The sequence below is a fragment of the Rhea americana genome, unplaced genomic scaffold (assembly GCF_003343005.1).
Source record: "Rhea americana isolate MKP2758 unplaced genomic scaffold, rheAme1 scaffold_132, whole genome shotgun sequence".
NCBI classification, from domain to species: Eukaryota; Metazoa; Chordata; class Aves; order Rheiformes; family Rheidae; genus Rhea; species Rhea americana.
In genome coordinates this window covers 2288887-2358016 of record NW_028185395.1, presented here as the reverse complement: position 1 = coordinate 2358016, position 69130 = coordinate 2288887, and the positions used below count along the sequence as shown (strand labels likewise).

The window sequence follows — 69130 nt, the reverse complement described above, 5'->3', positions numbered from 1 at the left end:
ACGGAGCGGGCACAAGCCAACCACCAGTTTTAAAATCTTCCTTAGGGGAGAGGAATATGAAGTAGTGCCAGTGCCGCTTTTGCGGATGTATGCTTTTAACCAGGCTTGCAAAGCAGAAGCAAAGGGAGGGAGGGAGGTCGCGATTTCTCTCCTCCTCGGTTGTTTCTGTGGATCTGCTGCAAATACTCCAGCGTACAGGACGAAAGCCGCGCTGTTCCCTGTGTTCCCACTGGCCGTACCTCTGCCAAGGCCACAGCCACGCGTGCACCTGCCCGGAGTAGGTGGGTGGCCAATCTTCCCCCTCATGACACAGGTTACACCTGGGGAAACTCAGTCTCTCTAGAAGAACCGGGTGGTTAGTACCATGTTCAGCACTGTCTCCTGCCCTGGAAATGCAGAGAAAAATTCTCCCCTTGTTTCAGCACAGTAATTCTCAGTTTCCTTCTCTTTCTCCCTCAGTAGGATTGCTGTTGCTTTTGTCCCAAACTGTATTATTTCAGCTACTCTCTAATTCTTTGGGGATAGCAGTATTATCTTGAAGTTACAGAGCCCCTACCTTTTCCTGCTTGCGTATTTTCAGAGACCCATGGCAGATCCACAGCTAGGTGTCCCTGGTGGTGCCTTTTTCTACCCAAGCTGTCTTCTCCTTTAAACAACCTTTTGTGCGTGTATATTGGTTTTGTGCTTTTCTGTGAATTGGAGAAGGGTCTGATCCCTGGATTTGAAAGGCCTTGGGAGAGCACAAGGGAGATGGGAAGATCCAAGCACAGAGTCAGCTCCAAGTTATGCAGACATATTCACAAATACATGAACTAAACTCTAGTTTTAATTACCCTCAAACTTCTGATGCTCGAAAGCTGGCTCTGAATTCTGTGGCTTGGGCCTTTTTCTGTACTAAATCTTGTAATCCAAAGTACATTGTGACCCAGATTGTTTTGCCGTGGAACTCTTCACTTCTTTTTTCTCAAGCAAATCAAATTTACTGTCTCCATTCAAGTGGATTTCCATCACAAATCAGCTCCCAAAGCAATGTGCTGCGTAGGAGCTATAAACAGTTGCTCAGAATATGCCAAGTCCTGCATTGAGCTACTTACATTAGATGAGAAAACCTGCTGCAGGAAGCTGACTACACCCTCCTCCTGCTAAAATTTTTAAAGAGTGAGATCCTTGTTGCAGTCAGAAGGATTTTCTCTAACAATAAATCCTAATCTAACGAGGATTTATGCATGTGCTTAACATTGCTCCCACAAGCCTAGTCATGGCCACTGGCATACAGTAGCTAATTGCATAGTGAAGGCTGCTTAGCCTTTTCTAATCAAGGTATGGGGGAGTTTTGTGATTGGTGGCTCTTGATGCCGGTTTGGGGTTCCACCACTTTTAAGAGCAACCTGAAAACTGTTTACTGGAGAGAGATGATCTAAGGATGCTGGTGAAATCCTGGAGCAGCATCAAAAAATGGAGAAGGGAATGCAACTCTTACTCAAGACAGCAGTAATGACTGTCATGATATTGTAATGCACGTGCGGCTCATTGAAAGAACAGCTGCAAAAAAGACCACAGGCAGTCATTAGCAGTCACTGGTATAAACTGGGATGGCACAGCAATTTTTTTAATCTCCTCTGTCTTTGTAATATTTGATCTCTAAGAGATACTCCTCCTCCCAACATATGTTTAACCAAGGGGAATGTAAGGCATTCTCTCATAATTGTAGTTTCCTGTACTTTTTCCATAATATTTGACACTGTGACTCATACATAAATGAATGGATTTGAGAATCTGGGCAATCAGTCAATTAAAATGTCATATATTTTTCACAGTGACATTTTAAAATGATGCTTAGATGCAAATGAAGTTTCTGAGACAGCCAGACAGAAGTCTGAAGCGAGTTTTAATCTTTTCTTTCCCTAATCCAGTGACTAAGAGTGACTATTATATCTCAGTGCTATTTTTTGCATTAAGGTAGATGCCTACAAAGAACTTTTTATGACTTGTTGCATGCATCTTTTCAGCATCATGATGGTCCCAAATACATCCCAGCCTTACACTGTTACTTCCACCCTTGTGATCGAAGGTGAACAGGAAACAGTTTATAACTGTTCCACCCTGTTTGGCTTGGAGAACTGATCATGATCTCTGGGATTTTAGTTCTATTTTTTTTTTTAATTATGTCATCCCACAGCCTCATACCCAGTTCACTTTTTAGTATAGCTCTCATAATCAGATCAAAACAAGCTATAGTATAACTGCATGGCTGAGGAAGGAAACAGCTTTAAAAAACTGTGAATACTCCCACAGCAGCCAATTTGCAATGAAAATTTAGTGTGTGTTAAATACATAGGTTATGTAACACCAAAGAAATATCCGTACATGGAAATTATTAATCTCAGTGCTGCCTCTGAGCAGTAAAATAACAGCATCTGTTCCACAGAGGGCCAGTGCCGAGCATGAGCCCATCAGGAGAAGCGATGTCTCGAAGTATCAGACTTTCCGATTTAAACAGCGGGCTTTTGCTACAAGCGGCCCTCTGCTCTGGGAACATCGGAGGATAGAACTGATCCCGCCATTGTGCCTGGTTTGTGGTCCTGGAAGGACACACATTTCTTATTATTCGCCTGTCATGTGGGCTTCTGGGAGACAGAAGATGCTGCCGGTCAAACCACCTGCCCTGCCCAGGCAAAACCTCCCCCTCTTCTCCCCTTTCCAAACCATCCCCTTGGTGGGGCCAGCTGCAAGGCTGCATGAGCTGGGGGCACATCACAGAATGGTTGAGGTTGGAAGGGACCTCTGGAGATCATCTAGTCGAATCCCCCTGCTCAGGCAGGGTCACCTAGAGCAGGTTAGACAGGGTTGCAGCAACAAGGATCCCCCTTGTTGAAGCCTGGGCTTGAGCCAGGCACCTTTAGATCTTCAGTCTAACGCCCTCCCAGCTGAGCTACTACATCCCAGCTCCAAGCTGTGCCCTGAGGAGCCTAAACAGCTCCAGCTCTCCTTAGCCATACCTCAGCATGCACAGCCCCGTGCTCCTGCAGTTGGGGCTGGTCGCAGCTGGCAACATGAAGCAACCGCTCTCAAAAAATGCATTTAAAACAACCTGGGTGCTGCTTTACCAGGCACTTTGGAAGCGGGGCAGATGATCTGTTCTCCCTCTCAGTCCCCCAGGAGAGCGCCAGGCCAAGGCTGAGTTGGTACTCTGGAAAAGCAGCTCGCTGGGCTCCTGCACCGTGCATGGGTGCTATCATAATGCAAGAAGCAACCAACAGTCTTAATAATAAACCCAGTTTTGCCACTGGCTTGAAATACCACCTTGAGCAAACCATGAAGTCAGGGCTTCCCTCTCCTTTAAAAGGGAGAGCGCTACCTTTGCAAAGCACTTTGTGGTGTAAGAAACCAAGAGTTATTATTTTCAGAAAATATGACTTCATAGACCCTTTTGGCCAAAAAACTTATTAGATGTTCTCATAAAGTAAGAAGCCGCATGCAAGAAGCCAAACTTCTCTCTCTCCACCATCAGGCCGTGGTAGGTCTGAGACTTTGCTTTTATGCCACACGTCTCACTATTTTACACACACAACAAAGCTTTCTGACAGTCTTGGCACGTAGTCAAGAATTACAAGTGTCTCAGGCGCATGCAGACACACAAAACTGCTATCTGTAGCCGCTCTCGTAATACCGCCCTTGGCTCTGTTGCAAGACAAACTTAGAACCAGGAGGGTTTGGAAAGTGTAAACGAGCCTTGTGGCAGCCAGCGCTTGCTATAACACCTCCGAGGAAAAATCTCTGTTTTCCAAATTGTGTGGAAACATGCTTACTGCCTGGCTGATAGACACCACAGGTCCTCTGCCCTAAAGGAAACTCTGAGATGACAGCAACTTGGAACGGCTCTGTTGCCGTCTAGAGCGAAAAGAGCTCGCTCGCAGCCTGCTGCCAGCATCCTGGACTTCGGTTAGCTGGGACGTATTCCAGCCTGAGAAGTGCAACAAGAAAATCGACATAAAAATGTATAAATCCTCCTCCTGACTCCCGTGCGCCTGAGCCCGTGCCTGCTGGCGTTCCCAGTTAGCAGCTCCCTCGGTTAACCCGTGCAAGGCGGCTGCTCTCCGGCTCCTCTCCCAGCGCCGGTGCCCCCGGGGAGCTGCGAGGCTCTGCAGCCCCGGCACGGCGCCCGGGGCCAGCGGGCCAAGCTGTAAGCCATCGGGCACGCACGCGTCTCCGGGCAAACGCAGACCCAGCTCCCTGCCGCCCGCTCGGCCGCTGTCCCGGCCCCCGTCGGCGGGCAAACTGGGCCGGGACGAGCTGGAGAGGCGCGAGAATGGCCCCGGCTGGCGGCGGTCACTTTCTGAAGGGAAGTTTCTTTTTTGTGGCGGCTTTTTAATTTTGTTTTTTTTTCCAGCACTTTGCCAGCTGGCTCTGAAGCGCTCGGTCCACTTTCCAAGTCAACGCGCTGGAAATACATGGCGGCGGTAACGTTTGCCCACCACCGCGGTCAGCGCTCGAGGACGGGCCAGGCTTTCCGTCGCAAACAGCTCGCTTGCCACCTCCTTATATCTGCAGCTAGGGAAAACGGCGCCGAAGGCTGAGCTGCCCCATCTCGTCGGCCACAGCCGTCAGAGCTGATCCCCCCCACACACTCCCCGCTCCACCCGGACGGACCCATTCCCGTGCTGTCCCCCCTTGTGGGTCGCCCCCGCGTGCAGTGGCCCCGCGGAAACACCGGCAAACGACGTGCCTGGGGATGACGGGGGAAGGGAGAAGCATCGAGGTTTTTTTATAAACTCAGGGAGCGGTGGGGAGCAACGAGGAGAAAGGCTCTTGCGGTCTTCTTGCAGCTTCAGAAAATAAGGTTATAGGAACAACTGACTTTCCAGTCTGATGGGCAACTCCCCCCCCACCCGCCACCATCAAATTTCAGCACTAATTGGCAAGTTGGAAATTTCATTTTCCTTATAAAAAAAATCTCAGCTAAACAAAATCCCTTTTGAGAGCAATGCTTATGTATCACTTCCCTCCAGAGCTATTATTTTCCTTTTTGCAAAATTGTATTAAGTTTAGGTGAAGTTGTCCTTGAAATCAGTAAAACCAAAATGTCCCTATTGGAAAATGTCAGGGGGCGGAGGGGGGCGAGGTTATCTTTTAAGCTTCCTGTTCTTGCTTTAAACCAACATCCCCGTTCGCGTTGCGTTCGTGGCCGGCTGCAGGCGCTGACGCAGAGCACGTTTTTAGCAAACTGATGGGTTACACCCGGCCGGAGCGGCAGGGGAGCGGGGCGAGGGCGGCCGCCGGCACCCGGGCTCTGCAGGAGCCGAGTCCTGCCTTAGCAGGGCATCCCGGAGAGCCCAGGGTCTCGGTTCACCGCCGCCGGGAAGTAACCTCGATTAACCATCTGCAGCCGGCCCCGGCGGCGGACAGGGACCTGCCCGCGCCATCCCCAGCAAACCCAAAACTTCCTCCGCCGCCCTGCTCCGCACGAGCGGGTAAGGTTCACCGTCACGCCGCCGCCTGAGTTAACGCGTGCAAACGGCGTGCAGCACCGAACAGGCCGGAGAAGCTGCGGTGGCTGAACGTTTTACGTCCGAGCGGAGGCTGGCGCAGCCCGGACCGTCGGGAAGAACCTGGGACCGCAGCTGGGGTGCCTAAAGCGGGGAGCGAGGCGCTTCACGTCCCACCCCTGCCTCCGACGTAGCCCCGCTCGGCTGCTCCCAGCGCCCCCAGTTCGCGCACCGAGCACTGGGACTCGCGCGGTGCTTTCTGCTGGGCCGTCGCCCTTACGCACCAGCTCGTGTTCAGCTGTGCGGAGACCTTCGCTCATCTTTGGGAAGAGCTGAGGAACTGCGTGCCTAAAGGTTATAGGACAACAAGTCCAAAACACTGTGTACTTGGGGAAGTTCACCAGGGTGATGTGCATGTCATAAATGACAATTTTATTTCTTCCAGGCTGCTTTTTTTTCCCCTCCCCTCCAAGACTTTGATCCTCCTAGCCATGCTGACTGCTGTGCATGCTGCCAGGGGCAGACGTCCAGATGCAGTGACTAGTCCCAGCTCCCCTGAGTGCGAAGGAGATACGCTGCTTATTTTAAGGAAGGCGAGCCGAGGATGAGCTGTCCCAAATGGATGGAGGCAGGCTGTGCCACGCCAGAGACCTCTGACGGGTTTTGTCTCCATGTGAAAGGCAAACTGCTTTGAGTAGGGAGAACTTGCTTTGTAGCATTGCCATGGACTGAGGATCCATCTGATGAATCTGTTCTTCTTTTTCTACTGCTCCATTTTATCCTCTCAGTCATGTCATTTCTTCATTCTTTATGCTGATTTTTTCATTGACCTGTGCTTTATGTAGCCATTTACATCTGTGCAGAAAGCACAAGCTGCTGCCAGATCCAAAATACCTTTTTCAGATTTCATTGCAATTTAGATCTGTGCTTGGTGATAAGTACCGCCAGGACAGACAAGGTTATGACAGGTCGCTCAGTTTTGTCCGATGGCAAGTATATTTAAAAGGTTGCAAAGATGCAAAAAATTTCCTATGCTTGCATTTTATTTAATTATTTAGACCAATGGAGAAATTTTGAGCAGTCTAATAATGGTGCTCACAGTCTTGATGTGTAGCATTACAGGCATTTGTAGAGCTTCATTTAGGTGTTTTACAAAATCAAGGTTGGCGCATGCCCTTTGCATGAAAATACATAAAAATTACATAAAAAATAAGTAGTTATAGGTAGCTTAACATAAACAAATCTTTTATTCCTTTTGCACTGACTAGTATGGTCGGGTTCTTTTTTTCAAGCACCAGCTACACAGGATAACTGATGAGGCTTACTTTTTTCAAAACTGAGATTAAATCCATTACTTCCAGTCCAATAGGCTCATAACACCTCTACCTCTATCTCTAGGACAAAGTTCTTTTCTCATCCCAGCTGTTAAAATTTAACTAGGGAGACAATAATTATCTTTAAAGCCATATTGCACATGAAGAGGGATTCTGTGGCGTGACTTGCAAGAGGAACTCAAAGTTTGCAGAGTTGGAACGGTATTTGCAGACTGTAAAAGAGAAGAACAGCCCGGGAACGCGCTCTCAGAAAGTGGGTGAATTCTGCACTCTGCTATGTGGGAGGACTCGTACTCCATCCCATGAGGTCAAAAATCAAAGCCGTTTTTTTGCATGGGGTTTGCTTGACTTATTTGTTCAAGCCCTGCTGCATTGAGGGGCCGGTAAATAAAGTTTCACCACCGTAAATGACATCCAAATGAGCCCTCTGAATGCAACGACAGGGAGGGCAATGCACGCTCATGCGGCGCAGTCTTCCTGAAGCTGCAGGCAGGCGCCTCCAATGAGTCCCCTGGAAAACCAGCTTCCTTGTAAGCAAGCCAGATAACCAACAGCGGATAAAAGCTCCTGGATTAGCCACGGGTATGTGTGAGCAGCCTGTGCAAAGCCACCCTTGCTCTCCTTCCCCAACTGTTGCTGCACTTTTATCGCTGGGTATCTGACAACATCTCCGGGGAGGCTCTGTGCTGGGGGCTCCTCCATCCTTCCTAGTTGGGAGTAGGTGGTATCACGGTAGGCCTTAGGGAGTGACCAGCATTCAAGGTCTTTTGCCGTTGCCCTCAGCACACCGTAGGAGTATTTCAGCCTGCAAGGAGATGAGCTCAGGCTCCAATCCGTGCTCCCAGTGAGGCCAGCCCGTGCAGGCTAATAACACCCCCATAGCACAGCTCACCCTTTTTTGAGTGGTAGACGTGGTGCTGGCCAAGGTGAGACTGCAGTAGGGCTGGCGACGCAGTCATGAGTTTGCCACCAGCATCGACACATGGGGAAGCTGGCAGCCTCTGGGGCAGGGAGCAGCCTGGGGTGCAGCAAACCCAGCTCTTCCAAAATCCCCAGGTCCCCCTCCCAGCCTCACACTAGTCTGTCTGGAGCAAGGAGGAGCCCCAGCGTCTGGGGGTCCATGGCATGGACTTCCTACTACAGCAGGGGCGAGTCAGTGCTGCAAAACCAGATGGAGACAGGATGCTGGCACCTCTTATCTGAGCTTTGCATTATAAGGAAAACTGGGAACTGCACTGGCCCCAATCAAGGAGCAGTGATGGACGCTAGCACTGAGGAACCAGTCCAGAAAATAAGATGTGCTGGTCACCTGAACACAGCAGTTAAATGCCTTTACACTTTGAGGCTGATTTTGAACTTGCTATACAGTACTTAGCAAAGTAGGTCTGGTGGTTAGATTTGCATACAAACTTGCATATCACTCTCATTAGATACAGACTGCAATTAAGCATTCAGGGCATGCAAGAACAGCAGCTACGCAGCCTTACAGGAGGAGCACCGTTGTGTGCAAGGGGACGGCAGTAATGTTTCCATCAAACATGATTATACCTCTTTCAGCCCAAATATGGATTCATTAGCTTGCATCAGCTCCATCCGTTCCCCAAATTGTCCGAACCTGAAACCTTTAATCTTCTCTAGTTTTTCTGTTTTTTTCAGAATTATAGTATTATCTACCCTAATCCAGTAAGAATTCAGTTTTAGCCCAGCTAAATGTAGCCTATGCACCATAAGAACAAGGGAGTATATAGGAGCCTGACATTTCTCTTCGTGTGGTTACTGTTCAAAATGTCCTTGAAGAACATTGAGGATGGCTGTCTTTTCATGGGTGAAGGGGACTAACAATTTGAAAGGACCGTCCATCCTGGGAAGCACGCTGCATCAAGCAGGCCATTTTATGCTCCTTTTTCAAAGCACATTGAAATCCCTTGGATGACACCAATCTTTTCCCTCCCAACTGCACAGCTATCGAATTAAACAACTGCCAAGGGAGAGTCAGATAAGAAAACTAGGCAAAACTTTTACACTTTCTGATCCTTGAGGAATTAGTTGGGGTGGCAAGGAGGACTAACAGGCACTCTTCTAAAATGACCAGGCGACAGCGCTGACAATAAACAGCTTTGGTAACTCTTGTGCCTGTAAACGCCATTGACCACCTCACCCATTTCTGCCAGGAGTGCTTTTCTACATGTAGTGCACATCGCTGGGCCCCAGGTGTGAGCAGCCTCCCCGGCGCAGCTCCCCTGCAGGACAAGCAAGCTGCACCTCCACTAAATCCACAACGGCTAGCGGCGGAGCCAGCGCTTACCCTCTCACAACGGAGAGCGCCACGGATATTTTTTCCAGTATTTTCTTCCTACAGATCAAGCTCGGATTAAGCCGTTGGCCATTTTACAGTGATCGCTGATCCTAGAGGAGGTCTCAGATGGAGATGGTTTTGGCTCTGTGGCAACGCTGATGCAGCCTTACACCCTAACCTCAAATGTTAGTCTACATCCCTCATAAATCTAAAAACCGCCTCTTTGGCCAAGCTCTCATACAGCCGCTTCTGCAGCGGTTAACCACGCAAATATGCAGAACAGTAATATTTCACTGGGAGCCTCTTGGTTGAAAATTCATCTAGCTTGCTCCAGGGACAACCATCCTTCAGCAGGAAAAGAGCAGCTGTAGGGCTAAAACTGCTAACGGGCGTCTCCCCTCCCCAGGGGAAGTTAGAGTAGGTGGCACTAGCTGTCACCAGATCTCTTTTCACTTCTAACTGTGTGTGTTACCTCCTGCTGGAAGAGCACTTCAGACGGTGGCAGCCCCAAAGGGTCTGCAGGAGGCCCAGCAGAATAGGTAAACGGGGGTGGGTGATTTTGCCGAGCAGCCTGTAAGCACCAAGAGAAGCACCGCTTCGCCTCAGGGAGCTGCTGGCAGAATCAGAAATGGGACACGAATGAGCTCAAATGGCTAATTCAGCCGTGTTTTCCTGTTGAACTGCATAGACCCTCTGCAAGCGGAGCAGCCAAGCTCAGGACACCGCACTGGGCACATGCAAACGCACAGAGCCCCAAGAGCCCACAGTGAGACAGAGCAAAACAGGCCAGGGCAAACACCACGCTGCCTTCGCCCTTCCCAGGAAAGGCTTTTCCTGTAAACGTGGGTGTATTTGACTAACCACGAGCATGTGAGCTGGAAATCAGTGACTACGACTGCCTGGGCAGCCAGGCAGAAATGTCACCGCAGGGTCACACTCGTGCACTTTGCCACCTTCTGAGTAAGGCAGGGCTCATTAAAATGCCGCCCGCTGCATCCGTCGGGGCAGCTGTGACCTCCAAGAGGAGCTGGCTTTTTCTTGTGCCAGAACTAAAAAGAGGAGGTCGCTGCTCGCTGGGACTAAACTGCCTCTTGAAGGCTGGGGTTTGAGGCCCTCCAGGACCTCGTTCAGCCAGAGCAAAGGCTCTGCTTAGGGTAGGTCTGCTGGTGGTTTGCAGGCAGGTATGAGCTTGCTGTATCCATCCTGGGAGCCAGCCAGATATTAAGCTGGGTGTGAGCAGCAGCTGTGCAGCTTTAGATAGCATGGTGCTGTGAGCCAGGTGGGCAGCAAGGCCAGCAACCTCCAAGCTCAGGGGAGATCCTGCAGGTGCTTCTCCAAGGCCCACGTGCAAACTCTTGGCCATCGCTCTTTCTGCCTCCAAGCACGCTCTGCAGCGCGAGCTCCCACCCTAATAGCAGGCTCCCCACTGTGCTGGGAAGCCTGCCTTAACAGCACAACAGCACTGTGGTGCAGAGCTGAATTATTCCCATGGAGAGCCGGTCCCCCGCAGCGTGCCTTCACAGCTCGAAGGTGGGTGGCGAGAGATCAGCATCCAGCCTTAGCAATGCCTTCTCCCTGCCTGCAGCCCCAGCCTGCTGCTCCGGGGCAGAAGGCAGCAAAAACAAGCTAGAAGGCCAATGGTGACAACTCCTGCTCTCTGCACGCCCCAGAACAGCTCCTTTGGTTCGTCCACGTGTCTTGGCATGTGAGCCTTGGCCGGCTGGTTCCCGCAGGCACGCTGTTGCAAAGAGGAGCTGGGCAGCGAGCACAGTGGGGCAGCCCAGCACCACTTCCCCCTGCGCCAGCCTAAGCGCAGCAGCAGGAAGGACTGATCGTCTATGAAGAGTGAAATACCTCCTCAGCCCTGACCTCTCCAGCTCCAGCATAAGGTAGTAGCCCAGCTTGCAGCGCTGTGGATTGCTTCCAAAGGAGCACCCTTTTCTCTCCCTTTATTCATCTTTTGCACCTTTCTCATTGCACCACATCTGAATGGAGATGCTCTACAAAACTGCTTGCCAAGGGGCTGCATCCAGCTCGTGATCTCTTTGCATTAAGCCATTAATCTTCTACTCAGAGAACTGCCTCTATAGCTGCTCAGGTCATATGGGCAGGAGGATATTTTTAATTTTTATTTCTTTTTACTGTAGATCTTACTTAGGTTGGGTAAGGGGGGGGGGGACAAGAGAGAGAGCTGAGATTTCCTTGTGAATGTACCATAAAGTAATAGACAAGAGCCTGATTTGATATGACTATTTTTGACCAGCAATGTTAGTTCTTACACGGTTGGCTTTACACTGAGCAGGTATCTGGGGTCCTTTTGTCCCAGTTTGGGGTGAGTTTTCTGAACCAAGGTGGTGGCAAGAATGAGAAAAGCCTGAGAACTTGGTCTTATGACATAATGACAGAAGATCCTATGTCTTCGTATTAAAATAAGCATGTAGGAACTACTATTCCTATCTAAAGAAATTCTTTAAGAGATTCAGGGAAAATGCAGAACCACTTTTTATTGTTCTTGCAGAAAGACGTTGTTTAATACAACGGCAAAACAGTTCTGCTTAATCCACAAAATAGAATCGCTTTGCAAATTAGTCCAAATATTAAGACACTGATTATTACAACTATTATTTCCTTGAAGATAAGAAGCTTTCCCTTTCTAATGGTCCTGTTTTATTTGCTGAATACTGTTGGCCTTAGATATGATGACGAATTATTATTTCAGGTAAATCTAGGTGGTTCACAGATAACATGAATTCCTGAACAGACCAGGAAACATGAGAAACCAGCTCAGTGTTGTTGATAACTTAAAAAAGCCAGTATCTCTCATCCTGCATTTCTTGTGCTTTGGGATGTTAAAGAGCAAAGGAGGCACCGTAATGCGAAATACTGCAATTACAAAGGGGAAAAGTCATTGAAGAAATGTAAAACACACAGCATTGCACAAAACTAACTGGAATTTATAGGAAGCTGCCATCTTGACGACGTGCTGATGTGAAAACATGGTAATGAAGCTCTTATTTAAAGGCACACCACCCCCGCGGGTTGCAACACAGCTGTAAAGATAGTTAATCAGGCAATATTCCTAAAAATCTGCGCAGAGGGAATGCTGGAGAGGGTGTTTTAATCAATACCTTTCACATTAAATACTTTGCTGTTTCAAGACTGCCTTTCTCTGGCAGCCGCTTCAGAAAGGATTAACAGCAATAGTGACTTTCTTACATCATACTCTCTTCTCTTTAACAAGAGTCACAGGAAATTTGACAGTGTAAACATATACCGGATCACTTGCAGCTAAGCGTAATCAGCTCTTTCCATATATTTCCCGGACAAGCGTTATCTCTGAAAAACACTGATAGTCCCAGCTCAAGATACACTCATATTTAGGGAAAAGTACATTCTAGCAGAAACACTCTTAAATACTAGTGCAAAAACACACCCAAGAAAAACAGAGCTAAGGCTATTCAAGCATGTTAAGTTATAGAAATGTGCATATAGCTCTCAAGATTATGTACTATAAACATCGAGGTCTAGTGTACATTATAGTGAACTTTAAGTAGGAGGTTCGAAGACTTTGCATTTATCTATAATCATCTAGGTCAAGGAAAGTCTAACATGTGCTGCTATCCTTTAAATTTGTTTTAACAAATTCATGTTATGTATGTATGACAGTCTCAGATGAAGTCTGTCTTCATACTGAGAGTCAAGTCCCTGTATTACTGCATTTATTAGGACACTGTTTCCTAAGACTTGAACTGATTTCACACCAACGTTAGATGGAAGTAGGGGCATGACACGGCTGTGAAGGACCGCCAGCTCCTTTACCTACCTGGCTGCAGACGAAGGGGGTTGAACACGTTACTACAGAGGCGCCCTAGCCATCCAGAAGCATTTGGGCTGTGCCCTCCTCCTCCCGGAGAGGTCCATGTGGGCCAGGGCCACAAACTCTTCAATGGATGGACTTTTTTTTTTTTTTTTTAAGCTCTATGGAAAGCGTGCAGAGCTGATACATGGCACTGTAAATCTGATGGTGCTCAGAGAAACAAACAAATACAATTTTTTTTTCCTGGAGAACTAGCTGTTGATAGAAACATGGGAGACTGCATGACGGCATTATCATGCTTCCTTCTACTCATACTTGCTTTGTGCTGATTCTCAGGAGTGAATACATCCACCCTAGCTATCACATATTCAGATACGCTTAACTTCCATTTCCAATGAGCATCAGTCCCACTAACTTTAATAAACTCTTATTAAAAGTCATTGACATTTGAGATGGTAAATATCAATTAGAAAATATTAGAAAATAGGGTAGGCGTTGTGGATGTTCAGGTTATATGGCTGGGAACACCTTTCTCCTTCATGTACAAGTCCATCTGTTATCCTCGTTGAGAGAAAGGTGAGAGGAAAGACTTCCATAATTTTATAAAAAGGGGGGAAAAAAATACATTGCTGGTGCTGGGACCTTTCTTAAACATGAAGCATTAGGTCACAAACACATTCTCAGTCAGTGTTAATGGTTACTCACAGCTGCGGCACAGCTTCCAAGGCACCCCCAGCCAGCTACAGCTCCATTTGGAGACAAGCTCTAGTATTTTAGCTGCTAAGCCCTGTGGGACCCAGTGGCACTGCACAAGATTGCCAAGCACCATGCATTACACTCGAGACTTGCACAGCCACCACATGCGGCGAGGCGTGCGCTACCACGTGCTGGGCAGAGCTGCCAACGTTTCTGCTGGCCGTCGGTGGCGCGTCCTGCTGGGCAACTCAGCAGCAGAGAAGGGTAGAGCTGGGGAGAAAAGCAAAAGATAAAAAGCAATCCTAGTGCAAATCCAAAAACCCAAGCATTCCTGTTTGAAGCTGCAGGGATGCAGATCAGTCCCAGTGAGAGACGTTTTGTCTCCTCACAGCTCTTGGTTTATCTTCTGGCTGCTCTCTCTCCTTCCAGAGTCATGTTACTCCCTAGCTGAGAGGGTTTTTTCCACAAAGTTTCTGCTCCAATCTTAACCTGGCTGAGGAAAGGGGATGTGCAAAAGGTCACAGAGCAAAAATTAATAACATGACATATTAAATAATCAGGAGTGGAAAAGCCTTTATTTACAGTTTCTTCTTTAGTTCTTATAGAACTTCCCAGAGATGCATGATAACTTGAACAAAAGCACTGAAAGCCAAGAGCTATTGGCTCTAAACCCATTCAGTTCTCTAGCCCTTTTTCTTTCCAACCTCTGCATCTACAACTATTTTGACAAATTATGTCCAGCCGTTTTTTTCTCATTTGTGAACTATTACTCTCAGGCTGAGTCATCCTGGCTGTGTTCACACCACATCACCAGGACTGATGTCAGTGGGGACAACCAGGAAGAGTTAAGCCCACAGGGCTTTCCTTTTCAGATCAAAGCACTTCATACAAGATCTTTTAGTGAAGTAAACCAAAGTAGAAATTGGAGCCTATCAAAATCTATGGCAACTTTGCATTAGCCTGAATGTAAAGCAAGCATATTCCACATGGAACTTTCTTTAAAAAAAGAACAACAACAAAAAAAGACATTTTCTTTTATGGTTGTGTAGAATAAATGTGCTTTCCTAAATTGTTATAAAATAAGCAGTTTTCTAAAAATGTGATAATCAGCTGCATTTCATTAGGCCTTCCTTCAAGAACAGATAAAAGGTCACTGTTCAAAGATGTAATGCTGAAAGTCTCAGCAAAAATGGAGGAAGTGTATGTTTCAGTTTCAAATGCCGAGGAAATGAAACACAGCAGTTCTTCAACTTTTTTTCTTATTGGTATTTTTAAAGATATCTCAGAGTGTCAGCATGTAACAGCTCCTGACTAGTTAACAGCAGTCACTTCAAGCAAAGATCAGTTTTCAAATGAAGCGCTGTCCTGGCAGTATCTAGGAAACAGTGCAAGAACAGCTGTGTGGCTTTGCACCACACCTAAACACTGAATAAAATACCAAGAGACCACAGAAAAGAAGGCAACACCATGTAACAAGCTCAAGATAGACCAAATATCATGTCCCTGCTGCAATTTGCTTATTTTTTGAGTGAGAATTGGCTAGAAATCAACTCTAAGAAAGTGTGCATGTGGAAGCATGGCTATGAAAAGGGGAAGAGAGAGGAGCCTGCTGCAAGAAAAGGTGGTAGAGCAGCAGTGTGAGAAAAAGGAGAGGGCTACAGGAGAGGCAAGTGCCCAGCTGAGACCTCAGGAGCAGCTCTCCAGGAACAGCTCTACAGGGATCAGCAGGTTGGCAGCTGCCACACCACCTCCAGTCTCTGGCTCCTCTTAAGAGTTTCTTCCCTCCAGGTCCCTGGGTCTACAGCAGATCCCACTGGGCTCTCTAAGGCCCTCAGCAAAAACAGGCCGTGTAAGATGAAGACCCGTACCCAAGTGCAGCGTGCCAGGCATTTGACCAAAAAAAAGCCCTGCCAATCATGATCAGCACACTAGAGCTCAGAAGGAAAGTCAGCTGAGGTTAACTGACTTACAAATACCCATTGCAACAGTTGGGGGGGTTCACACTTCTGCTATAAAATCACCCTCTAGCTGACACACCCCCTTTATGCTGGGTACAAATACACTTTGGTTCAAGCCCAGAAAGTGAACATGAGCAATCACATCAAGTTTAACTAGAAATAGTTCAAATACCAGGGAGAACAGTATTGTCTCACTCTCTAACAGTGGTATTTACTCCTTTTTAATGATTTGGGGGTGCCTAACCATTTTCCACTTGAGGTACAGGCACACTACAGTGCATTAGGCCTTCTAGCAACAACTTTCTTTTAAATACTTTTCATAGACCCCTTGGGAGTATACCAGCATACATACAGGGGCTCACAACTTCAGGTCAAGAACCACTGCTGTGCAGAAGAAACAGATGAAAAGGAATAAGAGACAGGAAAATTTCCAGGAAAAAAAAATCTGGATCATCTGCCAGATATCACATCCCATGTCACTCCCACACAGTGACCCACATCAGAGTTCAAGCACTGGAAAAGATTTTGCATTTCTTCCAGGACAGCTGTCAGGGTGAGGAAAACAAAGGTTCCTCACAGTAAGTGAAGAAAAATGCTGAGTTTTATCCTGTGTTAAAAAAAAATTAAAAAAGGGGGGGGGGGGAGAAGGGAGGGAGAGGGGGGTAAATCCCACAGGCATAGGAATTGCCAAAATGAGTCTCATCCTTTAGAAGTGTAAGAGCTTCAATGTTTGTGCTGAAGCCCTATCTAGAATCTGTAACCAACAAACTGTAAGCAGTTCCCAGTGTCCTCCTTAGAAGATTTTCCTTCTCTGGTTAAACAAGTGTTTTGTTTATCCACCTGAAGTCATAATACAGCATCAAAGCTGCTAAGGAGAAATTAGGGTTGTACACAAAGCCCTGTAGTGAGCAGGATATCTGAGAAAGCTGGTGAACTGCCTTGTTAATCCTTGCTGGAGAGCCCCGCATGCTCTCAGCCTCCAGCATCCCTGCAACTCTCCTCACTCAGGTAAGAGCGTAAGCAGCAGCACCTGGGACTAACTCTGGTCATCTCAGCCGGCCCAGCTAAAGCAGTGATCTGATGACGCACAAGGTCTGCCTTTGGCTCCCAGCACCAGCTCAAAAGCAGAATTGCCACATGACATGCAGAAATGATCCAATACAAACTCCTGTTGCAGATTCAGATTTGTTCAAAAATTGTGCAAAGTTTACTTCATATCACAGGCTTTATGCTGGGCTAAGCATTACTTATCCACTAACAGCCAGTAAAAAAACTAGCAGAAGTTTTGTATTCCCTGCCCTGTCTAGTTCACAAATACTGTGAATACCTGCCCATTTTTGCTAAGTTTATGCTACTGAATCTGTGCACTACCAGACTGCCTCACCTGAACAAATATAAAGTACAGCCCTGGGCACAGACCCTCCAGACCCTGTTCTCTCACATGTTAAGTAGTGGTTTAGGCAGTGATCAGACAACCTTCTTAAAGTGCAGTATTAATTTACAGTAGAGTCATCCCAGACTGTATGACCAGGAAACTTACCACCCAGGATGTGGCAAAGACTTGATATCGCACAAAAGCCTAAAGGCACATAGGGTCCTCAGACAGTAACCCTTTGCTAGGGTCATGCCGCTAGTCCAAGTCAGCTCTTTGCCGTGACAGTCAGAGCCATTCTACCAGAGCCAGCCTGGTTCAGGCACTCCATTGAAAAACAAGAAAATCCCCATCAGCTCAAAAGTCCTTGCTCCAGGTTACATAAAGTCAGGCTGTCAAACTCAGCAGGCTTTTTATTAAAATGGCTGTTGTACCCAAGAAGGTGAAATTCCTTTCCTAGCCCAAACTTATCCACCCATCACCTTCATTGTTGCAGACAATACTCCACTGAAAGAAAGATCCAGAAATACTAGATTTAGTCGTACCCAAACAAGACGCTTCAAACTGCTGGTATGCAGAGGCGTGCTACATTAGGCCACAATGCTTGTGGACTTGGCATTGCACTCCTACATTGCACAACTGTATGTGTAGCAGAAACACTTAACGTCTGAAATTCTACACCATGAGAAACTTGGGGTCTGCAGGACCCACAATAAGGACAAGACTGCAATTTTGAGCAGACATAAGCAGTCAGTTCTGCTTCACTGTTGGAACAACTGATATTCTCAAAACAAGCTACAGCTCCCCAGTCATAAGCACAGTGATATAACATTTTTTGAGTGCAAAAATCTGTAAGGTGTCCAGCCTGGAGAAATATTCATAGTTCATCAGCTAATTCTTAATATTTAATAAAGCATATGGATTTCTACACCTGGTTTTAGTCTCAGCTGAAGTACATTAGATTCCATGCAGACATGATGGTAGCTGGTAGAGGAATACATATCCTCTGCCCTGTGATGAAGCAGCAAGTAATCCCATAAGGTTTTTACTGATAACTGTTCAAAAACATGCATTCTTGGCTAATTTCAACATGAAAGAGTTCTTGTTGAAAAGAAGCAGAATGCACTCCAAGCATTGCTCATGGGTCTCTCAAACCATTTTCACAGACACACTAGGATCATACTGCAACAGAATGATCTTCTTCTAATAGCACAAAGTTGACTGACATTTTTTACTTTTACTTCTCAGTGTATAAAATCTATTTTTGCACTCCTTGTAGAAATATGTTACCAGTAAGAAGCACTCAGTCAGAAACTAGGCATATAAACTGAAGTATAGAGTAAAAACAGCTATAATTTTCATGTATAGCAACAATTTTGTAATATTCCCTTTTCCATAACCAATTACATCAATTACATTATCTAACACATTATCTAACAAGCCTTAAAAAAAAAAAAAAAAAAAAAAAAAAAAAAAAAAAAAAAAAAAAAAAAAAAAAAAAAAAAAAAAAAAAAAAAAGAGTAAAAAGAGTCAACTTTCATCAGTGCACTTCCACTTGAAGAAGCAAGCCTGAACACAGTAGGCAAAACGAAGATTCAGATTCAAAATACCATCTCCAATATTCATATATCATGCATCAGAGATTCTCAGACTATACTGCTAATATTTTTCTGCTGTTAGAAGCTTGTGCATATAGTAAATGCAACTGTTGCAAGTAGGGTATTGTCATATCAGGCTACCTAAAAATCTCAATCTGTATGTAAGTTTAATCAAATCTTCCTCTATAATTTACATTTCAAAACAGTTCATGGCAAGATCAGTTCCTTTCAGCTTGGGCAAAGCTACAAGCTAACAATAGGCAGCATCATAGTGATGATTCTTCGGTTTTAATCTTTTTTGTTTGTCCATTTGAACCATGTTGCAGATCCTTCCTTTTTTTCTTCTGCTGCTGTAACCTTTCCTCTTTTCTTTGTAGATAGGTGGCCATGTTATCAAAAGAAGCCTTGTAGAGACTGCTGTAGTGGCTCTCTGCACCCACAAAATCTGCAATTGCAGCAAAACAAGAACACAGCTGTTAATTCCCTTAGTGCTCTCATCACTTGCTTTCTGTATTGGAATTCTGTGCAGTGGAATTTCCACTCATTCACTGTGGTCCTATCCACTTTATTAAACATCAGCTTTTTTATTGTTTAAGCCTGCTTTGTGCTTGGAAGCATCTCTCCTGCATTTACACAGCCAAGCTTAGACTCCACTTTTAGGAAAAAATTCGTACAGAGGCAGACACCTGACTTTTAGCAAACAGAGCACATAACTCCCTTTACATGTCAGACACTTGCAGAACCTCAAAGCTTCTGTTCATAAAACTACTGATACAGTAACTTTTTATTAGATATCTTTTTGGTATTCTTCCCCAGTACTTAAGCACTGCAAAGGGCATAGGTTACCCAACTGTTTTAAGCTGACTTATTTCCTAGAGTATTAATTTAAAATAAGCCCCCAAAAGCAGAATACGAACGGTGATGGGACAGTTTCCGACAGCACATACACATTTCTAGCCATTTACCCTTGATGCTTTTGCTACACTCCTGTGAATCTAGTATTAATCTAGCACAGTATTAACCACAGCATTTCCGAGACAAACTTTAGATAAGGTTACCAGCTAATCAATCCGATCATTTTGTGGAGAACAGAGTAAAACTAGCAGCCTAGGTCAATGTTTCTAAATTGCTAGAGAATTCTCTAACAAAGCCAGCTGCTTCTAATTTTCTTTGTATTCCTACCTTTTTTCCCCACTTCCAAAAAACTCTTAAAGGATAGAAGCATGGAAAACCAGTATTTGCTAGGGCATGGTCCTGAAGTAAGTTTGCTATCCCATAATAAGGTACACATAGCATCCCCCTGTTTCTCTCAAGCTGCCCTTGCCAAGTACCTTTCTGCTACTTGGAAACATGCATGCTTTTACTTTTGAGGGTTTCACACTCACAGTGGAATAATGTGTTTATCAGCTTTGGCCATACCAGAAATTGCATGCTGTATCCATTCTATTCTCTACTTGACCAGTCTATACTAAAATCTTGCAAACTCTTTTTCTGGTATCAAAGTGTTCAACATCTACTTCATAATTGATCTACATGTCTTAAATCCTACAGAATCAACAATTAGGTGAAACAAGTTTATAAAAGGAAAAAAAAAAGAGGCTATGCAGGCATTAAGAAGATTGGATTTTAGCAATATAATGATCACCTTTTGTAAGAGAAGTAACTACCTTTTCAAGCACTAATTATGCAGTTGGAATAAGTGCTCATCAAGTGAGCCTACCCTCGCTAATTAACAACAACAGACCCTGTCATCTGAGCAGTTCTCCCTTCCCAGCTGCAGATGCAGCAGGCTGTAGATCATAGTAATTTGCTACAGTAGCAAATTATGCTCAGAACACGTTCCCCTGCCTGCTCTTTTTACTTCTCTGTTGTTCATCTTCACTCAGATGTCATATTTTTAACAACCTGCTTGGCTATAACTATCAAATCCACAGTATCTACATGCAAACATTTTCCCTTTCAAAGGAGCGCTTGACTTCCTTTTAGATTTCAAAGACTGAGCACACCTTAATAACAGCTATACACTAAACTACCCAATACTAGATATTAAGACTAAATTAGACTGCACTCTCCTGCAGCTCTTCTGCTATGTGGATCAATTACTTTTATGTATGACCTTCCAGGACAGAGTAAGCTAACGACTAACATCTTTTTAAGAAAGTTCCCCATCTCCCAGCAAAGTACATCCAGGAAGGAGAGATTTCAATTAATCAACCCTCAATACATAATGAAACATACACTAACATAAGCCACATCCCTTCCCTACCTTGAAATCACCACTGACATAATTTCAGCTTCTAAATAAAGTTGGGTATTCTTTTAAATGGATAACCCTGGAAACATAGGTTGCTTCCAAACAAATAAATCACTTATTTTTCTGCCAGGGCTTGGGGCAAAAGTCAAGGATAAAACCAACCCTTATATCAATTGATTTCATGTACCATGATCTGATGATCCAAGCTCAAACCCTCCAACCACATCAGGCTCCATATAATCTGCCTTACCGAGATTAACCTGAAAGGCTCATCTTTACAGTGAACCTGTTTCTTTCACAGCTACTCCATTCTTAATATCTCCACTGTACTTCTAGTAATTTCATGTCCTCAGAAGAGACAAGAATACAATAGCATTTGCTATCACAGCAGTAAGACAGACTTCTGCAGCACAGCAACAGGGTGTTTACAAAACATCCCTAGGTTAAGGCATCTATGTAAAACGGTTCTAATGCTGTAATTCAGATCTAGACATCTGCATCATTTTGTGATAAGAGTAGCCTAAACAACCTTAAATTTGTTATCTATGCTAATTTCCACAGAAGGACTACAAATCACAGTGACACCCCAGATGGAATGAAGAAGCTAGAAAGATAAAGCAACTTCAATAGCCAGTAAAACTGACCTGAACTTCTGATCTTGCTCCTAAACCTTATACTCCAACTGTAAAATTGCAGTTTTAAAATTGCAACCAAATTTCTCACCTTCAAACACCATCCAGTTGTCATGAAGATATTTTGACATCTTCTGTAATCCTTTGTCATCAGTTACAGGCTGGGAAAAGAAAGAAAACTGCATGATGCTTTGAGCATAATGAACAGTTAACCTGACATTTCACAGTGCACTGAAAAATGCAAAAGCCCTTAGATGAGCACCGTGTAAGGAGAGTAAGTATAGCTCCCCCAGAATCTCCTAGGCTCCTTCTTTCCCAGACCACTAGGGAAATCTGTCCTGAGTTTACCTGTTCTGCTGGAGAAGCTCAACAGCTTGAACGAAAAGAAAATAGACTCCCACTTACCAATTTGTGAAGAAAAGGAATTCCACACGGAACACTTAAGGGCCAAAGAAAATACTTTAATACTTTAAAAGTTTAATTTAATTTAAAATCACCTCACAACTATACCACTGTTAGTTCTGGGCTTGCTAGGAGAATAAAGGAGTTTCCAGTTGTTTAATATACTATTACAGAGAACTCAATAGCACATCACCCAACTTTGACTACTTGTTCTCAATACTAATAACTTAAGATTAAATGCTGTCAGAATGCCTTGTCCTCCATAGCACCCATCGGAGGGATTCTTTCTTTTCTGTAACTGAGAAAAATCACAATGGAACTTCGTTGTTTGCCGTTTTTAAAATCATCAAGTATAGCACACACAAAGCAGAGGCAGTGGTTTAAAGTACTGAGCACAATGACAACCACTCCACTTGACCCCACTATGCCACATGTTAACTTTTTGGGAGACAAGACTAGTAATCCTAACAAGCTCTCCGGCAGTTTTGCATTATACTCAGGTGACAGAAGTAGAATGAGACATATCCAAGACCTAAGTCTGAATCGTAAGACACAGAGAAGCTTGCCATTTAGTTCATAGAACACTGTTTATTCTGCTTTTGTTGTGGCCTGAAGATGACGCAAGACATCCATGATTTTAGCATGAGAAAAGTATCTACCTTCCACTGTCCATCATCCAGTCTGTATAACAGAAGAGGGGCTTCACTGTCTTCCTGTAAAATCCATAAATCTCCTGTTTGCTCAAATGCGATGTCCCAACCTTTATGTTTCAGAGAGATTTGCTGTCTGTAAATTAGCTGCTGGGCAATGGCATCAAGCTGAAAGATGTAGACTGTGGGAATACTTTTGAGAGAACAGACTTAATTACCATAATTACCAAATCCACCTACAGGCATCACTTGTACAGCAAACTGCAACCACCCACTCCAATTCCAAACACAGCCACAGCAAAGTCATTGGAAATTGCAGAAAACACCATAGCACTTGAAGTGCAGTCTGTTTACACAGTCTGAGGCAGAAGCTGTAGATACCCCAAAGGTCAAATGGCTTTTCAAATATTATATGCAAAAAGAACAATCAGGACTGCCTTTCCTTTAGAAGAAAATGCACTAAGGGGAATTTTGCAAGACTATTAAGGATTTCCTTAAGTGCTGTTTCATAGCAGAAGCAGCCTACAGGGCCTAACTTGAAGGAGTACCAATTAAAAAAAAAAAAAAAAAAAATCATGCCAGGGGAGAGGAGAAGAGAATGAGAAGGACAGGAAATCATGAAGTGGCTAAAGAATAGGATTCAGGCACCATAGTGGCAAGTCAGTCATCTCCCCTTCTCCTGTCAGCATCCATTTCCTCTACCAGACATGGCCTCTACGGACAAAGATTCCTAACATCCCTTGGACAGGCCTACAGTGTGCCAGGTGGGATCTCTCAGCTCCCTCCTGAACGTGCTACTCTGTCTACATGGCAACACTGTTAAGAAATGCTGGGCTGTGGAGATGGAAATAAAAACATAACTTGGAGTGTGCATGGCACCAGGGTTAACTAACACAGGTACAGCCCTCTGCTGAAACTGCTTCCACTTCCAGAGCCAATTTGGATGCTCATGCATAGAACTGCTAGGCCTGGCAGCATGTGTGATAGGAAGCAGCTAAGGCTTCTTACTCTGGCAAAGAGCAAGTTCATCAGGGGGACAGATCGTTGATTTTACCATACAGGCAGCTCTAGCAGTCTCTCCCTTTCCTCTTGCCAAGATTTTGTAAGCTAAAACAGTTTTCTTGGCAGGCTTAAGGTACTGTGGAAAAGAAGGGAAGAATATTTATCCATTCCCACAAGACACTTCCCTGTGAGTTGGACAGTAAGGTTCCCCAGTTTTTGGCCCTGCTGCTCCCTAGTGCTCTTTCCTAATGAAAAAACGTATGTCTGAACCCAAAAGTCCAGTTTAAAACCATGGAGAGGCTGTATGAGGTAATATTGTACATTTAAATGTTTACAGGTGTAGATTATGGCAATAGAAGTTTGGGTGCTCTGGTGTCACAGCATCCTGAACAAACAGGACCCAAACTACATGGGTTCAGCACAGCAATTTCACGAGACATTCTGAGCACCAGTTGGGACTCTCATCCTAGGCTTGCTGTTTCCTACATGGAGTAAAAGGAGCACAAAATTCTGCAAAAGCTAGCTAAGCTAGGTAACGCTATAACTCAACTCTAAATTCAGATCAAGTACAATAAGGACTCATAGATTTTCTGCAAGGCCACAGACATGCCTATGACACTCAAAAATCCAGAGTACCAAGTAGTTCAGACAGGGGAAAGCTAACACATTCCACATGGAAAGCTGTTCTCTCCTTTAGAGGACCTGTGAGACTTGAGCTATTATTCCATTTATTCTTACCGGTCACATATAATGGCAACAAAACCACCTTGACAGCAGTAGGCTATTCTCGACACTGTATATTTCTATTAGGAAGAAGAAGAAAAAAAAAAAAAAAAAAGGAGACATTATAAATTAGAGACCATTTATAGACAGAAAATTTACATTCAATTCCATGTCTTAGTCTTTAAATTTTAGCAGATGTCTTAATTACATTTAAACTGCAGTCAGATTTTTTTTTGTACTAATGATTGCAGTTTTATGAAGTTTTCCACACTTCTCCTTTTGCAGTTATTCAGAGACCAAATGTAAAGGTTTTAGTGAAATACATTTAAGATACAAGCTAACAGATAAGATATTCAAGGAAAATACACCAACATTAAAAATTTCTCTCCTTCAATGCTTATGGTGAAAATACCAACATTCTAGCTGAGAAGGCTTAATATCACACCAATAGTTTAGAGATTATAAGCACAAGGCATTAGAAACTGTTATGTTTTGTTAAAAAGACAACAGCAATGCATAGCCAATATGCTTGCTGGGTTGTCCCAGATTCTGTATCTAGATGAAGCTAAACTGCTCAAGAGGGAAAAATGCTCTGAAGAACAAGGCAAGAGTTCTCAGGAAATTTTTCTCATTTAAACAAACCACTTTGAATTTACAAGAAATACAGTTTTATTTCGGGGGGAAATCAAAGAAGTGTCTCTGCTAGATACATGACACTACTTGAGCTATACAGCAACTGATTTGAGGCTACCTGAGTGGGAACTAAGAACTTGGGGCTTTTTTTGAAAACATCTCTCATATGTGAAAGACGAGACTACAAAAGCAAAAAAGCTGGTCTAATGCAAATAAGTAGTGATAACACCATCATTTCTGCCAAATAAAAACTTCCTGCCAGAGAAGCAGTCAGTCATTCCATTTAGGGCAGGGAAAATATATCATCTTGTCACTCTAATGGCAGAATTCAGATGTGTCCTTCAGCGCTCTTTTCTTTTCTCCCCTCTCAGCCTTCACCTCCTTCCCTGAAGTGAAGTTTGGGAGTAACCAAAGGATTTTACTCTTTGAGCTAGCAGCTGATGTACAGCATTACCAGGGGATTTGCTTTGGAATTCTGCAATCAATCTAGGAAAGTAAAATAAGCTGCGTAGTTTCCAAACATTCAAGGCAGCAACTAATGCTTTTGTCCACAGTACCCAATCTGACTACCAAAAGATGAATCAACCGCAGAAAAGTTAATTAACAGTATAAATATAGCCAAAAACTGGTTACACAGTGATGTCCAGCAAGAGAAGAAAAGAATTCATTGTGTGATACAATCTCTGGGAGGGAGGGATGGGGCTGGAGTGGAGGGGGAAGCAAGCAAGAACAACAGCAATGTACACCACCTGCCAGCATGTACTTCTCACTCACATACTTGATCACTTCTTTGGACAGAAGAACATTTTCTAAAAGCCACTATCAAAAGAAAGATATGTTTAAGAGCTCTTTTGAACAGATAGGGCTACACTACAGAAGTATAAAGTGTTATTCCACAGCTGACAGCAGGACCAAGGCCTCCTGTATAACATAAGCATAAAAAATACTTATGGTTTCAAATACAAGATAGAATGAGGTTGAGTGGGTAGAATTAGCATGGGTCACTGTAGCTAACACGTCTAATTCTAATTATTGCAGTATGGAGCCATTTACACTGTAGCTTTGGGGTACAACTGACAGCTTCTGTTGTCAATCACCAGTGGGCTCTTTAGACAATTAAGGAAATAAGCCAAAATATTAAAAAAAAATGTAATTTTTGTTTCTAATAAAGCTTCTCTCTGACTGTCTCATGGCAAACTTGCAGGATGTAAAAGCAGTGATAGGAAGCATCCACCTACATAGTTTAGTGCTTTGTCAGACAAAGGATTCTGTGAACTTAAAATATTCAGTAGTTCTCCCTCACCCTCACTGGAGGAAAGGAGGAGAAGTTTTGAACCAAGTGTTACTCCTTAGTAACAGGAAAAGGCATCTTCAGTGCAGAATCCTTCCTTTCTTTAACATAATACTGGGTAAGTTAACAATCACTGAAGTAAATGCAAGCCCCAGAATAGCATCTTGACTATAAGCCTATGAAAATAGTGAAGTTAAAAAAAACAGCTACAAGAGAAGCCTGTGATGAACAGAAGCTCACTTGAGACTCTCTACTGATTCAGTACATATGTGCCAGTGTTATCAGCCTGCCAACACTTTAAAAATCAACTTTGATGTCATCTGTGAAAAGAATCCCTATGAAAAATTAACATATTGAAGCACTAGGGTGGAGTAGTGCAATTCATGTTTTGGACTTTAAACAAGCTTCTGTTGTCAAGATCAGATGAGGTGAAAGCTCTGAAGGTGGAAAAATACTTATGCAGCACTCCAGAATTAGAGAAGTACTCCTATTCTAGTGGAAAAATGAATGGGGGATCTGCAACCCTTTTGCTGAAGCCAATACTATGCTGCTCAAGAACACTCCTCATTTCCCAAAACAGACATATTTTGCTTGGCAGATGATGAAAATAAAGCCACATTTACATGCTCATATGACCTACCATTACATTACACAGTAATAATGAAATCAAGTTGTTCAGTTCAAGCTTCAGAGCATTCATAGTGGGTACCAATGGTACAAAAATAAAATTCAACTCGAAGCAAAAGAAGCAGTTATATCCTAATTCAATCCGTTTGTCACAGTCATTAGCACCCAACATACAAGTTATAACCTATAAAGTGCTGACTGAAGTGACTAAGTCGTGAAGATGATTTTTGTCCTTTGATACAGCTGTATGCACAGGATTGCTAAATATCACCACTGGACATAGTCAGCATTAGAAACACCAGAGAAGACAATGCCAGAAAAAAAAAACACAGGTTTTTTTGGTCCTGCTGGCCACCAAGAGAGAAACAATCGCTCAGAATTACTACTTGGATATTCCTGCCTGGAACCAGCATGCCAATTATTAATTATGTTATATGATACATTAATGAAATGGTCATACAGTGGTTTAAAACAGTGCAGAGCTAGTAAAACAGAAGTGCATATTGACAACTGTGTAGCAATAAGGCACACAGGTGGCACTCCACAGTGTTAAGATTTAAACCTATCTGTCATTTATCTGTTGTCATCATTGGGACTCCATCTCATGATCATCACAAATGTGCATGAACTCTGGAAGCCAACTGAACCTTCTGCACCCCCACAAGCATGATGCAAATCTGGTGTTATTAAAGACAAATTTTAAAAGGCCTGTAAACATTGGTAATAAATAGAATTTTGCAGATTCATGGAGGAGGTCAGACTGAGGTTTCCAAAAAGACCATTAAGAGAAACACAGTGCATGCCAATGGCTAGATGAATAAAGTTGATTAACACATGCTCGGTTGGTGTGCCATCGTTTACTCACAACGGGAGTAAAGAAAGAGGTTAAGCAGAGACTTCTGAAAAAATCAAGGGCCCACACCTAATTTCTACTGAGACCACATCAGCATACAGAGTATCGCACAGAAGGGATATTACCAGGTGTGTTAGAAGATGGCAAGCATTATTAAACTATGTTCTAAAAACTTCAAAAGCACTCCAAGAGAGTCAAAACTTTTCCTTTTGATCAGTTGTTGTTTGTTTTCTAACATTTGTTAGTTTACCCAATATCACCTTCCAGATTCATTTTACAGTTTAGTATTACTTTGAACAAACTTGTCTTTAGGTAATGGAGTTCGGATTCCATGTAAGATCAAGCACCACTAATTTATGTGCAAGACATCTTACTAAATGCTAATCCAGTCTAAGCAGCAATTCATATTTTTAAAGGTAATAATGTGGTTTCTCTCTTCCTTTTATGTTCACAGTAAGTTACTTACTAGTCCCCAATGGTCCTATAAAGCTAGAAAGTAAAGTATTTTAACATAAGACCATCTCTCTTCCCAAAGGAAATGCCTTGCAGCATTGCTGAAGACTTAGATTCAACGGATATCAAATTATGCTTTTTGCAAAGAAGCACTTATTAGGTACATTTAAACACAAAGACTAAAAACTTCGGCTTGGAAACTGCCTGATACACTTGTTTCTAAGAAGGCTATACTTGCAAAGCAACTTTGTAGGTTTACCCCAGTCTTAATTTTTCCTCCAGTCTGAATCCTCACCTCACCTCCAATCTGACCTCCACCAAGACTGATACCAGCTAGGTGGACTTTTGACCTAAGTCATTACACTCGTTCTTACATTTCTCGCTTCTGGAAAAAAACCAACTATTTCCAAAACGCAGAGTTCAAGGACTAGACTCAAGCTGACATGAGCCAGAGACCTCATGTATATGGTCAGAAGCCGTCTGAGGTGTATTTTCAAGTTCAAGAGCAGATTAAATTGTTGATATAGACATCAGTTCTTGGAAACAAGAACTCTAGGCCAAGAGTCAAATGTCCCAGTATCTAAACTGTACATTCTGTGATGCAAGTGGCTACCCTCAAGGGCTTATGTATAGATAGAAGTGAAAGTTGCATGCTATTACTCAAACACAAAGAAGAACTTGCTCATGTCCTCCACACAGAAGAAACCTTGGGTTGTCACATCTGTTCATAGGAGCACAGTCCTTCCTTGTGTTGCACTTCCAATTCAGTATCCGGGATTCCCACTACCCAAATTAGGCCAGACTTATGCAGACAGCAAAGACTCTCTGAGGGATCCTCGAGAACAGTTCACGACTACTGGAAGAGGTAGAGCAGAACATGCTCAGAATACATTTAATGGGATTTCAGCCCGGATATGAATTCTGTGATAACTTTTGTCTCAATAGCCATGCATGGCCGCAGGCTTCCCTGTCGTCAAACAACTGAAAGACAGCTATGGTCTTCAGAGACATAAAATATTTTGAGATCCACACGAAAAAAAAAAACACCCAGCAAGATAGGTCTAAGATGAACTACTCTTAAATGACTCAACAGATTAACACCTGGCTCAGAGGTAATGTTCATGGCAGGGGCAAAAAATAAGCTTTGTCTCACTGCCAAAAGATCATGTGACATTTCACATGACAAGAATGAACAAAACCAGAGAGTAAATACTATCAAGACCAGTACTCACACTGACTGTACACCACACAAGCACATCGAGCATGTATATATCACACTATTCACATACAGGTTGCAGGATAAGCTCCTGGAGGGTGCTCTGCTTTTACATGCAACTTCTACATTTTTATTTTGACAAAGACCAGTTTCAAACAGCTCTGAATAACAAGCCTGGTGATTACACAGGCAATACTCTTTCAGGTAACTTGTTATAAACACCACAAAACTGTATTTTGCTCAGATAAAATTTCAAGTGGTATTAAAGCTTCAATTTTAGTATTTTTTAAAAATGATTAATTTTTAGATCTTTCTAGCTTTATAGAATATTTTCTGACTAAGAGAATGGGGCACTTTTGCTATCCAGCTTGCAAAACTTGTATCTGGAAAGAACTATGAAGAGCTTCTTTTAGTCAACACTTGGTATTTTCAGAAATGCACGAGACATGAAAAAAAATCTAGCAGACTTTCTTCCTGTCTCCAAATTACAGCTATTTTAACAGTTTCTAGGTTTTACAGAAGCGCTATATTAAGGGAAGCACTTCTAACATAAAACAACAAACACCATTGGGAGTCACAAGGTTCTGGAAGACAATAAAAGCAGTAACACACACAGCTTATCATGCAGCCATACCTGGTTGGTTTTGGTTGCCTCAGGTTCACTGAGGCTGCTTAGATGACAGCAGTACACTTCTTTCCCACTTCTGTACTCCCAAAGTCGTACAGTACAATCCTGGATAGATTCAAGGGGAAGCAAGTGATTACTAACAGTACCTCAGGCAAAAAGAGGCCACTTGTGGCCTTCAGCTAAATTCCATTTCCCTGAACAGCTTCCCACAGAAGTTGCTAAATAGTCATTTAGTTAAGATCTCAAATTGCAGATAAAGCATTTTAATTAACAGCATTTTTCCCTTCAATTTTAAATTATTCAATCATGCTAACTTTAATTCTCCCTTTGAAGTGGAAATTGGGTAGCTGGAGGAATAGATTTCAAGTCTATCTCAAATAGCACAATAATACGTGTGCTCAATATTTTAATGGCAATTCTTCCAGGTTGCCATTCTCCTCCCCTACTCTTATTATCAACCAAATTCTCATCTGATTTAGTAACCTCCTGGAAAGAAACTAAACACCTTTATAGAAAAACAAAGACATAAAAGAATTTCCCAAGAATGAAACGCAGCCCTAACAAAGCACAAAACACTAACACTAGAGATGCTCAAAGAGGAGTCACAGAAGAACAAGAGACAAGAGTCTTAAGGAAGCAACAGCAGCAGTTGAAACCAAATGTGAAGAATTGCTACAACCTTCACAGAAGGTATTTTTTTCTTCCTATGCAGCTCTGGTAGTCTGAGATATGAAAAATATTGTTTCCCTGTTAGGTCAGCTCCATCTGCTTACTATTTACAGTTCTGGCCTGACAGCAGGAGTCTATCAATTTTTAAAAAAGAAGGGGGTGGGCGGAAGAAACTCACTTCTTCAGTTGTCATCCAAGGCATTGTGTAGCACTGCACTGCAATCTCTACACAACACATGCTGGACACGCTATGGGCACATACAGATGAGGACACAACTCAGAAGGAGCGTCACAGGGGAAAGCAAATGGGAGGGTAAGAGAGAACTGCTCTTTCATCTTAAGTGCTGTAAAAAATCCCCCTGGGATTCAAAGGCCATAAATTCTCAAGATGCTCATTATGGCAGGCTGGCATAATACCAATTTGCTTCAAAGTTGTTTAAACAGTCCATTGATGAAAGTCTGTGCTCTCAAGCAAGAGCTAATGATGAAGAAATATTGAGGACTTTCTACTTTCCCCATCCCAAAGAGGTTAACAAGAGGCTAGCTTTATTATGAACACAGTGAAATGGCTCCTATATGATCTAGTAATAAAATGGCTGAACACAGAACAGAAAGTGGAAAAAGGGAGTGAGGGCGAGAAGAAAGAGAAAGCTGGAAACCAAAGATAATTTATTCTCAGAGTCCCAGGGGACTTGGAGGCAAGCACAAGCAGATAATAGTTTTAAGGTCTAAACTTTTCTTAAAAGTACTTTCCAGAAGAAATTGCAATACATACCCCAGAAGCTGACAACAGCAGATCTGGATAGTTGGGTATTACAAATATTTTGCTTACAAACCTAAAGGGAGAGTAGTCAAAAGTTGAACTCTGTTGCATGGCACTTTGGTCTTTAAACACACACAATAACAGGACTCACCCGCTTTGAAAGAGAATCTTATAATAACTAAACAAACTGATTCTTCCTATCAGGCTAGTTAAGGGGAAGATAAAGTGTATCTACAACACTTAGTAGATTATATATACACTATACATAGTGACCTACTTAATAGAAAAAATATTATCCTACCTGCTGACCTCCTCCTGACTGAGCAGGGCTTTGCCATTTAGACCAAAAATACCAATTGAGATAGATTTACCTGGGTTTTATGTTCCCCTTCCTCAATCCATGATCCACATTAAAAACAAGAATCATCAACAGCTGTTTTCAAAACATATCACTGGTGATGAATCATCTTTCAGAATACAACACCTCCTCCATTACAGCTGGAGATCATTCAAAAGCAATCTCTATGAAGTTTTAAAATAAACATGCAGCAATATACCAACAGTGTCTATAATCAGCTGGAAACCTTGTTATTCAGAAGTATGTAATACTGCTATGTCTATGATGACTTGTCTTTGCTGAGCAAGAAGGACCTGAACTTCTGGAATTTCTTATCATCTTGGAGCTCTGCAACATAAAATGCAGTACTCTGACTAGAACATTATCCAAGTGGGCAGTCTTGCTTTTGAAAATGAGCATAACGTCAAGGCCATTTAAAAGAAAAAAAAAAAGATTTGGTCCTTGTAATACAAGCTCCTGTTACAAAGCAGTAATGGCAAGTACATGCAATCATAACAGATTCAACAAGAATCACCAAGTATACCACTAAACGAGGAAAATCCAGGAGTGTAAAACAAGACGGAACAATTGCAACTGCTTTATCTATTCCTTTACTTATTCATTCCTTAAATATTGAATTTTTAAATACATTTCAACCAATTTACACTAACTGTCCTCTTGTGCAACCACTAATGAACTCTTTGTGTGGGCACAACAGCCCCTGTTTAAAAGTGTTTCTCTGAACATCGAGTTCTATATTCATTAGAAAGTACAACTGTGTACACAGTAGGCAGAAAGATCTATCTGATCAAAGGTTACTTAGATCTTTAATATGTGAAGTCTGCTATTTTTAAACTATGCCAACTCTACTCAAGTTAGACTATCAAATTATTTTATTAGTCTTTGTTCTAAAGACTTTATTAAAATACCTTGCTGGGTACGTTTCGATGGGTTGCTACCCATATCTCAAGCTCCTTGGTCTTACTTTAACCCTTGCCCCTGATATAGTGAGTTGACTGCTCCAAGTTGCGTCATCTTGTGAAGGAACGTGCCTGAAGGGTGGTGTTATCCCTAAGTAACCCAACAGCCAGACAAGCAGAATTATTCATGCTCTCTGCCCTATGCAGGGTCATGTCTTCTCTGCTACCATGTCACTATGGACTTTAGAACGTAGCAGTGGCCACAGCAAAAACCTTGCACAATAGCCCCCTACCCAACTCCCTCCTTCCAAAAGACCAACACGATGTCTTCAAAAGCCCACAAAATAAATACAGGTGGAAGGCAAACTCAGAAGACTTCAAAAATACCACAACTGACACTTAACTATTTTAAGAAGCAAGATACAGATGGGAAAAAAATCTTTTAAGTCTATTTGCCATTTGAGTTTCCCTTCCTTGTGGAAGGACTACCGAGAGAGAAAGGGAAAACACAGTTGCTCCTGTGGACTAAAAAGAGAGTATCAATATACCAGCTAGAAGACATTGGTTATACCCCAAAAAATCTACTGCTCTCCTAGCAGTTCAGAGCACATCTGAATTACATCAGCATAGCTAGCAGACTGTTTTGCTGCCTTCCTGTCCTCAGATCACTGCAATGAGAAGGAAAGGAAAAAGCACCCTTCCTTTTAAAACAGAGGGAACCCTGCATCCTGCTGGACTTAATAATATACCGTGGCAAAATCCTCCTATAGGAATGTCCTCTATTATCCATTTACCACATATTCTTCTATTTGTCTAACTGTTGTTGCCCACAGCAAAAGAATCAATCTCAAGAAAAACATAAAAAGTCTCTTTTTCTGAGCTACTAGACAGTCAAGGAAACTACATTAAGAAGCGTAATTCCTAGAATCTATTTTATGATATTATTTTGCAGCCTCTAGCTTATTGCAGTCTAATGGCCAGGCAGGCAGTGCTCCATTCTTCCTATCAATACAGCTGTTTATCTGTATTACCACAGTACCTCTAAGCTTGAGCTTTGCATCAAGATGCCGTTGGAGTACAGTCTTCTCAAAGACTTGTCCCTCCTAAGACTAAGGTAGGCTCTATCCTGAACTAACAACTCTCAGTCTCTGGAGTCTGTAACCTAAGTCCAGCTTAATATGATTTGGGGAAACAAGTACTTCATCCATCCAGGCACAATGAGTATTTGCACACAGTAAACTTACTCTTTGTGTCCCAGACAGTAGGACACAATGTTATGAGGAGCCTTAGCCAAACTGACCCTGATCTTCTCATCTCTATCCGCAGTTAGTATATACCGGTCATCAGGACTCAGCGCCTATTGGTAAAGACAGAGTTTTAGTGCCCAATATTTGAACATTTGTTTTAATACTTTTCTTCCTCAGCCAGAAAAAGAAAGCAGTAAACTACCCATTTCTCCCTACTTTGAATGGCAGGTGCAAGCATTAAGCCACAAGTTTCCACTTACAATGGAAGCAAATCTTTGTGATAGTAACTTTCTTGCTCGCTAAGACAAGCGGCACTGACTACTGAGTCCAATGAAAGCCACTAAACTCCTGGAGGAGTACAGCAGAAATCCCATTGCATCTTAAAAAGAAAGAAACTTGTCATACTGAAGAGCTAAACTGACATGACAGAACTGGGGGACTCTAAGTCTTCCATGACTGTAACGTGCAGTTTTTGAACAATCACCCCCAAAATAAACAACTTATGTGTTTCCTTTCCAAACTCAATGTTCAGTCAGGAAGAAACACAGATCATCTACATGGTTTATATCAAAGGGAACTAGAAGATCTTGAGGAGGCAGGAGAAGAGTAGAAACCCCAAAGCTGGGACTAGGACAGGAACGAAAAACCTAACACAAGCACAAAAGCAAGTTTGTATGGAAGGTGCATGGAGGCACACACTTACCACATCCAATAGCAGGGATAAGTGACCCAGTTCAAGTTTTCCTTCTGTCTGGGGTTCTGTTATTGAATAAGAATAGACATCACCAGATTTGTCTGCAACCAGAATCTTATCCTCAGCAGCTGTAATAATCAGGGCAGTACATCTCCTATTGACAGATCTGAAAGAAAAATGGCACAGCTTAAGCAGTTTTGGTGGCAACTTCAGCAAGTCTAGACTCAGACCCAGTTAAATACAAAGACCAAGAAGCTCTCATCATACACCATGTCCCTGAAATGACAGGAATGATGATAATGCTAAGGGATGTGGATGGGAAAGCAGGGAGAAAATAGGACTTTTGAATCCTATTAAATTAAATATTATATAATTGCAAACACCTGGAAGGCAGGAGAAAAGAAGATACCATTAAAATCGCATGCCTGCATTTTGCTTAGGTTTTCCTGAATGGGGTGTTTGACTAGACAGCTGGCCAGTTCTCTAAACAAGACCTATCAGACTTCCTTGCACTCTCCATAACAAAAATACAAGCTAAATATATCGGGAAAAGAAAGCAAGGTGGTAGCTCTCCTAGTAAAAAGTCTTTTTAATTGACACGTATGAAAAGCTGTGTTGAAACCACTTCTCTAAATGCTGTTTTATACTGTAAAAGAAAGTCCTTTGCAAGCCTTAAGGACTCCTCCTCCTCACGTTCTTTTGCACTTTGACAGAGTTATAGAGTCTCAGTGTATTTTGTCCATACAAAATCGTGAACTCAGACTGTGCCTTCCCCACATCATTTGACAGTATTTTACAGTTTACAATTGCTAGTGTAGCAGGTAATGGTTTTCTCATGACTCTTCAGGTAAACATAAGGACCCTGTGTCAGAAAACAGGTTTTAAAACAGGTTTAATCATTTACTGTAGAGAAAGTTTCTGCACCATACCAACTACTGTTATTACTGCTATAAGTTTAGTTTTATAACACCACTTTTCCAAATCCCTTCATGTATGTTTATATAGGACTGTAGATACTGAAGTTTATAAGAAACCGGCGCTTCTATTCATGTGCTGCTGAAATTCAGTGACCTTTGAAGGTGAAAGAACAAATATATTGCTCTTCATCTAGACAGACAAAGACATTCTAATGCTTTTTAATGAATGATAAAGCAATATCATAACAAGACATGGATGGTGCAACAGGACAGGGATGCCTATTAAGATGTTACAGGCTCAGACAGAACAACTTTGAACAAGGTTATTTCACCACCAAGAAAAATTCGTACTCCACGTTTGGCTGTATTGCCTTTGCTTTTATGCACAGATTCAGAAGTTCCCCTGACCTGAAATGAGTTTACTGCAAAAGCCAACACTGCATGAAACCTTTAACAGTTTGCTACAAAACACTGCCAATAACAAGTTACACAGCTCAACTGTGGCACTTCTTTTGTAATGCAGTGATCTTTTTGCTTGTATTCCCATTTTTCTAAGAGGAAGCAGTGACATTCCCATAAAATCCAGCTGTAGTCCTAGATGACTTTTTAGCAGAAAACAAAAACGTCAAACATCTACAGGCAGGAAGAACAGGGCAGAGTAGCAGGGGAAAAAGAATGTGAGAAGAAACAAGAGGATAAATTCACATTCAGTCTAGATCAGGCATAGCAGACTCATACTGCCACAGCTAAGGGTTAGCCAGTCTCTGGAGAGAAATTATTTGAAGTTCACAGAGTTTTATATCACCTGAATAAACTTACCAGTGGCAGTATCATGCATTCCAAAAAGCAAGACAAACATAAGTGATGGAAAAGCATTCTTTCCTCAGTGAAAAAAACAGTCGTCAGGGTTGTTTTGTTTTACCTTTTTTGTCTGAGTCACTAATACAGTAAAAAGGTGGCTATACATTTTACAACTGAAAAAAAATAGTAGACACAAAACTGCAATGGAGTCTGGTTAAAGAGTAATATTTGAAACTACATGAAATTCTTTTTAATACAGTAGCAAATAGAAGGCACCCTTTTTAACCCAATGGGCTCCAAAGACATCTAATCACAAAGAAAGGATGTTCTTAAAAGTTGAGCTGAGCAGAACTTGCCATTTCTAAGGGCTTTTTTTTTTTTTTTTTTTTTTTTTTTTAAAAAAAATCATTTCTAAGGGCTTTTTTTTTTTTTTTTTTTTAGTGCTTACTCACTACAACATTGGTTAAGCTACCAAAGGTCCATCACATACTGCATGCCCCTCCATCCCCAAACATAGCTAAATTGAGGAAGATTGCCAGCGCCTCACATTCACCACAGATCACCAGAAACAGAGACCTCACTCACATGCTGTCTTCTCAGGAAGTCCTTCCTGGTCTTCTTTATAAGAGACAATTGTCTTTATAATGTCTTTATAAAAAGACAATTGTCACAAGCAGCGATGAAAAACTTGTAAATGAAGGACCTCTGGTGGACAGCTACAGACTGTTTTCACGGGAGGACAGCTTTACAGAAGGAAAACAGTTGGCAGCATCTCTAAAGGCATGTTCTTAAGAGAGATTCACATGCTGCCTAAAATGCTCTCATTTTCAAATCTACCTGAGGTCAACAGAACTCGAAAATGCGCTCACTGAACTGTTTAGTATAGCTCCTAAAGACCCAATCTTAACATCCACTAAAAACAGGTAAAGATTCAGTTCTTAAAGATGCAAATAACTAACTTCTGAAATAAGCAGAGATTTATCCTTTTCTTTGCCAAAGATAAAAAACAAAAAGTCTGCACTCCCGCTCTTGGTGTGTGACATACCATACATAACTTCTGGTCAGATACCTTTGAAACCCCAAGAACATTAGATTTGTTTGAATAAGTACATGAAAAAAAGAAACAAAGGAAGCACAGCAATAACAAACAGCTGTATCCCAAGAATTACTATTTTATAACTCTTAAGTTAGCAGCCATAGCTCCATAATGAAGTGATATGCAATATCCTGCCTCCTTACCTGACGCTAACACATTCCCACGAAGGCTTAGTATGGAACAGAATCAGACGTTTGTTGTCATCTGTCAAGGCAAAATAATTTCCTGATGAGGAGAAGGCAAAAGCTAAGATGTCATCACTTCCTTTATCTGCTGGCTGTCCATCTCGTCTAATACAGAAAAGGGGGAAAACAGGTTCACAGTCTGAAGCAGAGTTATGGAAATCCTTAAAAGGGAAGGTTACTCTCAAGCTACCAGCAAGAATAAACACGGAGAACAAAGTACAAGGCTAGAAGTTATATTTACGTTTAAAATGTTAAGCCAGCTTGAATGTTAATGCAAAGATATAGGGATTGTACTTGCCCCCTAAGGACTAGTAGCAAGTCTTTAAAGCAATTCTGTGTTTTGGAGGCATAAAGGCCTAATTCAGAACCTACTGAAGCTAACACGAAGACAAATCTACTGTCAGAAGCAGTTGAGACCCACAGAGCCTCAAGTTTGCAAGAATCACAGCATAATTTAGGTCAGAAAGGACCTCTGACAATCATCTAATGAAATGCTCTCCTCCCATCAGGTCAAATAGGAGCAGGTTGCTCAAGTCCTGTCCAGTCAAATTTTAAATTTCTCCAAAGAGGGAGATTTGACAGATTTGAAACACTGTTACAATGTTTAAGCACCCTCAAGTGAAAAACTTCCTTGTATCTAATTGTAATTTCCTATGTTGCAGCTTGTGTCCTTGCATCTCATCCTGACACTATGTAGGTGCAAGAAGCACCTGTCTTCTCTATACCCTCTACTAGACGGCTGTAGAGAGCAATAAAATCTCTCCTTAGTTTTTTTCTCTGGGCCAAACAGACCCTATGCTCTCAGCTTCTCCTTGTATATCATATATTCCAGCTCCCTGACCACGTTAGTGGCCCTTTGCTGCACTAGCTCCAGTTTATCAACATTTTTCTTGTACTGGAGGGCCCAACACTGGATACAGTACTACAGATATGGTCTCACAAATGCCAAATAGAGAGGAAAAATAATTTCACTTGACCTCCTACCTACACTATTACTAATACATCACAGTATGCCCTTGGCCTTTGCTGCAATGGTAAGCTGCTGACTTATCACCAACTTGTCAGAACCCATACCCCCTTTACTGCAGAATTGTTTTCTATCCAGTCAATCGCTCAATCTGTTCCCTTGCTTGAGGTTAGCCCATCCCAGGTGCAGAACTTCACCTTTGTTGAACCTCATGAGGGTCCTGACAGGCCACTTCTCCAAGTTGTCAAGGTCCCTCTGAATAGCAGCCCTCTCAAGTGTATGAGTCACTTGCTCAAATTTGGTACCACTACTGAGTATCAAACTACATGGGCTCCAGCTGAAGACAATTATTAGCTGATGTTTTTTAAACAGCGTAGTCTCACTACACAGTTTTACACTGTAAATAGAAGCTGCTGTAACTGAGGTGAAGTCTTTTTGAACTTAAAAGCTAGAACCTAAGCAACCAAAACTAAATTTAGAGCTGCCTTCCTTTTAAGACATGTCTCCACTTTACAGTGGAGCACAAAGACCTCATGGAAGCAGTGACTACACTGCAACCATAAACACCATGCCAGGACTTGTCCTGCACTGAAACGAGTCAGACACAGGACTTTGCTGCACTCAAATTAACAGGCGTCCTGCTTCCCAGATAGCTCATCTCTGCATGGTGTAGTATCTAAGGACCTCCACATCAAATCTTATCACACATTGAAAATTTGTGAGAACAAAGAAGTCAAACAAAGCTGAAAGGTTAGAGATAACTACAATTTTTCTAACAGTTCCAACATTTTTGAAGTATTTAATCGTTCTATAGACAGGGGGCAAGATTTAGGTTTCTTTGTTCTCGTATGGTAGGAAAGAAAGAGACCAAGAAAAAGGACAATAAGGCCTAAGTTTGCATCAGCCTGGTTAAACAAGTACTAGGGTTTGTGCTAGCTGATCTTGAAATGAATTTAGTGAAAAACAGCAGGACTGCCTACAAGTAAAACAATTCCCAGTGGATGAATTTAAACTAAGGAAAAGATTGTTTCAGTTTTAGAAGTCTCGTGATTTAGAGAACAGACCTGAAGGAAACCTTGTATACACAGAATCTGTTTTATTTTCTAACTGTCTTAGATGATCTAATAGAAAATGCTTTTTTTTTTTTTTTAAATAAGCATTGCCTTGACTGAGAAGGATCATAGAGAAAAAATAACTATATTATTGATGCTTTGTTGAAAAAAGCAAAAAACTTACAATCTCCTCACTGTGATGAAATTACAAAAAAATAAAATAAATGGATAGATCCATCAGGATTAGCAAAAACCACTTGGCCATCACTTGTTCAAGCAGCTATTCCGTGCCTTTCTTTTATTTTCTTCATGTTACATAACTTCAGGAGGAAAGCAGCAGATTGTCTACGTGGATTCTCTTATTCTCTCACCCTTTATTTCCTGTGGTCATCTTATCTGCACTGATGCAATCATACACGAACAGATTATCATCACTGCAAAGCAAAAAAAAAAAAATATATATATATATATATATATATATATATAAACAAACAGACTAAAGGCACTGTAACCAGAACAATAATAAATTTAATGATGATAAGTGTCAGCTCTTTTGTAGTATACTGCTATTATGCAGTCATATGCCCAACTGACCCTTACTTCTAAGAACCATCCCCTGCAAACAGCACTCCTAAAATGCTACAGAAGCAGTAAAAATTCAAAACCCTGTATTGTACACATACACAAAATATAAATTGTCATCTTTTGGCAAAGTATTCATTTTCTTTTCCGCATAAATTGTACGCATTTTAATTCTGTCAGGCTCCTCAACCACTCCTCAACCTCCTCATTGCCACTACTGTTTACATAGTTAGACCTCCGGTATTCACTGACCTCACAAACCAATGACATCAATATGATGGTTGTATAAGTGCCAAAAACTGCTAAGACAAAAAAGCTGAAAAGTGATACTGCGGGCATTAATTGAACAGTCCGCTACAAAAGCCCTTACACCAAAGCGGGTGCTGTAAATATGCAACAAACCGAGCGAAATTGGCTTTGTTCCGTGAGTCAGTCAGCGACCTGACACTGCTACCCCGCAAGCCTGCACGCTGAGAGGTGAGAGGCGCCGCTCCTCGCTACCCAAAGCGGCAGGGGGGCCAGGCGGGCGGGCCCCGCGCGCCCTTTGCAGCCGCACCAGGCCCCGCGTCGCTGCCCGCGCCCCGCCACTGACCCGGGCTCCTTGTAGCGGGCCGCCAGCAGCCTGCCGCCGCCGCTGGCGGCCATCAGCGCCCCGCGGAGCGCCAGCGCCGGGCCAGGGCCGCGTCCCCCGCTGCCGCCCTCCATGCGCCGCTACCACGTGCGCGCCACAGGCGGCGCAGCGGGCTGGCGTCACCGCGCGTCGCGATGACGCACGGGTCGCTGCTGCGCCTGCGCAGCGCCGTGGGGGCGGGGCGGGGCGGGGCGGGGCGGGGCGGGGCGGAGTGAGGGCGCTGCAGCGCCCTCCGGAGTCGTTATCCCGGGTAGCGGCTGCGCGGGCACAAACGGGGTAGTTTCACCGGCGACGGCCAGGAGTGTGCCGCGAGAGAACTGTATTTATTTCTGAGTAAAAATACGGGGCCGGGTTTTTACGGAGATGGGCACAATGCTATCAGGAAGATATCTCTATCTCCAGAAAGTGAAGGTGATTACAGCACACGTGCAGTATTGTAGGAAAAATAAACCCACTGTGATTGAAAACAGCCAAAGTCTGCTAAGGTAGATGCAAAAACGCTCAGCGTAATGCGAACCTTCCTGTTGAACTGTGTATTATGATTTTGGTTAGCAGCCAAATCACCTCATCCAGTTCTTGGGTTTAAAAGAAGCTATGCTTTTATGGTCGATGCGACCATTTTATTGCATCTTAACACGTTTTGAACACGAGGACAAATTGAAATCATTTTGAATAGCTGCATTACACATTATTACTCAGGGTATAATTGCAGGTAACAGATGGTATAAATGACCACGGTTAACTTGAAAATAGTGATCTATGTTAAAATATTGGTCTGTTTTAAGCATTTGAAGCGGTAATTTAGAAGTCCCAGCCAGAGTACTCAGAAGTAATGAACCAGCTTATTTTATTGCAGCCCTTGGTTATAAATAACTAGTGGAATAATTGTAAGTAAGCCTTAAAACCCTTACAAAAAGGATAATATGTGCAGGGATGGAAAGAAAAACGTCAGGGGTGATGTACTTTATGCAACGCTGTTTACACTGTCCTCGGTGACTGATTAGGGAGCTCCTCCTCCGGTGCAGGAGAGACGTTACTCACCTCACAAGGAGGGGAGCCCGTTCAGGCGCTGTTACCGTGTGTAACTGCCTCACGAAGCAGCAGTATTCCCTACGAGCTAGACAGGGCGAAGATTGCGCCCTCGCATGCCACGTTATTTTAGATAGTCACATCGCACACGCGGAGGGGAGGGCAGGGGAGGGAGCTGGCCGCCCTCAACACGGGCCCCGCCAGCGGGGACCCGGCGGCGGCCGCCGCCGCAGGCACCAGGCGGAGGCGGAGGCGGATCCGGGCGCGGGGGCCCCGCCCGCCGGGAGGGCCGTGCTGCCTTGGGGCTGGCGCCAAGATGGCTGCTCCCTGGGTGCTGGGCTGCGGCCGGGCGGCGACCCGCCAGGTAACGGGCGGGGATGGCGCCCTTCCGCGGGGGGTGAGACGCAGAGAGGGACTTAGCGGCCGTCTCCCGCCGCCCCCGACCCGCTAAGGGTCGCCGGTAGCGGCGCTCTGCGGTTAGCCGGGCGGTGACCTTCTCCCCGCGGCCTTCCCCCGCCCGTTGCGCAGGTGCCGGCCGCCTCGCGCCCCGTCTCTAGCGGCGACGGTTGCGGGCGGGCGGGCGGGCTGCTGCGCATGCGCGGAGCGCTTTAACGGTCACCCGCACCCCCCCCCCCCGCTCAAGTCCCTTTTGACAACTGGTCGGCACCAGCTGCCGGTTCTGCGCATGCGCCGGGGGTTTGGTGGCGGCGGGGGGGGGGAGCGGGCGCGGGCAGCGCTGGTACCTGTGGGGCGACCCCCCTTTCCCTTTCCCCCTCCCTCCTTAGCGTAACGAAGAGGTTAGCCTCGGTTTTGTCCCGCTCTGCTTTTTATACCCAGATCAGGGGGGAAACGGTTTGGTTGGGGGCAGGCGGCCGCGTCGCCGCGCGCGCGCTGGAAGGTGAGCGTTTGCCGTCGCGTGTCTCCGCAGGCGCTGCGGCGGGAGGCTCGGGCGCTCCGAGGCGCGGCCCCCTCGGCGCCGCTCTGCACCAAGCCCGGCGGCTCTCGGACACGGCCCGAAACGCGTAAGCCCTTCATTTCCTCACGGTCAGAGGCCGCGGGCAAAGGGAAGCGTGTTGGCAAGCGTTCCTAGCAGAACCTAATTTTCTGATATTAAACTGCTAGGTGGCTAGCTGACTTTCCAGTTAAGCTTACAGGCTTTAGGAGGATTTTCCGTGCCCTCTAAATGACATACAGAGCTGGAAAGTCTTTCTGCCTGTTGAGCATAAAGACTGCCAGACCTGAGGGTGTTTATCTGGTAGCTTTGATTACAGTTAAATAAGCAAAAGGAGCTTAGACTCTCTCAAAGCCGTACTGTATGGCTGTGTCTTCAAACAGCTTCTAAGCAAACCAGTAAAATAAAAGCTCATTGCTGCGAATGGTGATTTCTGTTCCAACATGACTGCGCAGTAATGCTGTGAAAACTAAAGATCTAGTGAAAATGGTCTTTGTGGAATATCTTTATATTTGTAGGCACACTGTAAGCTTGCCATTTTTTTTCCTGTTTACCTGCACCTTAATATGCCAGCTGCTTTGATCCTTCACCAGATTTAAGGAGGGGTCATTATTATACTTGTCCCAGTAGAAGGTAGCTATGCAAGTTGCCTGAAGTTTGACAACGATGAGTGTGGCACATTGCCTTTTTATAATGAGGAGCAAAACTTAGTTTCAAGTGTCAGGTGATTACCTTTTGAAGTGTTTGGATCACCTGGGTCGAAAGGCAGCCCATTTGACAGAGAGAGAGAGAGACAAAGGCAGTTGCAAGATATTCATATCTGCTCCAGGCAGCAAAGCTCAGAAGCTGCAGAAAAGTACCACGGCCCTGTTGGATTAAATTTAGCTGTGGTGCTCTTGGACCCCATAGATTTGCAAGCTCACCTGGGTTTGGATTTTAAAGCACATACAAAGTTTAGGGGTACTTGAACCACTTCTGTCCCTGACCAAGGCCAAAATATGAATATATATTTTAAAAGAGGATGTAATGTGCAAAATGGTGTTTGTAAATAGAGGCTCACTGATTCAAGGATTAAGATTCTTATCCCAAATTAGAGATCCAGGTGCTTAAAGAGCAGAGCCCAATGGGACCATATGTAGGAGTAACAGGACTTACTGACAGCTATTGAAAAGATCTCTGAAAGAGTGGTTGAATGCAAACTTTGCATTCTAATGTTAACTTCTTAAATATCAAGGCAAATAAAAGCTTGTGTGTTCCATTGAGAAAACTTTTGCTGCATAGAGTGGTATAAGCCTGACTGAATAACATGATCATTGTTATAGTTTATTTTATGCATTATTTTGAGGCATGGTTGAGGTAAAATATCAGGCACACTACTTAAGCACCAATTTCTAGATTTTTTGCTAAGTAGTTTCATATGTCAAAAGAGCTCTCTTCCTTCTCCCTCTGCAAATGATTAAGGTTTGTTAAGCTATAAGATGCAGCCAGATTTTTTTCAAATTCTAGCTAAAGTAGTGTATGAAAGTTCTCTTTGCTTTGATAAAGTGATCATGTTTCCTAATGAAATCAATGATGGGGAATAATTTCTGGTTGCCACTTTTCTGAATGTGAAAACATTTTAAAGGCATCTCAGTAATGATACCAGTGTTACAACCATATTCTAAGTTGCATCTGGAAATAGTATTCCTATTACTGATTTGGATGTGTTGTTCTTTTGGCAGAGTCAGTTCAGTTTTGTAATAGCCAAATACAAACCAGGTAGTACACAGCTTGAAATATTGCAATTGAAAAAAACTTGCAGTACAGAATGCGGCCATTCTTTTTGATTTAAGTGTCCAGTTAAAGTGCCTGTTTCAGTAATATTAGAATTTCCACTTAAAAGCTGGAAAATGTATCTTTTTCACATACCCAAACACTATTTTTTAGAGTATTTTTAGCAATATCTACTATTAATGCTCAAATTGAATGTTTTCTGCCTTTCTGGGTTCTTAAGGTGTCTTTGCATTAATACTTCTTCAGCTTTTGTTCATTTTTCACTGGTCTTTCTTCTCTTTGGGCATTCTTGCACGAGCTCGGCCTTCCTGTGCACTTCTTTTAAGAACTCTGATTCAGTGCTGAGTAATGTTTCCTCAAATATTAATTTCTGCAGGCTGCTTTGTTTGGCTGTGCCAGTCTCTGCAGGAAGTTGGGCTTCCTTTGGAGGTGACTGTCATCCCCATACTCCTCCCCAATTAATATAGTAGCAAAAGAAGGGGAAAGGGGCAGGTCAAAAATGCTGTTTCTCAAAAATTCAAGTTGCCAGTGATTTGCAGTGTGTTACTTCTGACTAAGTCAGAAGTTCCCAGCATCTGCCAAACTCATTCCTTAATGGAGGGCAGAGTATAGAGGTGTTTGCCTCTTGCTCTAACAGTACTTTTTAAAATTTGCAGTTTTCAATGTTGCTGCTCTATTTTGCTCTTATGCTATAGACTTCTGTTCTCTGGCCCCAATATTTGAACTTATAGTCTGGTGGAGAAAAGTAAGTGCCTGAAATCCTTCAAAAGTATTACCTGCATAGTAAACTAATATATTTTTCATTGTTTTTTTGTGTTAAGAACTCTGTATTTCTTTCTTAAGTACTTCATTTTTAACTTCACAACTGACTCTTCTGTGATATTTTCATTTGGACACTGGTAAAGACTTGCTTCTATTCAGAATTACTTATAGTAACTTCTTAGACTATATAAGATATTACTATAAAATATCAATGAGGGGGAAAAACTAATTGCCTTGTGAAATAGATCTAGGCTTCCAAATTGTGGAATAGTTCTAGTTCTGGTGGAATAGGTATAGTTCTGCCTTATAGAATGAAAATCTATTGAATTACTCTGGAAGTGGCACCACTCCTTATGAGGGTTGGCTTTGCTGGAGCGAAGTTCAGTGGTGACGTATCTTCTTAATATGCTCCCAGTCCTTTTTGTCCTCCTGTCTTCTCTAATGACATTATTCACCATTGATCAGCCTCTACTATTGAGGATATCTATAAGCATGTGCATCCAAGGGGCATCTGATACTCTGTGAAAGGGTTTGGAAGTTGCTGCTTCTCTTTACCTATAGCTCCTTGTCTAGAGAATTTGTCTTAATGAAAGTATCCATGAGGGAGAAGAAATAAAGGCAGGCTACTGTGCAACATGAGGAAATCTTCCAAGACTTCTTGATGAATGGATCTCAAAGCAGAAATACAAAGTGGAGATCCTGAAGACCAGAGAAGATAGGGTCTTAGGGAAATTACATTAAACTGTTAGATGATTCAGTTGATAAATCTCGTGGACATGCGAACAGGTAATACTTTTGTGTATAACATCAGGTGTCTCTTACTCTAGCACTTGCCTCTTGGGAGTCATCCCTTCCTGTCACTTACAAGGATAACTACTGCAAGAGGCTGGCTGTTGCTGTTGTGGCTGTTTGCTAGGTCTTCTGCTTTGCTGGCTTGTTCACAGACTTTAAAACATCTTTGTAGCAGCATATGTGAAGAGGTTAGCTAACTAATTATCTTACTGTTCACCTGGGACAGGAAGATGTTTGTAAATCAGTTCCAGTGCTGCAGAATTGAGTCACAGAGGAAAAGAGCTCTCAAAAGGAGTCTGGCAAAGCAAGGAATGAAAGCCATATCTCATGAGTTTCAGCGTCGCAGCAGCAAAGGGTGCTCTGCTAACTAGAGCTCTATATTTTTAAAAAAATATCTCTGCAGAAATGTAGCTGTTTCATAATACCTGTATTTAGTATACTAAATTTTTAGTTTGTTTTTTGTACCAGATCGTGTCAGAAAGTTAAAATTGTATGACTGAGAACACTAATAGGGATGTCAAATATGATGATGATAATCCTCTTTATGCCATTTCCTAGATGTAGTGGCACCACAGGGAAGCACCAAACTGCTAGCCACCAGAGCAACAGTTGAAATTCCTAAAATGTTGTCTTCTAGCTCTCCCCCAGCATCTGCAAACAAAGGTGTGACCGTATCTAGTACTAAGCTGAAGGAAGCTTCAGAAACTTCTGTTGAAGATCTGAGGATGTTCATGTCAAGAAAAACTGTGGTTGCATTTCCTCAGCGAGTAATTCTTTCCTCCCTTGAGGAGGAAAAGCTCCCTGCAACAGAAGGAGGCTTAAGGAAAGAGTTAGCTGAGGAAGAAACATCTTCATCCAGCTCAGATTCAGATTCTAGCTCAGATTCTGAAGAAGAGAAAGATGATGATAATGATCCAGAAGTTGCCATTAAAACCAGAGTAGAGTTTCCAAGACGAGATTCCATCTTTTCTGAGAATGTAACAGTAAAGGTGTCAATGCTACCGAAAGAGAACTTGGCCCAGAAACACCACAAAGAATATGTAGCTAAGAAGAAGCCATACAGAGCAGAAACTGATCTTGACCCTATCAAGCAGGTCAAGTTTTCTAAAACATCAATCAATCGTAAAACATTAAAATCCAAAGTAAGAGACCCTAACATAAAAACAACTCCAAAAGAAGCAGATCAGCAGAAGCTGGTCTCAGAATCCCACGTGGAAGAAAGTCGAGACCTGACAGATGTCACTCTTAAATCTAGTTATTTGGGAGAAAAGTCCGTTGGAACCCAAGCAGCAGCTACTCCGTTGAAAGCTTTGTCAATGACTCAGGAAGACAAAAAGGAAAAAATGATATCCAGAGGAAAAGAGAAAAAATTAAAAGAGGTACAGGAGTCTGAAGCAGAAGAAATAACTGCTCCTAAACTACAGGAGGAGACTTCTGAAAGCACAATGCTGGTGACACACGCTACAGCAAAGGAGGAGATTGTTCATGAAGCAGGAGTTCGAGCTGGAGAAGGAAGCACAATAGAGGGTACAGCTTTAAATTGTTTGAACTATATTGACTCATCTGAGCTAAGGTTTAACTTTCCTTAAAGAGTGACCAAAATCTTCTATGTTTTTGATTCTTTAGATCTTTATACCAGAGCTAACAGTGTAGCCTTGGTCTCTGGAAGAGAAATTCTTGTCTGTTGCTCCTTGTTCTAAGAACTGTGTAATATGCAGTTCCCAGTTATGTGGGAAGCGGTCTTCATTTCGTTGTATCTTATTTCATAAACTAGTAATTATTTGTCAAATGAAAACAGAATAGTTTCTATTCTGAAACAATTTGAGATTTTTTTGTTGAAAATTCTTTTGAATTGTATTGAAGACATCCAGTAATCTCTGCCAAATCTTGATATTTGTTTTCTTGAGATTGAGGTATTGTGAGTGAGTCATATATTGAAGCAGCAGAAAGTTGACTTCGTAACCCAGTTTTTGCAGTCAGTTAGGGAGAATATGGTGATACATCTTAGGGGAAAGCATCATGGTCTGTATAATTGTCTCCTTAGCTATGTTTCCCACCTTCTTAGTTATAACCACTCCTATTAGCTTATGGTTGGGGACAGAAATAGTCCTGCGCAAGCCCTCTGCCAGCATTCCTACCACTCTTGTTCTGTGTATTTCAACAGTAAGTGCCTCTCTCTCCTGATCTGTGGTGACTTACCATGCTTGACTCCCACCTTAGGCAGCATACCATTTTCAAGACTACTGTTCTTGTTGCTTTCTTGAATTAAAGATTTTGCCTGCTTGGAACTAAAGGCAACAAAATTGTAAAGCTGTTTGGATATCACTCTTTAAGTGTCTAATCAGGTTAAGTGACAAATAATCACTTATGCACATCAATTTCCAGGATACAGTGAGGAGTCAAAGAGCTGCCTTCTGTTTTAAAGGTTTAGTCAGTTCATAATTTTGTCTGTTTTAGAGTTGGAAACCAACCTTACCTTCCTCCTTGACCCCAACTCAAATGGTAAAATGCATCACTGTTTAAAAGTATCCATTTATTTATACCTCCTTATGGCCAACAGAGGAAGTTTTCAAAATAAATTGGGAAATGGTATTTGTGGTTATTTACAGATGATGCTTTTCTCCCTGGCATTCACAGTGGTGCTCTAGATGCTCAAGTATTAGTGTTTTTTCTACACTGGAGTGATACTAAGACCAAAAGAATGAGTTCAGTTAGCCTGCAGTATGAGAAAGGGAGAGAGGACTTGCTCTTAAAATGTGCTGATGATTCAAGGTGAGGATTATGACACTTTGTAAGTCTGTGAAACAGCAGCTGCTGTTCTGATACTGTAAATCCAGAATAAGATTAAGCCTATGCAATACATTTTTCCAGCAGATTTATGTTGATCAGACAACTGTGCCGCAGACTGATCATGAGCATAACCACATTAGCAAAACCTTTTAGGTAGATCCAGCTATGCCAAAAAGAGCATTTTTGCTGTTGAGCTTGTGTTGCTCTATGGAGATGGTAAGGTTGTGACAGTAGGAACGTCTCCATTGGGTGTGCGCTACACCCAGCGAGACGACTGTTGCTGCAGTGGTTGTAGGGGAGGAGAGAGAGTCAGTACAGGCAAGGTCACACCCCTCTACTGCCAGCACAATGTCTGGGTAGCAAAGAGTGAAACCTAGTGGTACTCCTTGTTCAGCAGCTTCACTGGCATCTTTGGCAGTATCTTGTTCTGCCTTCCTTTTAAGGCCTTTTTGAGAACAACTACTGCTTTTCCATGTTTGATGTTCACCATTAACGATCTCTTCTGTATTCTGTACTTACATTCCTGTGTTACTTAGCTTATCTGAAAACTCTGCAGCAAATGTGCCAAAGACATAAAGGCAATTCTTCCCATTACAGACCTGAATGTTAAGGTGATATCATGCACTCTGTAGAGCAGGCTTACTAAGCAGTCAGCAAAAACTGAGTTTGTCTTTAACTGCTGAATAAGTAGCAAAATAGAAGCATGGTAACTCAGAAATATACTTCTGATTCATTTTTCAAGAACATCTTGTGAAATTCTTGCTCTTTAAGAGAGAAAGCACAGATGAATTGTGGTGTGTGAGGGGAATGAACTCGGATAAATTTTCCCATTGCAAAGCAAAGTACAATGAACTTGGGTAGTAAAAATTAGACTCCATCTGGTTTTCTTCCTGAGCATCTGTCTCTTAATTTCGAACAACTGTCTTTTGCAGGTTGAATGTTCGTTTTCCAATGCATGCTTGTTCTTGAGGCTATTTGCAGCAAAGACTGCATCATCTGGTTGATATATGTGTAGTGTGTCTCCTATGAGCTGTCTCAGTAGGAACTGAACAGTAGGCACAGGGATATTTCCTTTCATAGGTTCAACATGCCATTTTTTCCCAAAACCGTGGCTTATTATATTGCATTTTGTAAATGAGTCTTGCTAAATGTTATGAATGCATCCTCTAAAACCAATAGTATTAAATTGCAACAATTATGGCATAATTAAAGGGAAATTCTAGTATTCTGTTGCTTGAGTTCTTGTATTTTTATTGCAGACTTGCATTACAAAAAGCTTCATAAGATCTAATACAAATCACTACATACAAATTCATATGACAAGCTTTTTGCTATATAATTGCTATATTATTTTGTAATTTTATAACTGGGTATATGAGAATAAATTAATAGTAGAAATAAAGTTTTTTTTCCTTGCAATTTACATGGTAGTAAAGTCAGCCCATCACAGAAATCTTTTTATGTAAATGGTACTGCCTGAATTTGTGTAATATTCTGAAAATGTAAGAATTTGTGTTGGTTTTAATGTGAAATAAGAAGTTTTGAATAACTTTATCAGGATTATTCTCTTAGGAAGGATAGCTAATATAAAGTTTAGAAGATTGTATTAGAATGATTTTTTAAAAAAAGGAAGGGAAATTTTTCAAAGGTGCTCGATACATTGCTGTTCAGAACAACTACATTTGAAATTAAACTGTGCAGATCTCAATAATTCCATTGCTTCTCCCCATGAAAAAATTCAATCTGTAAAGTACTTCTAATTGCTGTATCTTGTGATCTGAGAAGATGATATATCATTTGTACTGCTTCTTTGCCTCTCCTGGCTTGCTAAGAGTGTCACCTACTGTTTCAACCCCAGTGAAAACCAAGGCAACTACGAGAAAGGCAGGAAATGCAGAGCTGTTTCTTCAAAGTATAAATGAAATGCCCTGCCCTCTCCTCCCCCAGTGTTAGCTGTAGTTTTGATTTGAAAACCTGTGCTATGATACATGGTTTGCACTGATTTCTGTTCCCCTGCTGCATACTGATGTGCTTCCTCAGAACCATGCAAGATACCAGCAGAATTTAGTAAACTTGTCCTTACATTATAGTTGCTGATCTTTTTTATTTTCTTTTTTTTTTTTTAATGCTGGGATCTGTAAGTACATGAAAGCTGACTCTGATTAAGAATATTGCTATCTGTTGTGGTATCCTTAAGAGTCACCAGTCACTGTTTGTTTGTTTGTTTTTTCAGAGACCACAACAGCTGCTCAGCCTGCTCCAGAGGAATTTGATAATTCTACCTACAAGAACCTTCAGCATCATGAATATGATATTTATACCTTTGTGGATTCTGATGTGATTCTCTCAAAATTCAGGCAACCTCAACCATCTTCTGGAAGACCATCACCAAGGCACTGAAAAAACACATTTAAAACAAATGTAAGGGCAGAATGATAAATTATTCCACTAGGCCATGTTGCGTTCCTGCTTTAAAAATCAATAAATGTGTAGTAACTTATGCACATGCTTTTGAGCAGTTGTTCTTGGAGTCCTTCACTTGATTTTTGTGGATGAGTTGGAAATGAATCATTACTGAATAAAAATATCTTTTCTAATTCTCAATACAGATTATGTGGTGATAGTTAGTTAAGATAGATAGTTCAGACTGTCCTGACTTTTCAGTGTCTCCAAACTTTTGATAATGACCATTCCTTCAGTACTGTGTCAAAGAAAATAATGGCTTTTGTGCATATATCTGTTAAATATTGCCACTATTTTAGTAGGTGAATGCAGTGAGCTGTACTCCTTATGCACATACATATTCCCAGCTCTGAATAAGTTGCATTTACTCTATATTTGAGTTTGAGACTAATTCACTGGTTGGAAACGGGGCAAGAAATACTTGTCCTCTGCAGCAACAGCCTGCATTTTGTGTTAGTAGATGAATATAAGTTTACGTAATGTGATTGAAACATCTCAATACCTCTGCTATTGTAAAGGAGGAACATAAGAGTTGGGTTAATCATCTGTGGAGGGTTCTAGCATCAGAATTCTACAATAATTAAACTATTTAAAATGTAAGAGAGTCTCTGGTGGGTAATTCCTAATGAATTATACTACATTGATTAGACTTTGAAGAATAACTTATTTCTATGGGTAGAATCAGTAAACATTATTTTGAAAATATGACAAAAAGCACTACTGTAAAATCAGCTTGTGCTAATTCTTAGCAGAACTACATTTCAGTTCCCACTTTTTTCACAATAAAGATTGCTGTCCTCCAGAAAATGTGAGAAATTAGACACTTCTCAATGTATAACTCATCAGTGGTTACAGTTGGTCTCAGCAAATTTTGTATTTCCATCCTATTAGTAACAGTCTTTTGCCCACTGGGAAAACTGCCTTGATGACCACCAGCTGTTGTGGGTTTAGTTCCACTTTTGCTTCTTGTTCATTTTGTTTTTTTGTTGTTAATTGGTCTTTGAGCAGTTGTACTTGCAACAAGCCCAGCATTTTCCATCACCTGTCTATATTCTTTCAAGCAGTGGAATATGCAAGATCAAAGGAAAAATGAAGTCAGCTTTAGTAGCCTGTCTGGATATTGGGCACAAATCCCTGTGCAATTAGTAGAACCGCTATTTTATACTGTAACTTGGTAACAATGTGGTAAGAACGATCAAGAGGCCCATATCAATCTGCTGTTCAGAATTTTAAGTCAGAAACCCCTGACAAGCAATCTTTATTTGCCTGTAAAAAACAAAATAAATCTAAATACTTAAAAAATCGAGCAGAAAGGCATTTTGACGCAGCAGTGATACCATATACATTACATGTAAAAGGAAAGAAATCTGCTGTTACTGTTGAAAACATGAAAGAATAAGTAAATGGCTCTTCAAAATTAAGCCTCTGACACTTCTTTTATTAAGGGCCCACTGAAGGGCCACAGTAAAGTTTCTGTATTTTATCATTAACTGAGATTCAGTGCAGTAACATGAACCCTGTAGTTTTGATCTGTGCTGCTCTTGAAATGTTTTCCTAACTGTTCTGTAATTACAGAAGAAAGCTGTAAATTACCAGATGGAATCTAGACAGTAAAAGTGCATTCCATTAATATGCTTATGTATTTACTAAATCTACTCACAGTAGCTACGACTGTTAGCTGTTTGGAGTCAGAATTATTCACCTAATGAACTTTATATTTCTAAGGAGGGTTGATGTTATGAATGCTGAGTTAATCAACAAAGAATGAGTGGGTTGGAACAGACAGGCCTCTTGTTTTCAGTCAGATCCTACTGCCTCAGTTGCTGGATTTGCATCAGTATTCTAATCTGCATTAAGACCAGGCCTTTTGCTACCCTTATTTCCTGATTACAGAAAAAAAAATAAATGGCAAATGTCCTTGCTGTCTGGTACTTAAGTGTCTTGCAGTGATTTTTTTGCACCTTCTAAAATCAAGCTGGAATGCAAAGCCAAGTAACTTCATAGTTCTTCTAGCACCTATGCTGCTTAGTTTACCTACATGCTCTTTAGTAAGTCAGTTTGCCCTGGAAGGAGAAGGGAAGATGGTGTGAGGGAGGGCACAACACAGACTTTGTCCCACTGTAAGCTTCACTTCTACTTGAATATTTCAGATGTTACTGTATTTGAGTCATATGTTAACATTTAAATTTCAAGCGGGATACAATATGCTCAAGTTCTGTAACGTTACAGTAGTAAGTAATTGTGTCTTGCTGTACAAAACACTTGTCAGATATAGGAACCTTGTTCTAAAGAATTCATAATCCAGGATATTAACACAAGTCCTAGAAAAAATGTGGAAAAAAAGAAATTAGGTCTCAGCTTAGCTTAACCAATCTGATAGCCTTCTCTGATGGAAGGGACTGGCTGGGTATATGAGGGGAGAGCAGTGGATGTTGTGTACCTTGACTTCAGCAAGGCTTTCGATGCTGTCTCCCATAACATCCTCCTAGGCAAGCTCAGGAAATGTGGGTTAGACGAGTGGACAGTGAGGTGGACTGAAAACTGACTGAAAGGCAGAGCTCAAAGGGTCATCATCAGTGGCATGGAGTCCAGTCAGAGGTGTGTGGCTAGTGATGTCCCCCTGGGCTCAGTACTGGGTCCCATCCTGTTCAACTTTTTCATCAGTGACCTGGATGAGGGGACAGAGTGCCTCCTCAGCAAGTTTGCTGGTGATACCAAGCTGGGAGAAGTGGCTGATACACCCGAGGGCTCTGCTGCCATTCAGAGAGACCTGGACAGGCTGGAGAGTTGGATGGAGAGGAACCTCCTGAGGTTCAACAAGGGCAAGTGCCAAGTCCTGCACCTAGGGAGAAATAACCCTAGGCATCAGTACAAGCTGGGTGCTGACCTTCTGGAGAGCAGCTGTGCAGAGAAAGACCTGGGAGTGCTGGTGGATGAGAAGTTGACCGTGAGCCAGAAATGTACCCTTGTGGCCAAGATAGCCACAAGGGTGGCTTGGGGTGCATTAGGAAGAGTGTTGCCAGCAGGTGGAGGGAGGTGATCCTGCCCCTCTCCTCAGCCCTGGGGAGGCCTCATCTCGAGTACTGTGTCCAGTTCTGGGTTCCCCAGGACAAGAGAGACATGGAGCTACTGGAGAGAGTCCAGTGTAGGGCTACAAGGATGATCCGAGGGCTGGAGCAGCTGCCCTATGAGTAACAGCTGCAAGAGCTGGGCCTCTTCAGCCTGGGGAAGAGAAGACTGAGGGGGGGAGTTCTGGATGCTATCCAGACTCTTTTCAGTTGTCCCCTGTGACAGGACAAGAGGCAACGGGCAGAAATTGAACCACAGGAAGTTCCGCCTCGACGTGAGGGGGAATTTCTTCACTGTGAGAGTGACGGAGCACTGGCCCAGGTTGCCCAGAGAGGTTGTGAAGTCTCCTTCTCTGGAGATCTTCAAGGTCCACCTGGATGCAACCTTGTCTAACCTGCTCCAGCTGACCCTGCTGTGCAGGGAGGTTGGACTAGATGATCCCCAGAGGTCCCTTCCAACCTTACTGATTCTATGATTCTATGATTAGGTTATATGAAAAGCAGCTCTGTAGGAAAAGTGCAAATTTCAGAATTGGGGTTTTCAATGTTAATATTGTGTTATTGTGGGAGTACATGAAGATCTTGAAAGTGAAATGCACTAACATTTTATTAAAGGTGAAACCTTTGCTTTCCTCGTCCAAGGCAGTGGTTTTCAAACTTTTAAGTCTGTTGAATTTTTTCTAGTGTAGCAAACTTAAATTTCCTGCTAATAAAATTGCTTTTCATAATTTCCTTTCAATTAGGTCCTTCGGAAGAAATTTATGAACCCACAGGGTTCTGGACAGCAGTTGAAACCCACTAATCCAAGGTCCAAAAGTAGTAACGCAAGCAGAGTTTCTGCTGATCGCTTCAGTTATTGCAAAATCAAGATCTTTTTGGTCCTAGTGTAACCCAGTCAGTGTCAGACACTCATGGTAACCATTGCAATCCATAAGACCATCTTCAAGATTTATTTTAAATTTGTGAAACAAGACTTCTAACTGGGTGTACTTGCAGACAGTCCTGTGAAAGTGTGTTTCAACAACTGGAACACAATTGGCGTCTCTCATTCTAATTTCCTATAACCTATAAGCCATAAAAATACGCCCTTAGTCTTGTTTCCTACAACAAGAAATGCTATCATCTAAGCTACTTGCATAATTATATTGAGTCTGCTTTTGTATGTGATGAAAAAATGGTGAGAATTTGTAAGTATATCTGAGGATGATGAACAGCTCTTCCTTTAGCTACTTGGGGAAATGAGAAAACAAGCTAAGAACAGTCATGAGACTGCTCAAGTTTGCTGAAGATACGTAGAAGATTTGGACTGCTCTGCATTATGCTGATTAGAATCCCACCAAAGCCCTTTTGTGAGCTTTGGGATTTCATAATCTCGTGACATTTGGGAGGAGGAGTAGGAAAAACTTGTGAGGGCAGCTACTGGACATGCCATTTGTCTGTCCTGGTTTTAGTTCCTGATGGATTCAATCAATGACTGCTCCTGTCCAGTGAGTGAGGGAGGAGAAAGCATGTTTACTGAAGGCTATAGTGTGGCATCATATTAGAATCATAGAAACTTAGGTGTGAAGAGACCTCTTGAGATTATCAACGTGCTGCTCATAGCAGGTCCAATTAGATCAGGTTGTTCTGGATGCTATCCAGCTGAATTTTGAATATCTGAGGATGGAGAGCCCACAGTCTCTCTGATTAATTTCTCTAGCATTTGAACATCTTTATGGGGGGAGGAACTTCCTCCTAATGCCTTTTTGGAGTTTTTGGTTTTGCAACTCTCATCCTCACTGTGAACCTCTGAGAAGTCTGCCTTTGTCTTCCCAATAACCTCTATCTTTTTTTGTAGTCACAGATCCCAGAACAGTCACAATACTCCAGATGTGGTTTCAGAAGTGGCAAATAGAGGGGAAGAATCACTTCACCTGACCTGCTTCCACATTTCTTGCTAATACAGCCTAGAATGCAGCTGGCCACCTTTGCAGGTTGACTTGCAGGGCTCCTGGGCCTCTTCTGCAAAGTTGCTTTCTATCTAGTCAGCCCCTACTCTGTTCTCTTCCACGGGCTTGTTCTGTCCAAGATACAGGACTTTGCACTTGCCTTTATTGAATTTCATCAGCCTCTTTCTCCAGCCTGCCAAGGGCAGCATGATTGGCAACCTGACCAGCAGAGCAACTGCTCCCCACAGTTTGATACTGTGCACGAATTTGATGAAGGTGCCTCCATCTCATTGCTGAAGTAATCAATATAGATGTTAAAATAGTACTAGCCACAGAATCACCCCTGAGAAGCACTGGTAGTAACTGGCTACTAGTCAGACTGTATTGTTGGTCACAATCCTCTGAGCTTGGCAGTCCAGCTAATTTTTCATCCACCTCATTGTCCGCTTATTGAGTCCATATCTCACTAATTTATCTATAAGGCTCCTGTAGGAGATGAGAAGAGTGCCCTGGCACTCTTCTGCTCAAAGATATTTGCCAGCTCCCTTAGCACTCTTAGATCCATCCTGCCCTCTTCTTTAGTGTAATGTCTGCCAGGTTGCTTACTTGGTCCCTGGCTATCCTCTGCTGTGGGTAATGCTTCAATGCGTAATATTGCTAAAAGGAAGCTTATGTTAATCTTCCTAATTTTTAGTGTGGATCCTTCCAGAGTGAATTGGAAGGAATCTCGGAGACTTACATTTCTCAAGATGCTACACAACAACAGTTCTGTGGGGCCAGATTTGGGTCCTTGCTTTGTCCTGCTATAAAAACAAACAAACAAACAAAACCCCAAACCACATCTTGGAATGTTTCTTGGCCTCAGCTGTTTACTGTCAGTCTGTGATTTACAAGCCTCCTATGCGATTTTGTGTTGTATGCTATTGTTTGCCTGAAGAGTTAGACAAAAGGAGATGACACACTCAGAGTATTACAGGCACATCAGTACAGGTTACCTCAAACTTTTGAGTGATTGACTTTACAAGCATCATGTTAATGAGGCTTTTTCTTTTGATCTTTTTGTTGTTGTTTTAATTTTATTCTTTAAAATAAACTCTCCTAAGCTCTGGATGATTTCAATTAAGCTCTTAAGAATCTAAACAAAATTTCCTGACAGGTTTCTGGACTGTCCTTTTCCTTTCTTGTGCTTCTATTTCATGGAATTGGAAATATATATTTATATTGGTGTATGTATTTTATCTTGAGTGTTCATCTCAGGATGATACAACTCCCTATACAGTCTGCTTACCTTTTTTTTGAGCTCCTTCATTGTTCTTTTTTTTGGCTACACACATTTAATAACATTTGGAAATTCATACCCACCTCTGAAAGTTTTGCAACACATGGCAGCTTTGAGAGAGAAAACAAGGTGTTAATGAATAGTTGGGGATGTAAGTTCAAGCATATGTGTTTAGGATAATGAAATAGCCCAGAAAATTTAGATCAATGTATGGAGCCAGTGGGTTAGCTCTCAAAATGTCTTTTGGGCTGCCCTGTGCTTTCAACTAACTTTTAACTGCAAAATAGATTAACAGAAGCATGGTTCTGTAAATCATTCATTGTAGCCTCACAGAATACAGCCTACATGCATGTTAACTTCTAATACATGCAGAATCCATGCCATGCACGTTAGTCATGATTAATGTTTACGGTTCTTAGCAGTCGCCTTTTTTGTCTCCCCAGCCTGACATGAATTTCAGGTGACAGTGCTCCTCTCCAAATCTGAGCGCTTTGTAGACAGTTCCTGAAGCAGTTTATATCCAGTAACATAAAAACTACCTAACTAAGATTATTTGCGCTTTCTGGTTTTGTTGGTTGGGTTCTGTAATTTGTTTTCTGTTTGTCTGTCGTATCTCTCCCCACAGTTAAAAGGTGCTCTTGGTATTCCATTCTGCCGTTTGCACGGTGGAGATGCGCATGGTTTTTAGTATCCATGACAGTGTTTATATAGCACTGGAGAGGGAACGTGCAAGCCACAACACAACTTGAGCAAGGCAAATGCTGATGTCCTGTATCAAAGAAGGGAACAATAGTTACTTTTCCCTGAAGGCTTGGAAAGGGGCTTGAAAGAGTCATGCTTTCATTTCTCATTTCCATGCACTCATTTGCCTAAAAGCATTTACTTTGCTTAATTTAAATTAAAATCAGACAGGTTAGGCCATTCTAAGCTGTACTGATGTTTTACAAACTTTCCTAGAATATTCCTGAAAGTGCACTAACTTCAGTTGTTTGAGGACAGGGAGAAATGAGGGGAGGGAGAAAGAAACTCAGAATATAGAAAACAGAAGGATAATGTAGAAATTGAGAGCGAGGATGGTATTGGATTGGCTCTGGATTCATCTGTGAGCTGTAACCCAGGCTGTCTGCATAACCTTTGGCAAGTCGCATAGTTTTTTGTCTCTTGACCTCATTTTATAGTTGATGAGTTAATGGCCCCAACTTTCTCCTTGTACATCACATCTAGTTAGAGAACAAGTCAGGAAAAAAAAAAGTAGTAAACAATAAAAAAGATTTTTCTTACATCTTCCATGTCAAGCACACGTATCGTCTAGAAGTGCTGAGCTGGCTCTGGTTCTCCCAGGAGATGCAACAGTTATTAACACCACGACAAAAACTTCACATAGTCTGCACAGAAATGCCAGCACTTCTAAAATCACATTCAGGCAATGGCAAGGACATTTAGCTACAAAAAAAAATGCTTTACAACTGTTCCAAATACTTACTAGTGGAAGACTGTTAACAGACGGGAAAAAATGGGGAGGTATCCAAAACCAGCAATCCACCCTGGTGAGAAATCCAGCTGCTGGGAAGCGGAGTGGTGCTGGAATTCATACCAGGTTGTTGTCTCTGGACACTAGTCAATGGACGCCACCTTTTATATCACCCTCCCATCAGCAAGGAGGATTCAGGTTTTTTTAAGCACTTTTTCTCTTGGCTGCAGGGTAAGAGGAAGGAGCTTTCTTCTCTCAAGTCCTCGCTGAAGAACCTTTTCATAGTCGCTGTGCAGGGGAGGAACATCCCTCCTCTAGCCCATTCCTGCCTCCTGGGGATCGCTGTCGGCCAGAGGAAAATCCACAAGTCCCCACTTCCTCCCGCTGCTTAGCTCCTGGTGTATGCTTGCTTACCGCTGGGCCCCGAACTGCTTATTTTCATAGTCTTCCTCCTCTATGAATAACTTTGGGATTTGCCTCTAGAATTAATTAGTGCTTTCTTAGGCACAATGTTGGGAACGCAGCATGTTTCAACATCTCAGGGAAGACCCCCAGCCCCCCAAATTTGAGAGGACTATAAAAAGAGAGAACAACAGAAAAAATAATGAGGAGCACTCTCCTCGATGACAGTAGTACTTGTATGATTGTGTTTTTTTGAGATTTTGCACAATGCTTTAAGGAAAGGGGATGCTTCTTCTTCTTCTTCCTTTTTTTTTTTTTTTTTGGATGTTAAGATTTCAGGTAACTGCTACAAGATTCCAGCTGCTTGGGCCTCGGGCTTTGTGATATTTACTGATTTACGTGCGCTGATGTTAACAGATTTGGCAGCACTTCAAGCAACAGAGTGAAAACAACGTGTTTATTCTAAGCTTCACTCTTGCCCTTTGACTCTGTAGTGGCTGCACAACTGTGACCTGTCTTCTCAGCTTCGCTCCGCCGTAGCATGGGAAAAGCAAGAGCAGCAGCAGCGGGGAGACAGCTGACTGCCTGCTTAGAAACCTAGAAAGACATCATTGCGTCACTTCATGCTCGGTAAGTTATCTTTGAAATCAGAAGGGTCAGGATTTTCCTTTTTTTTAATTGGAATGCGCATACTGCATACATTGATCACATAGGCTCTTCTGTATTGTCAAGCAAAACTTCCCATTCGTCAGTGGTGAGGTCATTTTTCAGCTCTAAAACTTGAAAAAAAAGACAAAACCCACCTTTTTTAAAACTTAAAAAAATCTAAAAAAAAACAGGTCTAAAACCTTAAAAAAAGAAAAGACAACCTGTGCTGGATGCCTTTACAATCCTCCTTAAGAGAAACTGTTTATAATCTTACTAGGATTTCTTATTTCATTTTTAATATGTATACTCTTTGAATGGAAATACTAAAACCAGGACAAACAATAAATATGGATTGCCAGAAAAATAAACAGTTTGGCCTCTGGGTGCACAGAGGAGGCAGACTGATTCAAGAAAATATTTTCTAAAAGTCAGCTTTCTAACTGTAAGAATATTCTGATAGTCGTTTCTTATTTAAAACCTGTACTACTTTGTGATTTGCTAATCCTCACATTCACCTCCATGTGAAAGTGCAAGTTAATTGACATTCTGCTTCCAAAGTGACACCGATACTAGGAAGGACACTGAAGCAATGTATGAAATATAGAGCAAAAGTGAATGGGAAGCCATAGGGGTGTATTTCTGAGGCTCCAAAGAGAGTCTTCCAACACTGGATAATGAAGTAACATGAAATAGTATTTACATGCACATGGGATGCTGGCAAAATTCTGGCCCTGATGGAGCTAATGGAAAAATTATGATAGGCTGCTGTCATGCCAGACTTTTGCCTTGTCTCTTTAAAACTCTTATGGTGAAACTCATGGGGAGGTATGTCTTGCCCAGTTCACATTTACTGTTGTAAAAGTATACATATGTGGAAGACTCACTGGTAGGGAGTCACATATGGGATTCTATCCTCGAAGTCACTAAGCCGGTGAGTGTATTTTTACACCTATTTACATTGATTGTGCTCAGCAACTTGCATTAGGAATGTAATGTCTGTCCACAAGGGCTGACTTCATAATTTGCGGCTGTGTATATTTTTCCTTCCCTAAACTCCATCTCTGTTTCTTTATCATCGTTATTATTTTAAAGGTTTCATAACTCTTCACAGCTCCTGTTTCTTTTTCAATAAGCCCTGCTACCTCATCTTCAGTATTCTGACTTTTTAGATTTCAAATCTTGGCTGTGGTGTTGAGTATCAGGTTGCCATCTGGGGACATCTGGATAGGTTTGCGATCTGTGCGTATCCTAATCAAACAACTGTTAACTAACAAGTAACTCTTAACTATATATTTTGAGCCCATGTTTTCATTGTTCCTCTATATTTTCCACAGTTTTGTATCCTCTGTTATTTTTATGAGTGTATTCAGTCTCATGCTATTACATAAAAAAGCATGGTGTGATTTTTTATAGTTTTATATTCCCTTTCTCTCTTTCTTTTCATCATCTAATTTCGTGCTTAAAGAGGTAGAATAAGTTAGGTAACGTGTACACAGGACTGCTCCACCACAGAATGGAGCTTTAAGTATCTCTGTTAACACATACTGTAGCCAAAGAAGTTTACAGCATGCAGAGGGAAAAGGTTATTGTTAGTGTAACTGAATAAGTATTAGGGTTAATATATAATATATAGGTCTATGTAATGGATAGGTTTTTTTCATCATAAAACGTTCAAATGACTTGCAGATGTATGACTGCTGCAGCTGTTGCAGACCTTGTAATGGCATTAGGCTGTGACTCAGAAAGCAGCTCGTTTGCCAAAAGATTCTGGCAATGGCTACAGCTGTGATATTCCCATTGAAAAAACTGTTGTCAGCAGCAGAGATGGTGATACGAAACTGAGCCGGAGTTTGAGAAAGGGGCAAGGCTGGTGACAGGAAAATGTGGAAGTCGAAAGCTGCCACTTCTTTTTTTTCTTTTTTTTTTTTTTTTAATGCTTAATTACATCAGTAGTGTCCTACTATCAAGTGGTCTGCTAGGAGAGTGGCTGTAATTCGTACAGTCACTACACATTCTGGCTCCATGCAGTTTACATAGTATTTATTGGGGGGGAGGGAGGGAGCAAAACAGCAAACATGTGATAAAGCAAAACTTTGTGGTTGAGTTTTAAGAAGAGAAGGAGAGCTACAGTCCCCACAAGCAGAGAGAACTGAATCTCTGCACCAGCACAGTCTGTCGCACAAACTTTGCAGCATGTTGCATTAACTTTGCAGGCTACTTTCTGCCTTCGGAGACTATAATCAGGGTATATACGTGCTTACTTAGCAGTGAGAAGAATTCCGTCATCGTATGGATACACTACTGTGAAAAAAAAAAAAAGGAGGACATTTTGTGTTTATCTTCCTAAGTTTGATTCCAGTAAAGAAAATAATGAAGGTTGACAGCTGAAATGGACACACATTTTGCGTGAGGGATGTCATACTGAAATAGGCCTGCTGGGTCTGGTGCAGCTTTCTGACTGCTGGGCGAATGGAAAAGCAGATGCCTGATGATCATTTTCAGAAGAGAATTGGAGAAGGCAGCGCAAGAGAAAAGAGCAGTTTTGCCTGGGTTCAGTGCTAATGCTCAGAAAGCAGGGCTGAGTAAAGCAACCCCTGGAGACAGAGCTGAACTGTAAATCTCCGAAATGGCGAGGGAGCATAACACCACCAACCCCTGAATGAAGAGTGCATTTCACTGCTGCCTCTCCTCATGTTTTAAACTACTCAGAGAGTGTATTGGTTAGTTATGAAACTGACTGCCGCGGGGAGGACTCTGCTTTCTATGGAGCAGTTACAAAGCCATCGGCAATATTGTTTCTGGCACTTCTTGAAAGGTCTGTGGGATTCCAGTGTGTTCCTTCTGACACTGTTCAATGTCCTGTTTAGGAAATTAAAGCTACCAAAATACATAGAATATTATAAAAGGGATGCAATCTACATAAATGTCACTTACTACATTAAAAAAAAAAAGTCAACCCTTACTCATATGACTTATGCCTTACGCTATTAGAAGGGAATAAATTGCTAATAGTGCTCTTCTTCAGGGCCCAAAATTTCCTGGCTAGGCCAGAAAAAGCACGACAATAAAACTGTGTTGGCCACTGCCTGGGGCTGCGAGCTGAGACCTCGGTCTCCCCTCCCTCTAGTAAGCATGCTACTCACTAGATGAGGACTACTCATTCATTTCTCACTGAGATCCCCTCAGGGTGAAGCAGTGGGCAGTAGCAGTGGGCTGTTGGACCTGCAGAGAAGTGCACACCACCTCAGTGGTTGTGCACTGTAGCAACACGTTTCAGCTCCTTCCCAAGAGAATGGCTTAAGCGTGAGACTTTCTGTTGGATGCAGGATGTGATTCAGCTTGGATGTGAGGGATCTGTAGGATTACATGGACCACTTTTATGGGCTACAGTTGGGAGATTTTAATTTTCTCTCTGGGAATCTGTACCCGTTCTCAGAAATTAACAGAAATGAAAAGGATGGAGAAGTCACTGCCTTGCAGCTTCCTGGTTAGAGCCACAGGGGAGATGGGGCTGTATCCTCAGGCTACACACAGCTTTGGGAGCGGGATGTGCCTCTCAGCACATGCCCGTGCAGCACAATGCAGCTCTGTGCTGTGCATCCCCAGCCCAGGTCTGGATGGGCCAATATTTCTCAGAGGAAGGAGCAGACTTTGGCAGGGATGCAAGCTTGAATCCCAGAGGCAGTACTGCCTTGTTAGCATAGCGCTCAGTCTCCAGCTAATTTGCCTTGCCTCTCAACTACCAACTAACCTGTGTGCAGCACGAGGCTGACGTAACTTCCACTGCTTCCACGTCCAAAGCTGTTTCACACAGAGCCAGTGTAGGGATCTCTGTGCCTTGTTGCACTGCAAGCTGTTAACATATTATCTCTTTCTCAGAATATTTTCTTACTAATAAATCTCAGAGAAAAAAAGAATAGTCCCAAAAGCCTCCTGCATCTCCTCTGTCTTGTGAGTAAGGGCTGACTTAGGAATCTAAGTCCAGGAGCCACTTGCTGGCTGGCCAGAGGACATTATAGATTTCCAATTTGTAGATGGGTTCAAAATAAGGAATGGCTGTATTAATGGAGAATTCTGTCAGTGACCATTGAATAAGATGGTCTGATTGCAACTTCTGATTCAGAAAGGTGCTAAGCTGTTGATCCCCAGAAGCTCATAAGATACACTAGAAGGCAGCTGACTGCATGTTTCTGTATTTCTTATACTCATGCACTAAGCATTTGCTGTTGGCCGCTGATGGACTCAGAATCGTCTGACCCATGCAGTTGTTACGATATAAATGTGAAAGGAAGCATTGCCCTGTGACTAAGAATTAACTACTTACTACCTCCAGACATCTACTACCTACTACATCCAGTCTGTCATGCATGCATACATTAGCTTTGTACTCAAGAAGACCCTGAAAGCATTGCTGGGAATGGTGCCCCAAACATTGGACACAAACCAAAACACAGAAAGTTCCACCTGAATATAAGGAAAAACTGAGAGTGACAGAGCACTGGAACAGGTTGCCCAGAGAGGCTGTGGAGTCTCTGGAGATACTCAAAACCCACCTGGATGCAATCCTGTGCAACATGCTCTAGGTGACCCTGCTTGAGCGCGGGGGGGGGGGGGGGGGTTGGACTAGATGATGGACTAGATGATCTCCAGAGGTCCCTTACAACCTCAACCCTTCTGTGATTCTGTGATCAATAGTTGTCTCACAAGCAGAAATAGCTTATCTCACAGACACAGAGCCTGGTCCAAATGCATGACTGCCCAAAAGAGGAAGGGCTTCACCTAGATGTGGTAGTAGGCAGTCACATTTGGAACGATGGCAATGTGGATGTGGGCCTGGAGGATATGGTGCAAGTAATGCAGTGTGGATTATCAGGGACAGGCTCGTCTATTTTGAGCTTGTGTGTGTGTGTGTGTGTGTGTGTGTGTGTGAGCGCGCACGCATATAGCAGTTTCCCCAAATCTAGACTTGGCTGGGAAGAGAAGAGGAGTGCTCGTGGAACGCCTCTGCCCTTGGCAGTTCCTGTTTGCTTTTTGATCGGCACTGTCATTTGTGCGGAGCTCAGGTTCTCTTTTGCTTTGTATTAGTAGTTCAGGTGCCTGGCTAGAGCATTGCATTAGGCAGCGAGGCACATAAACCCTTGCTGAAGGCCACCTAATCCTCTCTGCCTAACTGACTTCTACTCCTGCAGATATTCCCTTCTCTATCTTTTCCTCTGTTTCCTAAGTAATTGATTTCTTTCCTCTTCCAGTTGCAAAGCAGTGGCAGGAGCAGGCTGGCTGGCCAGCCATTCTCATCCCCTGCTACTAAATACTTTCAGATCTTCTAAGCTTCAAAATGCAGAAACCCACAAAGCAGTTGGAAGTAAATGAGTAATAGGGAGGAAAGACAGGTCTCTATGGACTGAATAAAGTGCTCTGTAGAAGCACTGTTTGAGAATCTCTTGTTAATGCTTCCTGGTTATTTTTCTCTGTGTTTCACTTTACCCAAATCAAATCTTACTCAAACCAGTGGGAATTGTTCCACTGACTTCTGTGAGAGTTGGATCTATCCCCTGGACTCGTCTCACTGATTTTCTTTTATTTCAGTTGGTTTCATTTTCTACTTCTCAGCTCCTAGAATAATGTGATTTCATTTGTAGTCCTCTATGGTGGATTCATACAAAATGTTTTCATTTCACCTTTTTTTTTAAAAAAAAAATCACTAAGTGTATTGGTAATTCCTCCTCTATTCTTCTGACTATGATTTTCTACCTCTCGGTCGTCAGTCCTTTTTCCTTTTTTTTTTTTTTTTTTGCCCCTTTTTTCTGCAGTGAAGTAAATGAAAATGTCACTCTTTTTTTTAAGTATAACACATTTTGGAAGAAACTTTGCTGTCAAATGACAAGATACTCTCCATTTCTGGCATCATTAAAAACAGACAATTTGCCCTCAGAAGGTAATCTATTTTTACTATCTCAAGTGGAAAAAAGATATGCTGAGTTATGAAAGATGTTTGCTCCATTACTGTGGAATTCCTAGTGCAATTACCAATGCAAAGTATTGCCTGTAGGAAAGTGATAGTGTATTTTTGCATCACAGTTCAGTCTTCAGGTTTTAACTGTATGCTGTATGTACTTTTATGACGAGCTCTTTCTTTTTTAATAGCTGTTTGTTCAAATTAACATCTCTGAGAGCAGAAAGTGAGCGATGTAGAGAATGGTACTAGACAGCATGTAAAAGGGAACATTATCTTATAGAGGTTTGGGGTTTTATCCTCCAGATAGCCTAAAATTCTTTCCAAGTAACGTGTTAGATATTGGTAATGCAGTGACTCAACCATATAAACAGATGGAGCAAGTATTATGCAGCCAATGATTCAGCTAACTTACAGCTCTGGAAATTCAAATTTGATTTAACCAGAGGGTAAATGTTGAATAAGACATAGGATATACCCTTTTTTTTTTCTTTCTATTTTTTTTGAAGGAGCCTTAAGTATTCTGTTTTTTTCTCCTGAACAGAGGTGGAGAAAAAAGCGTAGTACAATAATAGCTCATCAAAGGAACATCTTGATTACTACACAGAATCCCCTTGGAGCAGTACTGCACTGCAGTGCCAGCTCTTGGTCCGAGCCCAAATCCTGCTGTGGGACATGAGCTCTTAATTTCTCCAGAGGGAATGTTCCCAGCTGAGTTACACAGATCTGCATGATCTAGTTCGAGCAAAGCTAGGCATTTATTTAGACTGAGTTAACTCATTAATTTCAGCTTTAAAATCTTGAATGCCATATCTATTACAAAATAAATCTCACGTTTTTCTCAAGCTCCTTCTATACCATGTAAAGTTGTGGCTGTAGATGTGACTTGCTGTGCATGCAAACAGAACATACAAAGGTTGCTTTTTGGAATGCTCTCCAAACAGCCAGAGGACATCTAAATAGTTGATATGTCTTACTACATACTTTTTTTCCCTGGGAGTGATGAAAAAAGACACTGGTTTGCTGTAGAAACTTTCCATTGTTAAGAGATCAGTGCTCAAAAACTCACCTGATTTCTACGGAAATCTGGGAAAACCCTGCTCTGTTTAGATTATTTCAATCCTATCACTGAAATTACACTCTTTATTCAGTAGGAGTTATGAGTGCAGATGATTACTGCCACCTACATAGTCGCTAATCTCTTCACCTCTATGTAAGCGTTTCCTTTGAAAGCTTATTATGAAAGAGCTGCAAAGTATACAATCTAGAGTAATGCCAAACATCTAAAACAAGAAATCTCCTTTCTTTGGAGTAGGTTAAATGCATGTGAATGTTATATTATGCTTAAAATTTTAACACTTAGAACTTGGAGACTACTAAAGGGTGTCACAATAACTCTAACTCATCTAGTAGCTCTATGTAGGGTCTAGTTTTGCCCTCTAATACATTCGTGCAATCCTACTATCTGTAAATTGCAATTGAATGTGTGTTTCAGAGAACAGATTTGGGAGAGCGGCTTTTCTCATTTGGTGAGGCAAGACTTTATAGCTTGGTATTTACAAATACTTGGTCCAACTATGAGGAATTCTGCCATATATTTGGATCTGTCTAAGTAGCCAAGGCTCTGACCCTACCAACATATCTGTACATGCTTTATATAATAAGCTATACTTAATGAAGGCATGTCATATGTACAATGTGAAGCATGTAACAGTAATTTGAGAATCTGAGTATTTTATTATTGGCAGTTGCAAACTTAAATGTCACTGAACCTCATTTTTAAATACTTATAATTTGTAATTGTAAAGTATTAAGCTGGCATTTCATTCACATTTCCGTGCAGCTTTTTATTTATTTATTTAAGAAAAAGCAGCCATCTCATCACTGCCTCTAAGTGAGCACAGCTATATCAATGGATACTTATAGCATAAAATCACATCAATTGCATAATAATCCTTATAAAATGTGTATTATGGAGAATTTCCTCATGATAACTGTCTTGAGATAGCCTCTGTTATAAGGATATGTTGTACTGAACACTGATCCTTTTGCAGAGTTGACAAGGGGCAACACAATATGTTTGGACAATTAGAAATAGAAAATAAAAGGATACTTATCTTTTCCTATGATTTTTTTTGTTTTTGTTTTTTTCCCTTTGTATTATTTTTCTCATTTACTTCTTCATTCTTTTTTCCTGCTCCTCTCCTCCTAGTTTCTTTCTATTTTTCCGAGTGTTGCAAGCTTCTCACAAAAGCCTTGTAACTTTTAATGCTTTTCTTAAATGTTCATCTCTTGGAGTCATTTCAGCCATCATATTTTTTAAAAGCAAGCTTCTTGGTTTTCAAGTCTACAGAGGCTGTGTTAGGGAGAGCTGAAGATAAAATGAGAACCAGCGAACTCCTGACAGTGGTTGTGAACACTGCATTCAGTGAATTTAAAGATGGACAGCCGGAAGGCACAAGTTAGATCAAGAGTGATTTTTAGGTTACTTTCTTAATGGAACAAGATCATTGGTATGACCAGTGTGGTCATACCATGCAGGTATAAGTATATTTTGGGGTATACCTATGTGATTTAATTACATTTGGACCCACTGACTTACAGCAATACCACATTAAAGCTGTCAAAAATAATTTAGTTCCCATAACTTTCATGAAAATAAGTAGTTGAGTAGAAAAGAGGTATTGTGCATCCATTGAATGATGGAAAGTCTGTATCATGAGCTTAGGCAACAGGGAGTTCACTGGCTGAAGAGACTCCTTATGGACACCACCACTTCAGAAGTTTCAGTCAAAGCCTGCACTTGCTTAGACCCCAAAGTTAATCAAATATGAGGCACAAATCAGTAGGAAGCCAGGCTTTCTTAATTCCAGTGCTTGAGAATCACATGCTTTAAGATTGAGGAAGCTAAAACATATTTATATTATGAAAAGAGAAAGAGACTGAGGAGAATAAAGGATGGAAGAAGTTATAAAGTTATAAAGCTGACCAAGAGGTAGGATTACTGGGGCCAAGGGAAGACAGCAGAAGAGAAATTT

The 69130-nt window shown here is 42.2% G+C and overlaps 3 protein-coding genes across 5 annotated transcripts in view; 2 read left to right on the top strand and 1 right to left on the bottom strand.

Moving 5' to 3' along the window:
• Positions 1-18707: 18707 nt before the first annotated feature.
• WDR4 (WDR4 tRNA N7-guanosine methyltransferase non-catalytic subunit) lies at positions 18708-40881 on the bottom strand. Of its 2 annotated transcripts, XM_085297948.1 has the most exons (11): positions 40744-40881; positions 39941-40003; positions 37509-37655; positions 34561-34717; positions 33855-33967; positions 31366-31426; positions 29928-30026; positions 24236-24300; positions 22505-22688; positions 21535-21604; positions 18708-19002 (listed from the first exon to the last, which is right to left on the bottom strand). In XM_085297948.1, exons 1-11 carry the CDS (start codon positions 40854-40856, stop codon positions 18824-18826), a joined length of 1251 nt encoding a protein of 416 aa, XP_085154074.1. In that variant the 5' UTR covers positions 40857-40881; the 3' UTR covers positions 18708-18823. The 2 variants fall into 2 exon arrangements, with proteins under 2 accessions (XP_085154074.1, XP_085154075.1); XM_085297949.1 differs by lacking the exons at positions 31366-31426; positions 33855-33967.
• Positions 40882-42066: 1185 nt separating this feature from the next.
• On the top strand, positions 42067-51380 carry NDUFV3 (NADH:ubiquinone oxidoreductase subunit V3). 2 transcript variants are annotated; one of them, XM_085297946.1, is made up of 4 exons: positions 42067-42175; positions 42740-42833; positions 46649-47617; positions 51114-51380. In XM_085297946.1, exons 1-4 carry the CDS (start codon positions 42128-42130, stop codon positions 51278-51280), a joined length of 1278 nt encoding a protein of 425 aa, XP_085154072.1. In that variant the 5' UTR covers positions 42067-42127; the 3' UTR covers positions 51281-51380. The 2 variants fall into 2 exon arrangements, with proteins under 2 accessions (XP_085154072.1, XP_085154073.1); XM_085297947.1 differs by lacking the exon at positions 46649-47617 and having other exon boundaries at positions 42068-42175.
• Positions 51381-59991: 8611 nt separating this feature from the next.
• The window catches only part of PKNOX1 (PBX/knotted 1 homeobox 1), a 59982-nt gene continuing 50843 nt past the window's right edge, over positions 59992-69130 (top strand). Inside the window, exon 1 of the mRNA XM_085297945.1 lies at positions 59992-60121. The gene's annotated coding sequence lies outside the window, so the exon portion shown is untranslated. The remainder of the gene's footprint in view (positions 60122-69130) is intronic.

Excerpts from the sequence above, each read along its gene's own strand:
- WDR4 (XM_085297948.1), bottom strand. The coding sequence starts at position 40,856 with ATGGAGGGCGGCAGCGGGGGACGCGGCCCTGGCCCGGCGCTGGCGCTC. Across the intron at positions 22,689-24,235 it reads GTTGCCATTATATGTGACCG|TATTCCCACAGTCTACATCT; the intron begins GTAAGAATAAAT and ends TTCTCTCAAAAG. Across the intron at positions 21,605-22,504 it reads TGGATGATGGACAGTGGAAG|CCTGTAACTGATGACAAAGG; the intron begins GTAGATACTTTT and ends TTCTTTTCCCAG.
- NDUFV3 (XM_085297946.1), top strand. The coding sequence starts at position 42,128 with ATGGCTGCTCCCTGGGTGCTGGGCTGCGGCCGGGCGGCGACCCGCCAG. Across the intron at positions 42,834-46,648 it reads TCGGACACGGCCCGAAACGC|ATGTAGTGGCACCACAGGGA; the intron begins GTAAGCCCTTCA and ends GCCATTTCCTAG. Across the intron at positions 47,618-51,113 it reads AGAAGGAAGCACAATAGAGG|AGACCACAACAGCTGCTCAG; the intron begins GTACAGCTTTAA and ends TTGTTTTTTCAG.